The 56,248-nt window shown below is 43.6% G+C and overlaps 1 protein-coding gene across 3 annotated transcripts; it reads left to right on the top strand.

Moving 5' to 3' along the window:
* Positions 1–2,377: 2,377 nt before the first annotated feature.
* On the top strand, positions 2,378–40,082 carry LOC105693067 (zinc finger protein 362). 3 transcript variants are annotated; one of them, XM_048659256.1, is made up of 2 exons: positions 2,378–3,219; positions 34,843–40,082. In XM_048659256.1, exon 2 carries the CDS (start codon positions 34,933–34,935, stop codon positions 36,469–36,471), a length of 1,539 nt encoding a protein of 512 aa, XP_048515213.1. In that variant the 5' UTR covers positions 2,378–3,219; positions 34,843–34,932; the 3' UTR covers positions 36,472–40,082. The 3 variants fall into 3 exon arrangements, with proteins under 3 accessions (XP_048515213.1, XP_048515212.1, XP_048515214.1); XM_048659255.1 differs by lacking the exon at positions 2,378–3,219 and adding an exon at positions 14,311–16,377; XM_048659257.1 differs by lacking the exon at positions 2,378–3,219 and adding an exon at positions 28,768–30,015.
* The last annotated feature ends 16,166 nt before the right edge of the window (positions 40,083–56,248 follow it).

The following is a 56,248-nucleotide window of genomic DNA, read 5'->3' as shown; positions in this document are numbered from 1 at the left end:
AGTGGTACGGAGATATGGAAACAAGAGATGGAAAAAAATTCACCCGCAAAATACGTGAAGTGTACGTGCAGATCGATGAAATTGCGCGGCGTGTAATAGCGCGGCGAAGTAACCGGGGTGAAAAGGAGATGATCAGCCAGCGTGAGGGAGTAGAGTAAAAACGAGGAATGAGAAATGCGAGTGATTCTCGTGTTATTTCAGATACGGGTGTTGGAAGGTGACGTGAAAATTTGACATCCTTTACACCCTTTGTGTTAGGGAATTCGAACAACAATCTCGACGGTGTAACAGTGAGTAACGTCATCGCGGGGCCTGTGGGAATCGCAAAAGTAACGAATTACGTCGCAGCTGCTGCTGCTGCTGCTGAGCCGAGTCGTTCGTTCGTATTATATGCAAACGGAGCTCACACGTTCGTCGGTCGGTCGGTCGGACACCGCTTAGGTATGCGTACGTCTATTTTATTTTATTTTTTTTGTCTCCTACATAAACGCGAACGTATACGTGTAACTAGCGTACAGATATATCCGAACGCCCATTGGGGGGGGGGGGGGGGGGGGGTACCTGCAGCGCATAATGTACCGAAAACCTTCGAGGGGTTGTTCGGAGGATATAATTTGAGAGAATTTCAAAGAGGGGAGAATTTCAAAGTACCGAATCCGCAGCCCCGCAGTTGGGGCAAGAAAATTGCGTCGCAGTGGTAGTCGATACGCCAGAAGTTGCCGTTGACCTCCCCCTCCCCTTCTCCCTTCCTCCCTTCCCTCCCTCCTCACCCCGGACTCCCCACGTGGTACCTCCGAAAAATCTTATTGCGCGTTTCCCACGCGCCGGCACACCACCGGGCAGACGAAACCGGCTAAGCAGGGGACAAATCTTCGACGACCCCAAGGGGTCCCGGTTCCTGAGGGGGTCTCTCCCCTTTAAATCGGCGAGTTTTGTTCCTGGGAGCCGGAAAAGAACCAACCTGCCCTACGGGAGGGGCTACTACCTCGTGTGTATAGGTACGCCGTGGTTCTCCCCACGTATCGATATGTGAAGATACGCGTTACTTTCTCAGGGGTGTATGTGGAGAAAAATTTTTACGTGTACAATGCGTAACTATGAACGCACGCATTAGGGAACCAGCTGGTTCAACCGTGAGTCAGGTTTGAAAATTTTTATCGACCATCCCTCAATTTCAGGATTCTCCTATTCTACTATCTCAGGTTGCTTGTAAGTGACAATTTCTGATCTATGAAATCGAAAATGTAGATGATCCATCGGCGAATAGCGAGAAAGCTCGCATCATGCGTATACATACAGGTACGAAACTGACGCAGGAATATAAAACACGTAGATGTGGAGAACAGGATGTGCATCTCTTCCTCTGTGTATCGTGGCTTCCTTGTACGTATTATAAATGAATACAGGTACATACATATGCCCGTGAAACAGAAAGGAGAGAAAGAAGGACTCGCGCGGCGGTCTCAGTCGCGTAAAAGCATCAGCATCGGCATCAGCATCGGCATCAGCGGCAGCGGCATCGGGATCGGAGGAGTTAAGGGGAGGAATGGAATATCCCCCACCAGAATACTGTCGCGTGTCTCGTTCCCCACTCTTCGAATAAACGAGAATACGGGGGAGAGAGAGAGAGAGAGAGAGAGAGAGAGAGATCATCTCTCCCTGCCTCACTCGCAGGAGGCTGCAAACACCGATGCAGCGGCGGCAGGCACAGCGCACACGGACGCGAGATGAGATGCCGCTCCGCTTGATGATGATGCCCGCTTTGCTCCCGGTAAAGACGTCTACGCGCGCCGTGGAAAAGAAGAGTAGTTGGACGACGACGGACGGACCAGGGAGTGAAATTTACTCTCCTCCACCACCGCTAGATAAGGACGAAAGGGAGAAAGAGTACGGAGGTGCGCTCGAAGAGATTCCGAAAGGATCTCAGGATTCAGGATTTCACATGTGCGCTACAACGTACCATTATCCCCCTCCATCCTCCCCCCATCCGGCGGTCGGTGTGAGATAAGTCCGTGGGGAAGAAAAAACCGAAAGAAGGAGCCCCGGCCTCATCTCGGTCGCGAGCGTCGTCTCGCGCGTAACTCGCGCACACAGCTATTAAAGGTACACGAAGGATCGGCTCGGCTCGGCTCGCCGTTCAGCTCCCGCTCACCTGTTGCAAAGTTTTTAACGCGCGCAAGTCGCGGTTTCGCAGCGAGACGACGATGCGGAGTTAGTTACCACGACAGAGGAGAGACGGAGAGAGATGTGAAAATAAAGGGGGATGCCTCCGAGGAGGGGGGCAAAAAGGGGAAGCAACAAATGTGAACGGCAGAAGGGGCGGGGGGGGGGGAGGGAGGAGGAGGAGGAGGAGGAACAAGAAACGAGGGAGGGGGGTTATACCCGAGGGCGATCGAGGACGGGGTGCATTTCAGACGCCGACGCCACCGACGCCGGACGTACTTACACCTCCCATCCGGTAGTAACTAGTTACTCGGACTCAACGCCGGGACGTCACTTCAAACGACGCCTACACGCACACGAACACGAGCGTCGCGCACGCACACGCACGCACAGAGAGACAGACTGACAGACAGACACACAACGATAAACTCGGCGTGTCGAAACTAACTTACCCCTTAGAGGACACCGATTATGGTCTTCACGATGGGCGTATTAACGAAAAATTAATCGACACTACCCGAGGGATGTTAAAATAATTTTATTGTTATGTGGTGAAGAAAATCGTTGTCGTCAACCCCCTGAAAATTATTCCCGTTCATGTCAGTATGTCGGAATTGTTGGTGGTGCGTTGGAGAATTTTTGTATATCGTGACTTTGGTTCTCCGTTTATTTCGTTTCATCGTTTACTTATATCCTTTTTCAACGTGTGTTGTTTCCTCGAGTCATTGATTCAGGAAAATTAAGAGAAAAAAAAGAAAGACATTTTTTTCGATCGTGCATCGAAAGAAAAAAAATAGTGTAAATATCGCGTCGATCGATAGATGATTGTGTTGAACGAATATTGATCAAAAAAAAAAAAAAAGTCACAAGAAAGAAGGAATGATAAGTGGAATGCTGTAAAATCGTGAATTGAATCAAGTGGGTTGAAAGTTTGAAGAAAATTTAATCAACGCCGAAAAAAATCATCGGATCTTGGACCGTCGATGCGACACGTCGATTGTCACGATTGAATCAACTGGGTTGACAAGAAAGTTCACGCTGCCGTCTGTACCGGAGGTGAGTGATCGATTGCATCAATAAAAAATTTGGCGCTAATTCAATCGCCAAAAAAAAAAAAAAAAAACACCCTTCGCATTCCCCAGTACAGAATCTAGGTGAAATTTGACGAATACGTCGTTTGTATGGAAACGAAAAATTGGGGAAAGTTCCTGAGAAAATAAAAGGGAAACTCTGTGAACGCGCGCGGGGTAATAACTCGAGCGATGGAAAGAATTGGGTTGAAACGTAGGAGACAAATTAGCCGCATTACCGTTAGTCGTTTATAATATTACCGCGCCTAAATACCTACGGCACGAAGCGGGGGTGGTGGAATTCCGTGGTCGTGAGTCAACCGGCCATCGCTAATTGCTCGTTAGCTGAATTGCTTCCGATTACATTATCTTCGGCTGTATGGAAGCGATGTGAGTTTCACATATTCCGAGCGCAGGTGCAACGCGGTCTCATCCACCGATAATTAAACATTCCAATTAAAAAAAGAGAGGAAAAAAAAACAACAACCACCCGACAAATAAATCAAACTGGTCTACTGCCGCCACTCGTTGCGATAATTATTTTCACCTTAATTGACAGATTTTTTGGAAATACCTTTTTTTTTTTTTTTTTCTACGTGAGAGAAAAAATCAGGGACAAAAATTATGTGGCGGGAAAAAAAAAAAACATTGCACGTTTCGATCGAACTCCGAAGAAGTAGACGGGGGGGTAATCGGGACGGTAGCAGCTGACTGCGGCAGCGAGATGAGAATTGAATGAAAAAAGAGCAAAGAAAAAAAAAAAAAAAAAAACAGAAATAAAGGAAGAAAATGAAAAAGAGAAAAAAATGTCCGGGGCACGCGTCTCAATCTCTTTACTCGGAATACTCGACGGTGAAGAAAAAATTCTCTACAAATATATACCGATGTGATGTATACGTGCGTGTAGGTTCAGGTGACCACTCCGAAGTTTGTAGAGAGACTCGGTATATGCAGTCGAGTATCGGTGTAGATTACGTACGGGGATAGATGTATTATATGCCTGTTATGGCCTTGAGCAATCATCTCACGTGATGTTCTTAAGAACGTGAGCATATAAAGGAGTAAGGAGAATATATAATTCAGCAAATAATAAATAGAAATGTCCCCATCTTCTTCTTCTTCTTCGTCTTCTTCTTCTTACTTTTCTACTTCTCTTCGAGTGCATGTAACTTGGCCTATTCCTATTATACGGAGCCGTGACCTCTTGAAAGCCAAAGAAAAAAAAAAAATAAAAAAGAATTTTTTTTAACTCGAGAAAAAACCATCTCGGAAATAGATACGCCGCGTTACAAAACGGTAAAAGTACTCCCGTACCCTCGGAACGATTGTGGACAAAAAAAAAAAAAAGGAATAAAATTTTTATCCTCTCAAAGTGCACGTATCGTTGGGCGAAATGTAAAAAAAAAGGCGCGTCGGTCGTACGTCTTCCAGACTCCAAAGAATCTCGATGAAAAAATGAAAGAAAAAAAAATTCACATCCATGCGCGCGGATACCTATGTGGGAGGGTGATCCTTACGGGTATTTCGGGCCATTGAATGGGGCACGTGCTCCTGCGGGATCTCTTTTTTTTTTTCCCCCCATAGCTCAGGACACCGCGGTGTGCGTATAGGTGCAATTCGAACGCGTGCGCTCGAAAGGGGGATTCGGTTATACAACTTATATACCTCGCATACGTACGTGTATATACAAATATCACACATACCACGAGGTGTGGTACGGAGGCCTCTCACGTTGAAAAGTTTTTATCTCATTTTCATTTGAATTTGTTTTATTCATTTTTATTCTCTCTCGTCTCGGATTTTACAACGGGGATGGTTCTTGCGTGGGGAGGGTGAGGGGATAAAATCGAGAGGGGGAGGCAGAGAATACGGAGGAGGTACGCGTATGCCGCGGGACGTGTGTATAGAAAAAAAATCTCGGCAAACGTCCTGGCTACGTCCTCCGGTTTCAAATCCTCGTCGCGTATGTCATGCGTGTGGATATTAGGTAGAGGGGTATATACACATATACGCCGACTTACGAGTACGAAGTGGTAACGCGGGGGCAACGCAAGACGAGCGATTCCCCCCTCCCCCGATCGCGGTAGAAAAATTTCTTTGGGACTTGACGGCGCGTGGTACAGCGACGTCGCACGGTGTGCAGCTGCTTTTGCTCTCGGCAGCAGCTTCTCTCTATACGCTGCGGCTGCTGCAATATACAGGGGGAGGGGGGGGGGGGGATCGGTCGGTCGCCGGTCATGTCTGGTATTTGCAATTCATTGAGGCGAGAGAACTCGAGCATTATATCTGCACGCTTACGTATATAAAACCCCGCGCATCGTGTATACCCGAGGCACCCATATACCGGCCATCGGATCATAGCGATACCGCGAATCGGAAGCCTCCTCTGTAAAATTCATGATCGTACCGCGGATCCGAAAACGAGGCGATTCGACGCGAGATTAACGGAGAAAGAATTATTATCAAAGGACGCACGGCGTAATTCAGCGTCCAAAAATCGAGCGAGCGTTTCACCACGGGTGCCCCACGGTGAGCAGCAACGCTATCGCGTCGGGGTGTGATAATGATAATTGTAACGGAGATAATGTTAATTATAATTATAATGATAATCGCCAACGTCTTGTAAAGTGTCTGGTAAGCTTATGTTGTACTAGCTGCTCGTGTTCTCGCGATTAATTCTTCACCTTCCGACGCGTTCGAACGCTCGCTGGCTGCCGCACGCTTATCTATTCACCGGTAGCACTTCTTCTCGGTTTCCCCGTTTGCTGCCGCAGCACCGACGACACTGAGGAGGTGAATAAGCCGCCGGCTTCTCTCGCCGGTGTAACGCAAAACTGCAAGCCCCGCAAAAATCCAACGAGTTGTATACCTACGTGCCTATCCACTTTTCGTTTCGAACGACTCGCGTTACACGCGTACGTCAATTATCGTGTCGCGCCGTTGATCTGATTTCGTTTTTTTTCTGTCGCAAATTCTTTCTTCCATTTCATATCCGAAAGTCGGATTTTTGTCACGCCCGATTCGGTACCTTTGAAAATCGGGAAAATTTCTGCGGCCGAAGTACAATGAAAGTCTGCGCGGCGAATATATACGGGGTACTTACGGTCCTCGTCGGTGCCAGAAAACGCCCCCCGAAACTGCTGGAAAATTATTACGGGTCTTTGGAAGCGCCCACAACCTGGTGCGCAATAACTGCAGAGATATTATTACCGTTTAGCGAGAAAATTTGAAGTAGAGTATAAAGGTCGTTTGAAAATAGAGGTCGTAAATTTTCACCGTACACGGCCGTTCCTCGCGAGTCTCCTTTGAAGAAATCGGTGTAACTGTTGGGCATTGTGAAAATTTTTCAGAGTGAAAGAAAAAAAAAAAGAGGAAGAAAAAAAAAAGTAGCGTACACTCGAACACCGCGGTGAGACGACTGTGTGAAAGAAACCGCCCCCCTCTAAACATCGTTTGTTAAATAATGGAAACACGTTTTTCCGTGCTACCGTGTATCGCTGCTACGACAACGTCTTCTTATTTCCGACGAGACATTTGACCGCTTTGACCGTTTGACCGCATCGCCCCCGGGGCGTGCGCCCGAAGGGGCTGCTCTCGGAGTTTTGGTCCGCTTGTTCGTTCGGGTCTGATGCCCTTTGGCTCGCTTTCGAGAGATGGTCTTTCCCTACCTACGCGGGTCTCGCGTCGAACGCGTGCCTCCTCTCAACCTGCACCACTGTTATTTTCGCTGTCGTTTTGCACGCGTCTGAGGGGAATAACTTTTCGAAAAAAAATAAATATATATATATATTCATCCCGCAAAATGAAACGAAACGGTGCAGAAGAGACTAGCTGCGCCTCTATCATCGGGCGGTCGCGTGACCGAAAAATATAACGTATCAAAGATCTGCGCAACAAATAATTACATGGGACGTAATAATATCATTGTTCTTTTTCAACTTGTTATAATATTTCTCCACCGCCCAATCTTCGTCCAAATCACATAGAGCCAAACTATTATCGTATTAAACTGTAATCATATACAGACGTATTTTATTCTGACGATTCTACCTTGCAACCTGCAATTTTTCATTGGCACCCGGGTGATACGAGGCTACTCGACGCTGATTGTTTCTTTTTATAATTTTTTTTTTTTTGGAAAGAGTTTTATTCCCATTCGTTATTACCCACCCGTAAATTTTTTGATAAAAGATCAAAAGAGGAGAGACGTTAAGATTAGAGATACAGCTTTGATTATAACCTGGGTAGGATCCTCCAGGTTTCGTTAAAGAATTAAGAAGCATGTTGAGGCTCTCTTTCACCTGTTGGCGTTGTCGTGGCTGCAGGGGGTCCGCTTGTTGGGACCATTAGAAATTCTTTCCGGGACAATTTTTTTTTTCTCTTTCGAGAGATTTGTATTTTATAGTGTACAGCTTTTTACGTTGGACACCGGCGCATATGATCCGAACGTGGGACCTAATATCGTCATCGTCGAGTTTGGGTCACTATACACGAAAGTCACGATAACTAATTCGAATTTCCGAGAAGTTTTTATAAAGGTCACGAGCCGGGTTCACCGCATCTTTTATAGATACTACTACGTATATTCTGGTATCAGCTGCTTGAGAAAAAAAAGGTGAAGATATTCATTATATAGGGACGATATGAGAGACTGAAAAAAATCCATCATCACCTCTGGATGGATTCTGTGCTCAAATTTGTTCTGACATCCACTTATGTGTATTTTTTATTACTGAACTTTGTTACATTGATTATGGATGATTGAAACAATTTGAAAGACCCTATTTTTTCTCTTCAAAATGCGAATAATTGACAATAACTAAATCAGTTTTATAGATAGGACTGATTTGGCTTTCAGGGCAGGATTCCTGAGCTCAATTTACGTGAGTGATGTATGTAAAGCCAAAAAAAAAATTCCATTTTTGAGCAAAAAATAAATCACTCCTTTAATTGGGTTTAATACGAGTTTCTTACGTATTTTGATCTCAGGAATCCAAATCTGGGAGAAAAATTGACCTATCTATAAAATTGACCGAGTTATCGCCAATTTTCAGCTTTTTGGGGTCAGAAAAAAAAAATTAATTTTTTTGTCTATATTAATGTAATTTGAGCTCAGGAATCCGAATCTGGAAGAAAAATTGATCTATCTATGAAATTTTTCGAGTTATCGCCGAATTATCGCATTTTTTGGCATAAATTTGAGGATATCTCGAAGGGAAAAAATCGTAGCTCAATTTGGACAACGGATTCGTGTTCCTGAGGTCAAAATACGTAAGAAAAGTGCCATACGATCAATTAAAAAAAATAAAAATTTTTGGTCAAAATTTGAGATTTTTCCAAGGGGTACCCCTTACGATTTTTTCAAATTTTGACCAAAAATTTTTATTTTTTAAAATGGATTAAATGGCACTTTTCTTACGTATTTCGACCTCAGGAACACGAATCCGTCGTCCAAAATGAGCTACGATTTTTTCCCTTCGAGATATCCTCAAATTTATGCTAAAAAATGCCTAAAAATGGCGATAACTCGATAAATTTTATAAATAGATCAATTTTTCTTTCAGATTCAGATTCCTGGGCTCGAAATACATTGATATAGATCAAAAAATGAATTTTTTATTTTTGACCCCAAACAGCTGAAAATTAGCGATAACTTGGTCAATTTTAAAGATAGGTCAATTTTTCTTCCAAATTTGGATTCCTGAGGTCAAAATACGTCAGAAAAGTGTAATACAATCGATTTTTCAACTGCTTTACTTTTGGCCCAAAAATCGATTTTTTGTTTGCTCAAAAATCGATTTTTTTTTGATTTTTCAAGGGTAATCTCACGTATAATCAGCTCAGGAATCCAAATCTGAAAGCTAAAATCATCCACTCATGCAATCGATCGAGTAATCATCAATTATTCGCTGTTGGGAGCATAAAAATTAAGAAATATCGATTGGTTTTAGTCGTAGACCTACTTTAATTCGTTGCAATTCATGCATGGGTCGAAATATTCGAATTTCTTGGTTTACCAGCAAGCCCAAGCTTTGCTGGAGTCAGGTAGCCACGAGCGAGGGGGTTTGTTGTGGGGCGTCACCTCTGCTCAGCCCCCAAGGTGACGTCTCAAAACAAAGCGCTGCGCTGCTGACTGCGCTGACTCCAGCAAAGCTCGGGTTCGCTCGTAGACCAGAAAATTCGAATATTTCGACGCAGAGGTATTCCCAAAGTTATATTACAAAACGATAAATTGGCGATAACTCTGTCAATCTCGTACGTCACATCGAATCCGATAGATTCTGAATAATAATTGTCTCCTTCCGATCGCTGGATGTACACGATATGTCATTGGAATCTTAAAACTTATTATTCACAGCAACATTGCATCCGCAGAAGGAATACAACAACTCCCATGCGATGTGGTACGATAATAATTGTCGTCGGTTTGTGGGGGAGGAAGGGGAAGTGGTCAGCGGTAAAACGTGTGCGGGGGAAATTCTGTACACCGCTTAAGGGAAACCCCCGCATCCTTTTCTCCCTCTCCCTCCTCTTTTCCTCTCCGCGCAACTTTTTTTTCTCATCTCCTATTCGTTTCTCTTTTCATTCGCCATCTTTTTCCCTCCTCTCTCGCGCGGCTACCTGTTGCTGCATCGAGCGGCACATGCTGTGGCTATAATACGGCGGCGAGGCAAGAGCTTCAGCGTCAGCGTCAGCGTCAGCGGCAACGGAACAGCCGGCGAGTCGCGAGCGGTAACACGGGGCGCGATTGCCGCCGTACGAACGAACCGGCTCGCGACGGCGAATGCGAATCCCGCTAACAACGAAGTAGTGATTGGTTCCGCGTACACCAAGTGGAGGAGGCTCATACCTCGCCTCTATGGCACACGGGTTCGCGTGTCAGCCATTAGCCTACCTCGGTTTCTTACTCCTCAGGCGAATCAGATATAAAACCAACATGTACACCTCCTATGTACATACCTCTATTTATTCGTATACCGCGCATACACGATGCAATTTATATCCTCCCATATAATACCAACTATCCGTGATTCACGTGTACATCGAATCCATCGCAGCTTTCTCGTAATCCCGCATAAGACGTCGTTTGTCGCGTACGCCAAAATTTTCATCTCGTTTCATCGAATTCTCTTTCTTCGTTTCGATGTAGAGAAGAAAAAAAAAAAATTACGTCACACGCGTTTCATATGTACCTTTTTTACGTACGTACGTACACATGTGCGTGTGATGCAGTAACGGTCGCGGCAAAGACGTTACGGGGGACACGTAAATGGGGTGGCGGTAAGAGAAGGTCGGTATACATACATACCTGAGGCATTATGACCCGACGAGATCTTTATGTGAGATCTACCCCCGAGGCTTAACAGCCAGAAGAGGGGCCAAAAAGAGAAAAGGAGAGAAAAAGTTTATGGAAAAAAAAAAAAAAAAAAAAAAACAAGAAGAGGAAGAACGGCGTTGGGCGCGCGCGCGCGCGCGCGAGAAGTGGCTGCTGCGGTTTTCGTCTTTCTCATTTTTATTTCTATTCTATTTTTTTTCTTTCCCTTCCTCTTCTTCTCTTCTGACACACATATACACATTTTCTTCCCGCGCGTTTTCTACCTCGCGTTACACCGTTCTCGCCTGTTAACCTTTTTCGTGTGATTTCTTTATCTTTTTTTTTTTCTCTCCAAAGTTCTCAGCCCTTTACCTTCTCTTCGCTCCCCGTATTACAGTCGCCTGTGATCCGTGTGGATGTATACCGGAGAATAAGGGAGTAAGGAAGATGAGGGAAAAATTAAGAAAAAAAAAATGAAAGAGGGCGAGGCGAGGGAGGCTGTCGTAAATCTCTGTTCAGGTGTTGAAAGAACTCGAGTCAGCCGCATCGTATCGTGCAGTCCAGAAACTATACGTGACGATCGACAATCACAATCATTCGAATCGCTCATTTGCCTGAAATAATCGCAGCGAACGATATCGCGCGGGAATCAATGACGCTATGAAGAAAATGTAGATGAAAAAATATTTTCAAACACGTCCCCCTCGGTACAAATATATATATATATATATATATATATAAAATTCACACATGTATTATACATCTATATTTTTAGAATCGCATGCGGCGCGGTCGGTTACGCAAGACGGCGGTTGAGGAGGGTTACATTGTGACGGGTAGCGCGTGCCTCTCTCCCGAAGGAAGATGCTGTTTGGTATATACACTAATACCTTCGAATGTACGGGTGGATATAGTTGTACAAGGGGGGTTTCGTCGGGTCGCCCAAGGAGCACCTGGATCCCCTTTTCGAGGTAAAAGAAAGCGAGGCGCGTACCCTCCGCTTATTTTTCCCTCCTTCGTCGCACCCGAACGCGCCACTGCAGCCTTGCGTACATGTGTATGTATATGTATACCGACTACGGGGCACGTGAGATGATCCAGCTGTTTGATCGAACCACGTGCTTGCTCTTTCTTAATACCGGCCGCCGCGATGATCGAGCATCTGTATTTGTACGGATCGTCGTCTTCGTCGATCCATCTTTCTTGTTACTTCGTACTACGATGTTTCACGGTCGGGGTCTACTACCCTACTTACGAAAATTCAAAGGGCATCGATGAAACCCATCACCGATCTAAGCGTCGATGGAATTCGCGCATTCGGAAAAAAATAATCGACCGTTCGGATGATCTTCCGATTCATTTTTTTTCTAACTTTTTTTTTCATCTTTACAATCCGCAATCCCGCAGATTCGGTCACACGTTATTTCCAGGCATCGTTCGCGTTGTAAACGCGGTAGCGCGATATCGTCCTCGAGACGAAGACAGCGGAGACGTGGGTGCAAATTTACACCGGGTACAGATACGGGATAGCTTACGGGGTTGTGTTGTACGAAAAAAAGAAAGAAAAAAAAAACAAACAAATAATCTCATTCTCAGATAACATTTCTTGTAACAAGCGGCCGCGATATCTACGTACGTACACACGGCCGATGTTTCTGTAATCGTTCTTCATCCGTACCCCACATCTCCCAACACCGACATCGGCTCGCAGCTCGGAGGTCGTGGACCTGCGAGTTATCCGCGTGTCCAAGTTCAGAGAAGGACGTACGGTTACGTAGGTACGGGGAGGCGTTTTATGTACGTTCGCAAAAATCGTGACTCTTCATTTAATTTCCTCCTTTTTTTTTTTTTATTTTTTTTTCCGTTCTTCCTTCTTTTTCACGGACCTCAAATTTTGGTTCAACTCGAAGCTCGCGCGCGCGCGCTCGCTCTCTCCCGACTCGTAAGATCCCTCCGGAGACTCATTAATCGTAATGATGGAGCAGGAACAATTATTTCAATGAGGTATCGATTGCGGTCGGCTCGTCGGCTGTTACACGTGAACAGGTATTCGTACGTGATTCGATAATTGAACGGTCGTTATCGATCAAGCGCGGGAAGCTCACGGTATCGCGTTGTGAAACTTCGCGCGGAGCGTGAATTTTTAATTCGAATCGAAAAATTTTCGAGTCATCGAGTACTTCCTCGAAAACGTATGGAGATATAATAGAAAGAGAAAAAGAAATTCGTGAAAGATACCGCTGGTCGTGAATTGTCGACAAAAAAATTGAGAAGGAACAGAAAAAAAAAAAAAAAAACCGAAATATGGTTACGCGGCGCATTTTCACCCGCTTTCGTAAAAAGACGAACACTTCGGATGCGTCTTACGAGCGAGGAAAAAAAACCTGCGTACGGGAAGCAAAAGGGTCCGCGCGACCGCCGGTATACCTATATATTAAAACTTAAGATCTCGCTGCAGCCGTCGTCAGGGCAACGTACGAACGCCTTACACTTGTCACTTAGCGAGCACTCGTCAACCAAATAACGTATAACCCCGTGTACGTACAAATTTCCATTTTATTTCCACGCTTGTATATATACATACGTGTATACGTCCTCCCATTAAACCACGTGTCGAAAGCGTGGCGAGTGAAGCAAAGTGCCCGTAACACCGGTCAACGCGCGTATATATGTATAACGATCTCGTATCTGGGTACGTATATACGTACTTCTTACCAGTGATAATTTTCAACGTATTTGTACCAGTGAATCGTCAGAAATATTTCACACGAGTGTGTACCTATATCATGTGCATATACCTTTGTAATTCGACGTACGCGCGTCTCTTATTCTAAGAGGAGATGTATACCGTCAAACGCGTACGTCGCGTCGCATTCGTACCGCGATCCGCATTCCGATTTATATATCTATGTATAAATCGGCGGAGAAATCAAGGATCAAAAGAGATATCCTCTCGAGCTGCGGGTTTACACACAGCCAATCGGATCGGACGCGTCGCGTCCGTACGCAAAATAAATGGTCGTGAATCGATCTGCTCCGTTCTCGCGTGTGTATATTAAAAGTATATCGATATGAAAACGTAGGCCACGTCGCTGGGTAATTAGTCGGTTGACCGTGCTGCGATAACGCGATATATCCCGACCGCGGGAGGACGAGTTTGTACACCGTGTACACGCGATCGAATATATTCACATTATTTCACCTACACGCGTAGGTATTAGGTACAAGGTAGAACCACCTATACGCCGCGTATGGTACGCGTTCGATGCAATTTATTTAACGAGCTATCAATTGGCGCGCACTTCGCTTAGTATACAATGTAATAATATAATCGCACGACACTTCGCGATACGCGAACGGACCGTACCGCTGAGCCCATCCCTAAGTTGTCCGCCTTTGCCGGTTGCAGCCGCCGCCGCCGCCGCTGCGAGCGGATCTCTTCCGCTCTCCACGCTGCAGCCGCGTCGCGTTCGATTTCGATTCGCGTCAACGTGTGCGACGCAAGCGGCGGTAGTAACGATCGCGGTTCATTCGGGCGTCCGACAATTGATATCTTCACCGCGATAAAATCGACGCCGATCGAGCGCCGATCTCGCGAGGGGGACGATGATCGCTGAGCCCTTGAAATTTGCGATGGAGTGCAAAACTGGGCCGAATCTCCCTGATTCGGGTAAAGATTTTATCCGGATTTCCTCTTTGGATAGAAAGAGAGAGAGAGAGACCCTACGGAGGTAAAGATCGGTGGCGGAGGAGAGTGGGAGCGGAGGTGGACGGTGAGGGAGAACATTGGGCGGAGCTTTGAGCTGCCAGAGGGAGAGAGAGTGCGGCTCGCTGGTAAGAATCGCCTCCCTGCTTTTACTCTGCCGGCAAACTTTGCGCGTGGCTTGAACACTCCACCTTGTGTGTCTCTTCGGGCTCTCTTCTGTACGTGCAAATGACCGGTGGTCGAGCGCGAGTGAGAGAAGAATACGGAGGCGTGAGGGGGGGACAGCGGGGGTGCGAACTCCTCGCCGCCCGCACCAGAAATAAAGAGTCGCGAGGAGAGGAGCAGCGCCGAGCTAGCTAGCTAGCTGCGAGAAGGGAATAGAGGCGACGGCGACGCTCAGAGAAGGGAAGAGAAGAGAAGAGAAGAGCGGCGGAGACGCTGCTCTCTCGGGGTGGGGATGAAGTTGTCGAGCGATAGGCGTGGTGGGGGCAGACGGTGGGCGCCTCTTTCACTCCCCTCAATTTCCCGAAGAGCGAAGTACGGAGCCACCAATCCTCCCCCTTCCCCTCAATCCGCGACGACATCCAGAGGTGGCCGCGACGCAGGAAACTCAGGCTCTGTCCGCACAGTCGGCGCGGGACCGCGCTGCTATTCAGAGCTACTCTGTGACGCACGTTTATTTTACGTTACGTTAATATAAGATTAGTAATAAAAAAAAAGAAAAATCAGAAAAGAAAAAAAACGAAACAAACTCTGTCCGAATATGGTGAAATGTGATAAATTACGATAATTTAAAAAAAATTGTACGACGTTGTTTGTTTTATCGGAACGGTTTTCGAATCGTACGTCGGTCCGAATTGTTGAATTTTTTTTTCTTTCTTTTTACTCGAAATATTTTTCTCCCCTTCGAATCTAATCGTTCGAATTTCGAAACTTCGATATCGGACAAAAATTGAAATCGTAAACGATACACGCACAAACGGAGAGAAAGAGACTTGGAGTATATAAGCTGAAAAATTGTTGTTGTTGTTGATATTGTTGTTCTGTTGTTGTTGTTGTTCATGTTGATGTTGATCCTGTTGTTCATGTTCATGCATCGTTGATTCCAGCTGTTTTTGTTGCGAGTCGACTCACGTACACATCAACAATTGTTATCGAAGTTACATCGTCGACGAAAAACAGTTTTTTTTTTTTTGGAAAATTGTTTTTTTTTCCATAAAATGTTAACATCGAATCCATCGATCGGAAAATCGACGATACCGACGATCGAATCATGTTGATCGAAGAGATGATTTCTACTGTGAATCGGTGTAACGATACCGTCGAATCACCGACGGATATTTGAAATAAGAAATACAAATTTAAAGGGCTGAGTATTCTCCGAAATATCTCATTCAACGTCTCGTTAAAGTGATTCGTTTAAAGGCCAGCGTGTAACGTCGGGGATTTAAAGAGCCGCGCACCGCTCTTTAAATATCGTTTGGTTTAAAATCCATTCATGAAACGCCATCGTCCTACGTCCACGGAGGAAACTAATCGAGATAATCAGGAGTGAAGTAATTAAAAACTGACGACGAGGCGACCGCACAACGACTGCTGACGGGCATTAAATCTATGCGGTTCGATTTTCTTTGCCTTCGTATCACAGAGACAGAAATTTTTCGCATCAACTTCATCGACGGCGACGGATGCAGCCGAGGGCCAGTAAAACCGCGTTTAACAAATCTACAGTGTCTTAACTAAAATCGTTCATCGTTACGTACGTTGAAAATAGAAAATCCACGAACTGAGATTTTTGTCTAAAAAAGAGAAGAAAAAAGAAAAAAAAAAATCAATTACTAAAATTGTGATAATAGAAATGTACAGGATTTGATTTATTGTGATACCGAAGTTGAGTGGATGTGAATTTTATATCGTATTAAAAAAAAACCTAATCGAACGTGGGTCCGAAATCAAAAATCTTCGAGACCTCGGAAGAACGTAAGTGGAACACGATCGGCCACGACAGAAAGCTCACACGTTCACATTTTTTCTACTTCGCCGGAGCCGCTGCTCATCCATCCGACAATTAATCCCCGGATCACCGAACGAGCCGCAAATTAAAGGAAAAGCTAAACAGTCCGGTGAGTAAGACAACCGGAGAATAAATGCCGAAATATACTCGTAGAAAAATTGTCACGAAAACGGACAATCGTACAATCGCTATTCGCGAGCACATGGTTGAACGGAATACGGCGGATACACGCACAGCCGCGAATCTTCATTGATCAAATTGCAGATTCTTCGTCTTGATATTAGCACGGGACGAATCAATCCGCTCATCACCCGATTAGCATACAATCGCGACCGGCTGATCCTTTTAGCATATCGTACGCGCTGTTCTCCTTTTTTTTTTTTTCTTCTCTTCTCGCGTACACCTCACCTCTGCACAATTACGTAATCATATTCGCTCAGGTATATCGTGTCACCTGTGTACGGTGATCTGTAATTTTGAAAAAAAAAAAACAAAATAAAAACAGGTCTAAATATCATCGGCCTCAAGCCAGCTCTCCTTCGCCGTACGGGCGTCATTCATCCGTACGAAGAATAAAACACGTACGACGATCACGGGGTGCTAAAGTGTGGGTGGCACGTGTCGGAAGTGCCACGGGGTCAGAACCCCGTGTACACCCCCTTCGCGACTCGATCGCGTACGTCACGAAGCGAGACGGTTCGGCCGAAGAGCGAGGTGAAAAGGAGGAGAAGAGACGAGGGAAAAATCGCCGGCTCACAGGGCTCGTGTGTGCAAAAAGCTCTGTGCGGTAGAACGTCGCGATCGGGTATACAGAGACGGCTTACGGATAGAAACGCCGGAGCTCGGATCCGATGGGTCGGCTTCGTTGGGACAAGAGTTCAGCGGAGCGTCGCGGCGCTAAGCGTCGGAAGTGGAGCGCGGACGCACGCACAGAGGATCAGCTAAGCGTGATGCACGTAGTATCAACCTACCCTAATACCTCCGTACCTTAGCGTCCGTACCTTGGCGTCGGTGCGAGCTAGGTGTGTAGAAAATGAACGCCAGTCGATCGGATGTGCCGTACGGATCACGTACGCGGACGCGGAGAGGCGACGTAAATTTCACGGTTCGAAGGTGTGAAAAATAGTACGGATATCGGATAAAAGCGAAGAAAAGGAAAGATAAAAAAAAATTTAATGGAAATAAAAAAAAAAAAAAAAATGAGGAATCCCACCGACGAGGAGAGCAAAAAATATTCACACCGTAGCACGTTGGTAGACCCGGTTTTTTTTCTTTCCCTTTTCTTTTTTCTCTTTTTTTTTTTGGTTCGAATTCATTATTCGCGAAATTAGACTATTTCTGTTGGAAGGAGTTCGGTTTTTCTTCGGGTATCTTCAAACGCGCGGTAGGTACTTTTTCGTCGACGTTCGTCGTCTTCCGCTGGTCCATAGGAAAAATGAGAAAACGAAGAATCGTCGAAAAAATTAGACGCCTCGTCTCGAGAATATAATTAAAATCGTTCTCCTCGAAAACTTGACATTCCCTCACGAACGTCACGTGCTCTTTTGTCATTCGTATACGCGCCGCTCTTCTTCTCACTTTCGTCATTCGGTTTTTGGATTCGATAGCTGCGGCGCCGATAAAAGGAGCTAAAGCGAATCAATCGATCGATAGAGCATCTGGCCCAACTTCGCGATGTGTGCCTTAAATTTTTCACACCTCACACAACGAACTACTGGTATCTCGCGGGCCGACGCACGTGTCCGTGAAATCTAATTGTCCGCGTGAATTTATTTACGTAGTTTGTTTCTCAAAAAACAAGTATTTTCCATTATTCGCTCTCGATCGTCGGGGAGACGGAAAAAAGTCTCTTCGGAATTTTTCGACACGTGTCAGAGATCGGAGACGTCGATATATTATTCTCCGCGGAAGCCTCGCGTTATTTCCCCGCGTCGGGTACACAACGAATACCAATCTGCATGCGCGGTCGTACAATTATCCATAAAATAGATTTCGTTGGGTTAAATTTTCTCCGATTACCGCAACGCACGTGGCGAAATAATATTGATAACTCACCACCGCGTGTATGTATAGGTATATATCGCGGCTTGCCGCGGAGGGAAGACGCGCGAATCTCGGCTATGCAGCGGCAGCAGCAGCCAGCGGCTAGCCTACCGACGCCGTTGCCGAGGGACGTGCGGAGTTAAGAAGTGTAATCGAATTTCTCCCGCAGAAATGTTTGACCGTCGATTATTATTCGAACGAGTTGCCGAGTAATACGCGATACACATGTAGCCGGCGTTATTCGCACCGTACGACGATACACGTGTGCATACACCACAGTGTGTAGTACGTAATCATTAGGATGTACGTCAAAGGAAATGAAGCCGATCTCAGAAGTAACTCGCGCATCGCATCGCATCGCATCGCATCGAAAGCGAAAGATTTTTAACAATCTCGGTGACGATCATCGGGCTTGGGGCAATTTCTGTTCGCCGTACAGCGTCGGTGTGTCGGTGCGCCGCCGCTCCGCACGTATAAAATTTCCCCCCTATTCCACACGCGGTGTCCGTAGGTACGTATTCAAAATGTGTGCACAGCGCCAGGAGGAGTCCCTGTACGTGTACATATACGTACGCTACGTGTACGAGATGTACAGTGATTGCGTGGCAATTAGGAAATCCATTTGGCAGTAATTGCGCGCGAAAGGGGGGTACCAACATCGCCGGTAATTTCGCCTAGCTATAATATCAAAACGACTACGGGTAAATGTCCGTACGGAACACCGAGATTTTAATCAAATGACGCCGTCAACATTTTTCGAAAATCAATCGACAACTAATACCTATCCCGCTGCACCCCTATACCTCCCTACCTTTCTCCCGTCGCGTACGAAGCGAAACGACGACGACGAAAAAAAATAATTTGCAAAACCGACCGCGCGAAAACTCCTTCGTCCGTAGGGTTCGTCCTGCACCTTTCGAACCCCGTGGTACCTGAGATACTTTTTGCGCTGCGGATCGCGCACACGAGTGCGGGAATAGCGCGGGATTCTCGCGATTCTTTCGTCGAATCGTTGGAGACGCGGTGGAAAAAAATTAATTCTCCGTCCCGGAGTAAAGAGAAAAAAAAACGAAAAATGGAGAAAAGAGAAGATTATATTTTTGGCGTTAAACGGTATATCCCGAATTCTGTATATCCCTATCGATTAGAGCGCGCCGTGCCGTCTTGCATGGATAATCGGAATTTTTTCCGTCACTTTTTTCAATCTTTTTACTCGATCGTCGGATTCTCTGTAACGTTCAATCTCTATCGCCGTTTCTATTATACGCGCCGCACCGATTCCCCCGTCGTCGTCGTCGTCACCTTTTCCGATGGCCATTCCTCCGGTAAATTTTTGATTAGATTTCGGCAACGGCAACCATCATCGTCGTAATCGTACGTCGGATCGTCATCGCGGTACTCTTCAGCTGCCCAGGTGTCTCCTGAAAGTTTTTAAACAGTGTTGACAAAGTATATTCACCGTTTTTTTTAAAATGAATAATTTAAATCTGACCTTACAAGGTCGCCTTTACCTGGCCATATACATATAACATATGTGTGTGCGTACACGTATTTACATACCCATCCAATTCTCGCTTATATATTCTCTCTCGCGCGCAGCGTGAGCTTTTGCCTTTTTTTTTTTTTTTTTCTTTTTTCTTCTCTCTATTTCTCTCTACTCCTTCTCCGAGACGTTTTATTTATATTTATTTTTCACTAATTTATTTTTATTTTATTTATTTATTTACTCATACTTTTTTTTTTTTTTTTCACCTCTTACAAACGAGCGACGTGTGTGATATGAGTATAATTTTTATAAGCCGTTCGGTGAAACGAAATTTTCATTTTGTCTTTTTTTTTTTTCTTCTTCTCCTTCTTCCCCTCCACGTGTGTATAATAAAGGTGATCCCGGTGTAGTATATATCCACCCGGGCTATTAAATACAACACTTCTGCCGATGATGGTAATGCGGTGGTTAATGCCGTTGACGCCGCGGCTGGGTGTAGACCGTGTGAATCTCCGTCTAATTAATTCTACGCTAAGGCGGTAATGGCTCGAGACAAACCGCGCATAAATCAAGAAGCGTAGGTGGGCCCCCAGCCCGCTCAAAAAGCCAAGTGGAAAAGCGCGCACCGCTGTTTACATACGACTACGAGCACACGCGGCTCGTCGCATACACCTCGAACGCAAATGTACGTTGGCCATCGCCTGACGAGATCTGATGTGGATTCGATGTGATTTGACGCGCGCCGTGCTTATAATATAGCGTAATTCTTAATTGCCTACAGGTGTATCGTTTAATGGCCGCGCGATACTTCACAATCGCCGTTCGACCACCTTATACGCACCACCGCTCGCCTCAATCTGGCCAGAAATTTTTATATATTAATCCCCGGATAATGGACAGAACCTATACCGTGTAGCCAGCATGTATTTCTTTTGGGCGTGTAACCATCGCATGTATAATTTATAGTCGGATACCAATCGTAATTGATTTTCTCTACAACAGTTATATTCTTATATTTCGGTGTCAACGATCTGCGTGTTTTCTGAAGATACACAACGAGATCCTCGATGATCGATTGATTTTTTATTTCCGTTCGATTCGAAGAAGAAAATATGATGGAGAGATCGAGATGCGACGTCGCGCGTAACAACTGCAGGCGTCACCGATGCGAACTCTTAGCTCGGGGGGCGGTCCGCGTGAATAACAATCGATCTCAAGGGTTCAAGTTCGAGGTCGAGGTAGATTTTTCATCACCCCCGAGAGGGAGGCGAAACGCGCGCGCGTTTATAATATTCGTCGAATAAAGTAGACGAGGGAAAAAGTGAAATCGTTTTCAACGACCCGCACGCGTCTATTATATTCATATCGTTCTACACCGGCCGCGTGCAGCTGCTCTACATATACCTGAATGATGCGATGCAACGGATACGCGGACCAAAAATTCTCAACCACCCCGTCGAAGCACACGAGCGTAAACGGCTCTTCACTTTTTTTTTTTTTATTCACTTTCAAATGAGTTGTGCAACCTGACGCGCGGATCCGAATACACTTGAATTTTACCTACGAGCAGGAAGTGTGTTATCTGGTTTTTCCGCACGACGTAGATCTACCTGAAATCGGATGCGTAATGGTATTGAATTTTGATCAACGTGGAGATCGGAGGATTTAATTTTTACGGCTGAGCGGTTTCTTTGGTCGAAATACAAGCAGCGGCAGCACGACGGTGATCGTCATCAGCATCTGCTGCTGGTGTGTATAACTCGTGCGCCACGCGACTCTCCTCCTCGAGACGTCGGTGGTTGTTGCTGCTGGATTTTGACCACGTGACTCCTAACGACACTAATTAAAGTAAACTCGTACTAAAATCGTGTCGTCCGCCGTAGTCTCAAGCGCATTTCTATACGTACGCGGGTATATATAAAATTTTTTTTTTTTTTTAAACTCCTAGTTTCTTACCGGTGCTTGTTAAGTCCAGCTGCGTACGGTATATTCTACGGGGCGATCAACGTCCAACCGATCGACGACGACGACAGCTACGAGGGATACGTCGTTACACCCCGCGTGAAAGGAAGAGAAAAGAAGAAGAGTTACGTTTTATGTATATGCATGAGAAAAGAGTGGATGGTGAAGAGAAACGAAAACGAAAACAAAAAAAAGAAACAAAATTGAGAAAATAAGAGGAGAAAAATTATTCCCTCGTTTCAGTCGTCATCGTCGTCGTGTCAACGTCAAATTACCGTTTAAATATCAGAATAAGCGCCGCAGGTGATGACCGCATGACCGTGTCCTCGCCTTGTTCCCGGTTACCTTTTTCTCCTCTTGTATTTCGACCGTACACCGACTCGGGTCGTTCTTTAACTTTTGACTCGTATCTCGAGATTGTTTAGAGTTGAAAATTTTTGGACATTCACAATTTTACTCGTCGGTCGAATGCGTTTTTTTCGTAGTAGGTGTGTACGGGGAAAAGCGTCGTACAAACAACGCGTATTCGAGAACTTCTCTTCGGCGAGGGTTCGCTTCGGTTCGGGGCGGTCGAAGTTTGTCGGGTAATTTTGTGACGCGGGTTTCAGCTGTACGGTCTTCCGAGTGGTATTCTGTGTCGTCTGCACCGAACTATGCACCGTGCAGGTCTCTCCGCACTGCGGTACCGCACTAAACTTTATGGCCATCGCGTTCCTTCCTTTCTTTCTTTCTTCCTTTCATTCTTTCTTTTGCATATCAGTTGCGCGGGGATAACAGCGGTGCGGTTGAAAATACCGGAGAATTTATACGGCGAAGTTGTTCGTTGAAAATGATTTTTCAAAGATTTTTAATGTCCCGCGTTTGCGGGGACGAGTGTGTGAGATGGAAAAAAAAAAAAATTCTCAGCCTCGCGCTTCGCATCGTACGAGTGCGGTAAAATATCGTCACGTATCCGTAGAAAAATATGACGGGGTGACGCATTCTCCGAGATTCGCATCCCACGCGTATGAAATTTTTTAAGTGGGCGTTCGAACTGTAGGTACGGCCTTAGCTTACTTATACGCGGGTCTCTGATTTATCAAAATCGTCTCGCCGCAATTTTCTCAACTTATATAACGTGCGTTTCGTACAATTCCGAGATGGGAAAAGTATGAAATAAATTCCGCTCGCGTTTCGCGACGAATAATCGAGGAAGAAAAGCTCCTCGCTTCAACGATCGGAGGATGGGGGGGGGGGGGGGGGGGGGATGTAAAAAGTAATCGGAACGACAAGAGAGAAGAAAAAGGGGGGAAAAAAATCGTCTGCAAAATCGAATACGTCTTGCAGGAAGAGGATATGTTAACGACGTTATATAGGAACGCATGTAACGGCGTCGAACAACGCGAATCGAATTAAATTGCAAACTATATATATCGCAATGTACAATGGCGGTCGAGATCGTTCCCGGTGCGAATAAGCTATCTCTCACAGGACATTACGTGTACACATATTTTCACGTACACGCGAGTTTTATTCATTTCATACCCGCGAACGCGAATCCGCGAGTTTATGTGTAAGCGGTATAAGCCGTGTGCGTTATAACGGCCAACGAGTAAAAATCCCGAGCGCAACAGGTAGCTGCGAAAATTAGATATTAGAAACGATAAACTGTTGCACACTTCGATATATCCCGTACTACCGAGGAACGATCTCACCTTAATCGTCTTGGATTAGCTCATACGTGTTTTTCTGATACACACGTGAGTTATTACAAGTTTTTTTCTTTTCTTTTTTTTTCTTTTTCTATTCTCCCTCTTCCCGACGACGGGTTTCTTTCTATGCCCAGACCGCAAAAATGCGGAATTTCTCCGGGCTAACGCGAGCTAGGTTTGCGATTTTTTTTTTCCCCACTCCGAATTGCCCGCGGATCCGAAATCTTATCGATAAAATTTCCGCCCCTCACCCGCGTTCTTTCGGGGGGCGGGGGTGGAGGGGGAGGGAAAAACAAATGCGACAAAAGTTGAGAGTCTCTGCGTTCGAGATGTTCACCTGCCCGACGACGTGTCCCGACCGCAGGGAGCACCGGTGGCCTGTTAATTACGTGGGACGGTAACCACGGGACGCGAGATGGGTGCGACGAGCGGAGGATATGTCGGGGAGTTTTGAGGCGAACGGGCGACGAAGCGGCGACGAGTCCCAAGTTCTCGAGCAGGGCTATCATCGCCCGCCGTTTTAGTGTTTTAATGTTTTACCGCTCTCCTCGTGATCACCCTACCCATACCTATACACTTCGGGATTTCTCTCTTCTGCCGCGAACGTTTCGCCGCTTACCGTTGCGCGTCGTCCTGCCCCTGTTACAGCGGTTGCCCCTTTTGCCGCTACACCGCGGCCTGTGGACCGTATACTTGTATATATACACGTGGCTTTTTCATCGTCTCCGAACGTGCGAGAGAGAACTTTCCCTCCTTTTTCCATTTTTCTTGTTTTTTTTTTAACCCTTACCGGACTCGGAACCCGGAGACACCCGCCGCCCGTGTTCTTATTCTTGTCGCGACAAAACGGAGACCCTTGTTCACCGCCGCATCCTTTTCTTATCCCACGCGCGTATCCCCGCGAACGTTTCGTTCTCCGTTTGATTTTTGTAAAATTAATTACAGAAGACGCTCGATTGTGGAAAAATGTGTATGCGTAAATGAGAAATATTAATAGCGTCGGATCACGTTTCTAGGAATTGTTTTTCGCATCTGGTTACGTTACGGTTCACGAAACTTCGCGACGAACATTATACAGCGAAGAGGAAAATTAATTTTATCTCACAATTGTTCGTCGTTGTGTTAACAAAATTGTTTCGGTGTGAATTTTGTGCAGGGAAATCGCCGTTACGTCGATCGCGACACATACGTGCGTACGAGCGAGATACGTGAGCAAAAAAAAAAAGGTTCTTCAATTATCGCTAAAATAATTACATATATATATATAAACATCGGCGAATGTATATCGCGGAGTTTTGTAATAGGAATGGAATCGCGAGTCTGCGATTTATTTCGCAGCCTTTGAACCCGCTGCATATAATACGGACGCAGATAAATAATTTTCCCTGTTCTTTTCTTATTCATTATTCTCCTCGATCCGCCCGACAGAAGAAAAAAATCATTCCTTCCGAGATAATTTTTTGTTTTATTTCGTTCTCTTCTTCTCTACCACCCTCTCTTCGATCGCGTATTACCTCGTTATCTTTTTACTGTACATTTCGACCAGCTATACGAACATTCTGTGAGGTGATGAAAAAAAAATTATCGCTAATGAAAAATCGTCGCTTAGTTCTTTCATTTCTGGATGTTTTTTTTTCTCCTTCTTCTTCTATCTCCGGATCATCGCAAAGCGAAAAAATTATAAGGCGTACACTTACAGGGCTCTACGTAAAAATCTGTATACGTGTGAGCAGCACAGGTGAAATTGGTGGTCGTATATTAAATTATTTGATTGATGTAAAAAAAGGTTGAGAAGAATTTATTAACCTCGATATCTCCATACCTCTGTGAATGCGCTCTCCGTAGTCTCGCGCGTATACGTATATATGTATACGTTAACGCGTATTTTATCGTACGTATAGTGTAACGTGAGGTATGTACGTACGTTACAGCGGTTATAAAGCTACTCGCGTGGTATAAATTACACATAAAATCAATCGGGAACGCCGACGATCATTGCCGACGTGACGACGTGATGTGTAACAGAAATTGATTTATGTACACCTATGTATCGGTTGTGCGTCGTGTGCGCCACACACACGCACACACACGCAATCTCGTGTGTACACACGCAGAGGCTGACGAATTCAACGCACCGTCTAATTACCCTTTCATTTATCGTAACGTAGGAAAAACTTTGATTTTTTCAAAAAAGTACCTTCGGAGCTGGTGATTGTTGTTTTTTTTTTTTTTTTCATTTCATTTTCGTTTCATACGCGTTACACGGTTGTGCGCGAGAGTTCTTGTGCCGCGAAAACGATATCGGATATACGATGCGGAGAGGATAGCGGAATCCGCTGGTACGCGAGATGACGGGACGTATCGAGGAAGAGTCGAGAAGTCCGCGTCAGTGGTACGAAGGAGAAGGAAAATAAGAATGAGAGAAAAATGAGAAGGAAGGGCAGGGCAGGGCAGGGCAGGGCAGGGCAGGGCAGGGCAGGGCAGGGCCTGAAAGGAGGAGTACACCGGTGTGCTCGTGGCTCTTGGCTCTTGGCTGAAGGATTACTTAGCGATAATGACGATCGGTCGGCAGATGGCGGCTGAGATAAAAACTGGCCTTACCGCCTTACTGCCTTAACAGTGCCGCCATATAATGCCATCCATTCGTTCGTTGCGTTCGTTCGTTCGTTTCTCCGTCCGTACTTGAGGTATATACGTGCGCGTGCAACCTATGCACCAAACCTGACTTCCACCTTCGTTACACTCGCGCGTCGCGCACCGCACGTAAGGTACGCGGTGCAACGGTGAACGGTCGCTGGTTCGCGAATCGGTTCGTCGTTTTACACTGTATACAACAGAGTCGCGAAGTTCGCGGATATTACCGCTAAATTGAATTATGTGTACATGGAAATAGAATTTTCGTCGGAGGATACTCTTGATGAAAAAGTTCGTCGACGAAATTTGGCCAGAAAAAAGCGTCGAATAGCGTTGGATAAAAATATTTCTCTGTCGTACATCGGAGCGTCGGCGTGCGCGGAATCGGATGCAGCTTTTACGGAAATAAAATAGAGAGGGAAAAAATGAAATCGGAAAAAAATTAGGGAACGTCGGTTAAAATCGGGGGAAAAAAACGCCATTGAAATAATAAAATAAAGAAAAACGGAGAACGAACGCGAACGAATAAATAAATTGAAGAAGAGAGAAGAGAGAAAAAAAAAATCAAAAAAAAAAAAAAAATCAAATAATATACACGTAAAAATAAAAAGATCGTGTAATTATTATCTTGTCTGACAAGCTGCCGCGTTGATCCCGGGCGCGCATTACAAGCGCGCAAATTGCGATGCCCATGCCTTTCCTTCCTTGCCCGCACCGCTGGTTAAATGATTTATAATTGTTAACGAGGTCCGCGAAAGCATCCACGGCTACGATATCGTATTATATTATATGTACGCGATGTATACGTGTACGAAACGAGCCAGTTTCTTCTTTCTATTCCCTTTTTTTTTTTTTTTTTTTTTCGTCATCGGGCAAAAATGACGCGTGTAAAAGCTCCGGATCCTTCGTTTCCACTCATTGTCAGCTTTTCGGGCAAAGAAGGAATAACGAATGAATTGTTTTGCCGAATTGCGAATCGCGATACGATTTTTCCTAAAATACTCCACGAATACCGAGTGTATTCCTCGACTCACCTAGAATCTCGTTCTTCTTTTTCGCGTTCTCTTAATTATTTGTTCTTTTTTTTTTTTGCATGTCGTGCACGTGCCGTGGCGGTACGTCGCAGGTGAAACGCAGAACGTTGTCGTGCATTCGACGATCTCTGCAGTATTTCACTGGTATAACTCTCGAGCCACCATTTTCCGTTCACGTGTATATATATTTATATATCTATATACTTATACGTATGTATAATTAATAGGCCGCCCGGGTACCGTGATACATATTAAATAGGGGGGCGGGAGGGGGGTGATACGCCATTTCGTAGCGCACACTACTTTATTACGATATAATATATACGTACAAATTTATACATATATGTAACGCGTACACACGTATTCACCGTCCCCGCCGTGCGCAAGTCTCTTCGGATATCGCACGCACGTGGAACGCACGCGACGCTTGTCCGTATAAATGAGGAGGAAGAAGAAGAAAAAAAATGCAAAAAGAGAAAAAAAAATAAAGCAAATTAAAGATACAGAAATGTAGGAAATAAACTCGACCGTGATCTCATATTTGAGATGCGGTATATCGCGCCGATCGAAAAATGAACGGATTCTTTTTTTATTATTTTTTTTTTTTTTCTTTTCCGTTCCCTCTGAAAAACGATCCCGGTATACCTTAACGGCCTTCGTCGGGGGTCGCGGTCGTACATCGACTATAGCATTTTTACGAACTCAATTCCACCACATCTGAGATCTAGCAGGCGCGGGCACGCCACGTTGATTAGGTCAAGTTGGATTAAAAGTTTCAACCACCCGGTTCGTACGTATTTACATTATATGTATATATATACATACCTTACACTCTTCGATCTCAGCGTGATATTTTGTACGTATATATATATAATTCTGCTCCTGCTGCTGGTGGTGCTGCTGCTGCACTCGAGAACGACCGTCCGACCAACCTGTACGGTTAATTATTATCATATACTCCCGCAGAACTCGAGAGGCGAGGGCGGTTAATTTATGCTTTTAGATAATTTATGCCTCTGGCCACATAAGTCGTGGTTTTATACACCGGCCGCCCGCGCTCGCGCGCGCGTTCTCGCATCGGTTTTCTATCTATCGCACGTCTGTGGGAAGGCTACTCGTACGCACCGCGTGTACGTACATAAGGGGGGAAGGGAAAATATCGATACGCTCACGTACGAGGCAGAAGAGACTCCGTCGTACCTGTGGATACCTATCTATAGAAATGTGTATAAAATATCCATCCTCTTTATCCCGCTGTTGATGATGCAGGTCCACCTCAGGGGCGCGAAGGATACGTGCGGCCCGTACAACCTGGTAATATATATAAGATAGTGCCGCCGCCGCATCTATTATATAAATTGTATACGTATGTATACGTACACGCGCTCAACGTTGCAAGGGAAATCACCGTGTAATATCTACTTCGAAACTAATGCTCGCGATGAGAAAGGAGGTGGGAAATCGAACGCCTGTTTGTGTAAGCAATAATTAATGCAACTAATTTTCTCATATATACCGCGCACCTCGTGTCTCAGCTCCTACTCCTCACTCCTTTTCCATCCGTTCGCATCGTCGTTTTCGCAGCGTCGTTTTTTATCCATAGAATTTTTCGTTCGCCGGATTCGCTTTGTAGCTGATAAAAACAAAAAAAAAAAAAAAAGAAGAAATATAGGAGAAAATAAAAGATGGTGGAATTTGGCGAGCGTCGAATTAATTATTTAATTTATCTCGAGTCAATCGACCCTTGCCTACGTTCGGCAGTGCGGGTATAATAATTAAGCTTGTAATTGCGAGTAATTTATTTAACGCATAATTTCTCAGTTCAAGTTTCGCCTTGTTGCTTAGGAGGTTGTACTACGTATATATACACGTGTGAAATTAACTGGTTTTCGTTAGCGATAAACTTAAACTCTGCAGCTCCGTTACGCCGCCGCCTTGTGCGTATAACCGCGATCCTATACTTACGGGGTGTTCGCGCGTATAGCGTTACATATTTTAAAAGATATGGCGTGCGCTCGAGCTCCGAGGGATTCGCACCGTGTCTAGGCGCGTATCCGTCGTACGCGCGGGAAAAATCAGACGCCGGGAATCCAACGCCGTAGAGAATGCGTGTAAAAAAAGGAAGGTCGAAAATAACGTTGGCAAAAAAAAAAAAGGAGGAGAAAGAAAAATTTCCACGCCATTATACGGGGGACGCGATTTATCCGCGAGTAACGAACGAGGGCGTGGGCGCGAGGCGTACTGTACCAGCGGCGTTGGACACTGGTAAACTTTATAATATACCTACTTTGTCCGAGGATCCTTAACGGCAGCATCCGAAAGCGAATTATTGTTCGCCTGGTGCGGGGGAGATATATATATAATATAATATAATATAGCCGCGAATTAAACCGGTCGATTTACACATCCGCGTGTATAAATTGGAGAAGAAATATGAAAGGAAAAATGAAACTGAGTAGAAGAAAAAAAAAAAACAAAGAGAAGAGGAGTAGGAGGAGGAGGACGAGTTGATGAGGATGTGCGATAAACGTACACGAGGCGAACGGGGTATTATAATATTTTTGGCCTCGTGGTATTGGTGGGGCAGCATCGGCAGCACTTTCTTAAATCGTGATTGGATTAATGATGACGCACGGTATCCCGGGACGAAGGGACTGTCGACGCCGTACGGTGGCCCCGGGGATATCGGGTGATAAAAGAAAAGACGCCAAACTCGATCTCTTGAAGGCAGAACCGTATTCGTAATTCACTTCGTACCGTTATACTACTCGGTCGCTGCCGCTGCCGTTGCTCTTGCTGCTTCTGACGACGACGACGACGACGACGACGACGACGACGATGATGATGATGATGATGATGATGACGGTGGTGTCACGGTGGTTGTACCGCTGCTGCAGGTATTACGAACACACGTATATATATACATACATATATATACATATATATACGAACGAGTAGCGACTTTCTGGAGCGACGGAATGTCGGCGTCTACCTCATACTCGGAAGTCGGTTACTCGGAATATCGTTTTGTCTCGCTTCGTTCGTCGCCAGAGATTCTTCTTCTTCATCATCATCTTCTTATTCTCATCTTTCCAACTCTTTTCTCCCTCCACTTATTTCATTTTGTCTTTCATCCTTCGTCTCTTCTCCCTTCGCGTACAGTTGTTTTTTTTTTTTTTTTTTCTTCTCTTCTCGTCATTTTTTTTTTTCCCTTCCTCTTCTTACACATATTTTATCTCACCGCGGACGGAATTTAGCAACCCGTTGCACGAACACCCCCTCATATTTTTTCTCCTCTTCGTTTCTCGTCGCGAGATCCCATTTGAAATTCAGAAAGCAATCGAGCGACAATTTTTAATCGCACAAATTATATGTAAGAGAGTGGATAAAACGAGCTTTAATTTTCCCACGGGATGAAAGGGCTGTTTGTTTCTCGTGAGTTTTTTTTTTTTTTTTTTTTCTTTCTCCAGCATTCGATCTCGTTGGATAAATTGACAGCGTAATTCGACACCGAGATTTACGCGCTATTCCTAATTAGATATCTATCCCCGTGATAATTGCAAAGTCTCCAAGGTGAACTGCGTACGGTAATATTTAATTGTAGTAGGTAATTAAGTTCATTTGCGAAATTCGAAACGAGGCCTACGGGTATAACTTGATCATCAGCCCCAGTGGCGTTTTTCCCTTCGAAAAATCGACTGCGTATAATCTACTTACTGCCGTCCATTCGGCAATCTAGTTGAAAAGATTTTATAATCAATTCTACTGTTTCCAATTCCAAAAACTGATTTCAATCTTTCAAAAATTCAGCGTCGATTTTCCTTCCCTTCTTGCTCCAGGGCTTTGAGTCGCATTTTCTATCGTTGGAAAAAAATACGTACGAAGATAATATGCGTTCAACGCGGTATATCTGGCTCAACGTGCGGCCTACCGCGTGCCTACAGACTTTATCGCGTAATTGTCGGTTAATTTGCTACTAACAGGCAAACCTAGTCGCGCCCGTAGGACGAGCACAACCGAGCGAGCATAAGCCGATCTCTAACAAACGTAGGTTTGGCGAGACATGCGATCTTAAAAGTACACGGGTTATATATACATATAAGTGTACCCAATCTTTGACCAGATGATTCCGTGCAACCGAGAGCCACGCGTTGAAGCAATATTTCTCATTTTTTTTTCATCCTCGAATGGCGGAATGAAAAATTGAGGACATGTTTGTCTATCGAGTTCAGAAAAAAAAGAAAAAAATTACGGGAGATGAGGAGAAGAAATCGATGACTATGTGGGTAGGTTTATACGTCGGGAGGGGTTTACGGGGTGCCGATTCAAGCGTCACAATTGAAACGGCCGCGTTGCTGCCGGGGGTATCGTTTCGTTGTATATCGGTATCGTATCATATCGTGTTATAGGAAGACATGGTTCGATGGGTGCGAGTCGACGGACTCTGGACGACTCGGCTTTTATATGTGTACACATACATACATACACACATACATAGAGAACGCGAGTATCTCGCTGAGTCGACTCAACGACTCCTCTTATTTTCTTATACACCGGTGATGTGAGGAGTCTCTTCTCTTCCACGAGTCTTCGGTAGCGAGGCGGGTTTTTTGGTAGCAGCTTCGCTGGTTCCGCAGCCGTTCGCTCGGATCGTCTGCCCTCCGGCTACTTTGAGACCCCGCCGAACCAGCGATGGGTCGAAACCGAACGCGATCTCGGAGCGAAACGAACCTCCGAAACGCCCCGAAGATCCTCCGCATCTCCTTCACCCTGTCGTTTCGAAAAAAAATTCCTTCCCCAAAAAAAACCTGGAATCGAGTCCCATCGGATATCTGAAATCGTCGTTAAGTTCCGCTCCGCCCGATCCATCGAGTTTCATTCGTCGTTGAAGAAAACGAAACGAACGGGTCTGTTTCATCGAGTTTCACCGTTTCCGCTTGTTCGCTATCCGGAGCGGCTCGACGCCGTCGCTGGTTCGTTTGAGCGCGGTGCAGGTTCGGGATCGTATAAGAGAAAGATCAGCCCCACCCACGCCTGCCTCTCAACCTGTTCCGTTCCTCTTCGTCCGGCGGTCGCGCGAGTCGCTGTTACAGGTGCCTCCGACGGGAATTCCACCGGACCCTCCACCCGTACCCACACCGTGCACCCGTAGAGAAACGAAGCGGACCCAACAACTGTTTCAAGGAAGCTCCTCCTCGTACCCCGAGCGAAACTACCGAGCAACCTCAACAACAATCGCGAGCATCCGATAAACCCGTACTCGACTCGTCGATCGACGGCTATCGGCGGTTTTGCGCGTCTACGCGAAAAATAAGCCGACAGTTTTCTTTTTATTTTTTTTTTAATTTTTAATGTTTTCTTTTTTTTTTTTTTAAAGGACGTTTTATTCTTACGGAGAGTCGAACATTCGCGAAATTCCGTCGTAGCGATCCGTAATTTTCCCGATAAGGTTTTCGCACGCTCCTCACGTGCGACTATTAGCAGTTTCTCTAATAACTCCGGACACTTTTGTCCGTATAACTCGACGCTATTTCTGACCGCCGGTATTGCCCATAGTTGTTCGCGAGTTGGGTTTGCTTTATATATACACCCGTATATACTTTATTCCGCTATTTCTCCAACAGTTTTGTTGGAATATCGCAGCTGCGGGCTCTCCGAGGTGTTTAAAACGTCGAAGTATACGGTTTGTCGCTACGTGTAGAAAAATACCCGTGTTTCCTCCTGTTTGAAACGTTACAACGTAGGTACTGCGTACGTATCTAATATACCATTGCTGATAGATCGACTACCGCGTATTAAACCCAGCGTCTATCCTTACGTCCCAGAGTCACTTCGGGCGAACTGCGAAGGCGTTGTTGCCCAAGAGAAAATCACATTCCGTACCACCTGTCTATCCACCGACTGTCTATAAATTGAAGCAAGTTTTTCATCTAAGTACACCTCGATACCAGACGTTATATACCTTAGGAACGTACAGGTACAGCGGTAGCGCGATTACTCGTAACTATCATACAGAGCTAGTGCAATGCGCGGTAGCGAGCACCGTTTAGATTTAGCCGCTGCTTTCGTGCCGTTTCGATTTTAGCATATATACACATAAAACTTGGGTATGTGTATAGAAACGTTTTATCCGTTTCGCGAAACCAGATCTATACAAATTAAACGCTGGAACGTTGCATTTTTTTTTTTTTTTTTGCTATCCAATTTCCGTATGAAAATTTTAGAATCACCTCGTCCGGCTTTTTTTTTTTCACGTGACGAGAGACGAAGGTGGGAAATAGGATATCGCGCGCTATACGGCGCGTACCGTGACCTATGCCCTCCAGCTCGCTCGACGAGTCAAATAAATTTTCACGCCTAGGAAAATAATGGGTAGGTGTTGGTTACGATGTATCAAAGTTTACGGGTTGTGATTTATTCACGCGTTTCATAAAGCCAAATTTGAATTTTAAATATGAAAATTTCTCCTTTTGTATTCGATACTGCTCAGTTTACTTACATTTTAAAGTTTATGACGAACTGTGTACTGCTGGGCTCGTGTCATCGAAGAATCGTCCGTACGGGTGGCCATAATAATAAAGAGAGTCGAAAAGGAAACGCGTGATATTTGAAAGAGGAAAAAAAATTACCGATCAATTCGAAAGGTGCGACGCTCGATCGGGTATCACTTTCATCTTTCGATTACGCAACGCCCCGGCCAATTATCAAATTGGTGTGGCGAATCGATGAACATTAAACCCCGTGGGATTTTTAATTGAATTTTGATTCGGTTTTTCGTGGGACTCTGCGGGCTTGGAAAACGCTCGCGTTAATCTTCCGGAATAAATGTATCTTCGGATCTCAAAGTCGTCGGAGATTCTCGACTCCCGATCTCTTCTCGTTTCTCATTTTCTATCTCTCGCGTGTTTCGTCTCGCTTATGTGAGCCAGCGTCACAGAGAGCGTCTTTTAAAAATATGTTTTTTCATTTTTTTTGTTCCACCTTTTCTCCCACGCATCGAAACGCACGTTCGTATCGAGGCGCGCGGTATTCTTTGCTCACAGCGCATCCTTCTACGGTTTTATCCAGCTCGACACATCGTCGCGTCGTCGTCGTCGTCCTGGAATCCTTCGAGACGACGACGTACGGTAACGTCTGCCTTGTTTTTTTTTTCTTTTTTTCTCGCTCCTATTTTTTGTCAGCCTCTCGCCCGTTCCGTGAACGTTGACCTTGGTTCCCACACCCGCATTTTATACTTTGCCAGGTTTACGATCTACGACTCGCGACTCGCGAAGTAGGAATATAATAGCTGCACGCGTAAACTGGTAACGCGTGCAATAAATAGAAAAACACCGCGGACAGTGCGGTGTGGCGGCGCGACTCTTGAAATCGTCCGATGCGTTTCAATAGCAACGTCTGGCAATTTACGTTCGATCGGTAGCACCAGCTACCACATATCGCTGGGAACGCCGATCGAAAGAGCTGCGCAACGATCAACGATCATCGGCGCCAAAGAAATTGTTACCTAAGGCGAGCGCAATTACCGCGATTGGCTCTAGTTATCGGTTATATATACCAACATCTACGGTACAAAGAAACCTCGCGACGACATCTTTACGTTTCTCTCTGACCAACCCCCCTCCGTTCGGATTCACGTCCTCCGGAGATCGTTCTCGAAAACAAAGAAATCGCGCTCGTTCAAATCCAATAATCGTTGAATCGTTTTTTTCCCCTTCTGATTTCAGGACGAGGTGGGAGGCAGTACGGTGGTAGCGGAGGAGGGTGTCGCGGGGGACATAAGGAAGGGCCTCAGCGGCGGGTGCCGCGCTTCGCCGATGACTATGGCTGAGAGTGCCGTGGAGGACGCTGCCGCGCCCCCGGGACCCGCCAAACCTCCGCCCTGCACCAACAACAACACGTTATCGGCTACGGCGAATCGCAATCACCGGCACCGGAAGCGCAAGCGACTGTCTCAGGTACTCGACATCCTCCAGGCGCACAGAAGCTCCCCATCCGAGGGCGAGGTGTTTCGCTTCGACGGCACCACCGCGGTATCCGAGGAGGACGAAGAGGTGTTCGGATCGTCGAGGTCGCCGCTCGCCGACAGTCCGGGTAGAATAAATTTCTCCCCTTTGAGATTGAAGGAGGAAATCAACGCCGCGAACGTCGACGATGACGTAACGCACAATTTGACCGCTCAAAGAGACGCAACGTCTTTCGCCTCTGGAGCGGGACAATACGGTAGAAAAAATCTCAGGCTACCGACCTACCATCCCGCGATGAGGTACGCCGGATGTGCCTGCGTTCACTGCGCCGCCACACCTCCGTTACTTCTGCCATCGCCGGCGTCTCCCCTGACCCCGTTGACGCCCCTGACGCCCCTGACGCCGGCTTCGTTGACCCCGTTGACCCCGGTGTCGCCGTCCTCCTACAGTTTCGAGCACTACCTCCACACCAAGTACCTTCCGGACATATTCAGACGACGGAGTCACTCGGACTCGGACGTTCCCGGATGGGAGAGCAAGTCACCCCAGATCCTCCAAGGACCCCAGAGGAGCGGTTCTCTGGAGAGCGACGCGACGTCGAGGACCGCCGCGACCACGACGACCACCGCCGCCGGATCGACCGGCGCGAACAACATGCAGGGCACCGCGAGTCCTCAGGATCTGCCCCTGGATTTGTCGATGAAAAAATGGGGCGCCAGACCGCCAGCCCTCCAAATACTGCCGCCCGGCATAGTGACCAGGGGTTCGGTGAGCGTCCCCGTGGTGAGGGGCGACGTAGCCTCCCCGACCACCAAGGAGAGCGTCGCCGTTCGTTACAACCTCGAGGTATCGCCGGTGGTGGAAGAAATGCCGCCGGGCGCCGACGTTGCCTACGTGTGTCCGGTCTGCGGGCAAATGTTCAGTCTCCACGATCGATTGGCCAAGCACATGGCTTCGAGACACAGGAGACAGGGGCCGCAAGACGCCTCGGCTAAGGCCTACCTGTGCGACGTTTGCAAGAGAAGTTTCGCCAGATCCGACATGCTCACCAGACACATGCGGCTTCACACCGGCGTTAAACCTTACACGTGCAGGGTTTGCGGACAGGTTTTCAGCAGGTCGGATCACCTCAGTACTCATCAGAGAACGCATACGGGTGAGAAACCTTACAAATGTCCGCAGTGTCCTTACGCGGCTTGTCGCAGGGACATGATCACCAGACACATGAGGACCCATGCGAGGTATCCCGACGGTCAACCGCTCAAAAGTGAAATTGGCACGCCCGAGGGAAGCCCACCGTCGCCCGGACAGATACAAAATCACACCGCGGATAACAATTCACCGAATTCCGGATCGACCGCTGTCAAAATGGAGTGGAAAATGGAATGACCTTTGTCATTTGATTTTATTTGTTCAATTGTTAATGAAATGATGGAAAACGAAGTCATTTTTCATAATATCCATAATGCTGCTGCGGTACTCTGTGTTGTGAAGTTCTCTCTCTCTCTCTATATCTTTATTTCTTCCCCCCTGATTCAAAATTACTATTATTTCCTGATTTTGGGGGACTTTCAGTTATTTTTTTCTTATTTTTCATTTTATTTTTTTACTTCTCTACCAAATCAGCGAAAAGAAAAATGGAAGGTGCATATGCAGTGCGGTATGTTTCGCTCGATTGTTCATTTTGCGTTTCGATGTAAAGGTAGACCGCGTCTCATATCATCGTCGTGTCATCGTCTCGATTATCGCGCACACGTACTACTGGTAGATCTCCTATCGTCGTTTACGTATTAATTTATTCACCTAATTCTTACATAACTGTACATAATTATTCGGAAACAGTATGATATTAATATCGCGCTAACAGTATTAATCTAACAAAAATTACATACCATACGTATGTAATCTCATCGATTCATTAATTATTCCATAACGAACTAGATTTGACAATGAAGTATAAGTTTTTTCGAGTGGATCACATTTCGTTCCTTTTACTGTACTTTGATTTCTCTGATATTTTTGAACGCGATAATTTCACCTCCGATAACTTCGTCTGCCACGTATTATTTCATCGATAATTAAAAATAGAGAAAAAAAAAAATATATGCCAGATCGATCGAAAAATTTTGAAAAAAAATCCCTTGACGAAACGTACTCCTCACCGATACGGATAAACGCTATCGATCGTCGTCAATCTTTTCTCGCTTGTTTCGCGTGAAACGAAAGACGGAAAAAAAATTCTCTCAGACAAAGTTCATTAACGTTGATTAATTAATTATTTCATTCATCGAGTAACATTGTATAAATACATTATACGTATGGTAAAACGTATAAAAATAAAAAAAAAACAAGCATTCCGGAACATAAAAATTTAAAAAAATAAAATAACAAAAAATGTACATATAGATACGTCGAACGAGTAATAATGCACGATGCTGTGTAATTAGCGAATTATTATTATCATTATCATTATTATTAATAATATTATCATTATCGTTAATATAAATTATCGTTATCAATAATTAATTCATTGGGTTGACGACCAATTTCTGGTCATGTTCTCTTAATAATATGTTTAATATAATGTCATGTGAAGTACGTTGAAATTTGAATTCAATTATCTAAGAATATTTTAAGGATTATTGTTAAATTAATTATTGACTGTAAATATATTTAAGTTAAATTATATCCCTATACTCATTTTAAACTAAAACTTCAAATCAGATTGAAAAAGAAAAGGGAAAAAAACGTATGCCTGTAATAACTTTACCTACCTTTACATATACATTTTATGCTCCGACGTTGTGATCCTTGATACACTATATGTACTGTACGTATTATAATTTATGAATCACGTGATTAGTTTTTTTTTTATTTTAGTAATTTTTCGTTTTGTACGTGTTATGATTAGGGTAAAAAGCTGTTTCAGAAACTCATGATATACAAAAATCTGCAGTGCCAATTTCGTTGAATATCGTAATTTTCGATTGAATGGGTAAGAAAATTTCTTTTCATCTTTCTTGAGATGATCTTTTCCGTGCACCATTTTTTTATTTTATTATCATTTATTTGTTACACTTTGTCATAAGGTACTAATATTTATACCTCGTACTAACAACAAGTCGTAGACTTGTAATCTGGAAGGCTAGGAGAAAAAAAGAAGTTGGTTCGTACTTGATAACTGGAGATGATTTTCTTTTAAAGAATTTTAAACATTGAAATAGAAAAAAAAAACTAATTTTCAAAAGTTCATCGTACAACGTACAGAGAAAGAAAATTATCAGTCAGAAGAAAAATAATCAGATGAAATTGTAGGTGATAGCGTCGATACCAGTAATATTTAATAACAAAATTAACAACACCAATGACAATATTAATTAATAATAAAACTTAACAGAAAAAAATTATGATAAGCATTAACAGTAACTGTACAGGGCATTACGCGGTGCGCGTGAAAAGTTGTGAGAAAAAAAATATCAAACGTGGATCCACACATACGTATAGGGAACGAACGGCTGTTTTTGTATGTCGAGTTGCTCGGATCTTTTTCCCTTAATTATACTATTTGACATTTGACATTTTTTAGTCGAATGCGAGAAAAATTGTTGTTAATCGTTATCGAAACATTGATTAGTATTTAAGTAGTTTTTCTAAACGTTTTGATTTTTTCTATTTGCTCTCTCGCTTGCCATTTACCTTGCCCTAACTAAAATAATATGATTATGCATAACTAGTTTTTTTTTTTTTTGCACTCATTAGTAGCTTTTTTTTTTCTATTATAAAGAAAATTGAAAAAATATCATTCAGTGTAAGTTGGAAATCATGTGAAATTTTTCGAATGTTAGAAAAATGACCAAATTCACCGATGTGTTAAAGATTGATTAAGGACAAGATAAACTTTCTCCAAATCTACTGCAGCAGCAACACGTGTGTCAAATGAATAATGAATTAGGATCATTTCTCTTGGAGAGTATCAATGGGTATTTGTATTTTATCAATCGTTGATCTTTAAAAACGTTTAGTTACTTCAATCGACCGGATTCAGGCGATTTTTGCATTGAAAGAATCAAGAAGAGAAAATTTGAAAGAGAAAAAACCGTGCCAGACAATTATCTATATAATATATATATATATTGACATGTTCATAATTAATAATTAAATTACTTGGCTATCATTACAGTTATATTAATATTACTATCATCACTATTTTTATTGCTATTACGATACTTATTAATATTACAATCCCTAATTATTTTGTTAAGTGATTAATGATGTTTAATGCTTCTATTATTTATTTTGTTACCCTGTTTTCTTTTCTTTTTTTTTTTTTGTACACCTCTTTACACATCCCGTTTCCATTCCAAATCTCCTTTTCCCTCCCCGAAAAGATTTCTGTTTTTTTTTTTTTTTTTTTTTTTTTCATCATTATTTCGAATTGTACAAGTTATCGTATTGAGATAGGGAAAGAAGAAGTTAGTCCTGTGTGCATTTACTATTGTTATAAAAATTTTGAGCAAGATTAAATCGTATTTTTGTTGTAACAATTGATCGGATGTAAAATGAAACGTTTTAGTTCTCATTTAATTATCATTAGGCATTTTGTTCTTCATCATTACTTCGATTACCGATTTTTCGGATTATTAAATTTTGTAAAAATATTAATTATTGAATAAAGAAGAAACGAGATATCACAATCCTCGCGATGAACGAATGAATTATTGAAAACGAATAGATGAATAAAAATAATCACAGCCTATTTTTGTAACGGTAGTAGATGAGATGAAAAACGCTATTAAAGGAAAAAATAAATTGACAAAAATTAAAAAAAAAAAAATTAAAAAACCAGAAAAAAAAACCGCTAATTAAAGTAATAATAATAAGAAACATAAAACCTTTCATGGTAAATATGTATAAATTATTGAAGATTGTGTACGTTAATTTATAAAATATGTTGTGTTTACAAATCGTGCCAGAATGATGAAATATAATTTTTGAACGAATTTATTTGTGTTTTTTATGATTTACCTTTTATTTTACAATTAGTTTCCTTTTTTCAGTTAATTTTCATCTTCTTTTCCTTTTCTATCACCACTAACATATCTGTGTTTCGAATGTCGTACACCTCACAGCACCCATAAAATGTGTGTTGTATCAAATTGACCATTGAAATACCGTGCCTTCGTAAATTAGAAAAATTTTACAACTTGTTTAGAAAAAAAAACAATTACCGAATATTTCAATCGATGGAGCAAACAAAAGAAAATGAATTTGTGAACTTGTGCATGATCTATCAAAGATATTTTTCAATACCCCTAAATAATAATACAAATATATATGTATAAATAATTTTTCTTCTCTACATTTTTTTCGTTCTACTTTTAATTCCACGACAGGCATATCATTGAAGGCTGAACTTGACGTAATTATTATACACGTAGATACATAGTTAACTTATTAAGTAATGAAAGGTCCAGGATATTTGGAAAATGTAGAATACAAAAAAAAAATTCTTGTTAATGGAAAATTTCGGTGCTACAGGTGTCTAAAAATCTCACTCAACAGAGATATATTTAATCAATTGATAGTGCAGATGTGATTCAAATTGGAGAAATTTTTTTTCAACTATTATATACATAGATCTTTAGTGTGATTGGTTCGTGAAGACTGGAGTAATGAAAAATAAAAGAACAAAAAGTAAAAAGAGGCGAACACGTCGTTAACTGGTATCATCAATAACGACTAACAATGCTAATTTATATGTAATAATTATTATATTGTGTAACAGTGATTTTTGCTGCACGCTGATATACCCATGCAATGCGTTATATACGATATTATATACATATATATATATATATATATACAGTGTATGTGAATACATACCACGTTGAACGTTATTAAATTTGTTATCTGAATGTGTATATAATAATGAAAAATATTTAAATCATGTTTGAATGTATAACGCGTTATTATAAATATACATGTAATACGTCGTATGCGCGTACTACCGGAGGTTTTAATACATCATATCTACATACACGCATAAGTAGACGTAATTTTATTTATGCATCAATTTTCATCTTATTACAATTCCTTTCCCCCCACTCCGATACGGCAATCCGTCTCTTCCCGTACACACGGGCCACCTCAGTCCACTAAATGCGGGCGGAATGAGAAATAAGATTTGAAAAAAAAAATTTAAGGGCAAATGAATTATGAGTCGGACCGACGTGTAGGTGCTGGTTAATCGAAAACCTATTATTAATTTTCCATGCTTTTTTATCTCGCCTCTGTACATATTACGAGAAAGAAATTGCCCGAAAAAGGAACGAATAAAAGGAGATGGAAAAAAGAAAAAAGAAAAAAGAGAATTAAAAAACTCGTACGTACGCAGCACCGTTACCGTTTCACGCGCGTTAATTTCTTGCCCCGTCGCGTCTCGTGCGGCTTACACGGACCTTCGCCATATCCACAACGTTGCACAGATTTTGTCCGTACGAGAAAAGCCTTGGATCAAATCGATACATCATCAATCTGTCCGTTAATTCTTCAGATTGAAAAAAATAAATCTTAACCTTTTAATCTTCCGACCTACAAGGAGTATAGAGTTTGACCATGTGATAATGATCATGATAATTCAGTTGCAAGTAAAAGTTCTTCAACATCACAACGTGCGGGGTAATGAGGATAAAGGACAAAAGGAGAAAAAAAAAGGCAATACACCGAGTCATGGATTTTTTTTTGGTTTTTTTTAATTATCAATTTTATTCGTTCACAAGTTACAAAATATATTTTCAGGCTGAGCTGAGCTGAGAATATCGTAGGGCGGCACTGCGGATTGGTTCTAAAACCTTGTTCTTCAGTGGGTGAGTGTCTCAGTACAAAAATTAACTACAATACCGTCCAAGTACACGTAACCAATTCGTCGCCAATTATCTCCATTCATTATATGCTTTTTCTGTATAATTTTTTTCACTCGAATGCCATTTTAGTTATTTTTATTCAACTATTTGTTGCAATTTTTTTCATCCACGATCGACGTATAGTTCGTGTACATAATCACGTCTCACCTTGAGATCGTGGGCGGTGGGGTAGAGCAATCGAACGATAATTACATCTGCGATATCCACAGTAGATTTTAAACTCATTAATTTTCTATCCCCAATCTCAAATTATTTTTTATTCCCACATCCCAGCTGCGGGTGGATTACAATGCGAGAGATAAAACCGCGAGTTCCTCGCTGTGACTCGAACGGGATTTTTGTTCTATTTTATTTTTACTATTTTTACTATTTTTTTTTATTTTTTATTTATTTTTCTTCCCACAAAAAGTTAGTCGAGTGGCTCGCGAGAGCCAGAGGCACATTTGCCACGAGATAAGAACCTGGGCAAAGCGAGCCACGCGTGTAGAGAAGTAAAAAAGTAAATTGTTAACCCGATCGCGGGTACGACGGACGACCCCCTCCCCCACCCTTAAGTATACGTGTACAGGTGTGTTGGAATCCCGCGGGGCATTAGACCTGGAAGTGCCTCGACGATCCTATTCCCTGTACGTACTTCGTATATACACGTATACGTATTTATATATATATATATATACCGATCCACATTATTCCCCTCATCATTCTTGCGCTGCTCATATAGGTATATACGATAGGTGCCAAGGGTATAAATTTTATCCGCATGCTCTCGTTGATTTTGGAAAAAAAAAAAAAAATAAGAAATTATTTTCCATCAATCCGTTGAGCCGTGATGCGAGTCGTAATATTTCACCGTTATATTATAACGTGGCTAGTTCAGACGCGCTCGGTCGGTCTGCGCTTCGCATTTGTTTACGTTAGCAACGACCTAAGGCAACGGTCAAGTACAAACAACAGCGTCGCAACGCCGTCCCAATAATACCGAATCTACAGTAAATCGTATCAGTTCCTCGTTGAAGTTAGTTCGGTGTAGCAGTTTCTATTCGTAGTTTAACTCGTCGCGAATTCGGTGCAGTTTCTCGTTGCATCGCGGTGCAGTGATAAATGCGAGGTGGTGGGGATGGACGCGCCATCGGAGGTGGTTGCTATGGGTGACCCGGACCGGATGGACGCCGTGCAGTTCGGGGCTGCAACACGCACGGTGAGTGAAATTTTTACAAAATTCAATTGCATCGAGGCTTGGCTTTAAGGGACAATGGCGGAAACGGCCTTGCAGTTGGGTGTGCAACGCATGGTGAGTGGAATTTTTACAAAATTCAATTGCATCGAGGCTTGGCTTGAGGGGCAATGGCGGAAACGGCGCGTTGCCTGAAAATTTCTACGATTCGATAGTAATTAAGCGACGCAGGGAGTAGAAATATCCTATACATTTATTGTTTCGTGGTATCATCTGGTATAGCTGGATGTGAATACGTATAGGTGCGTCACCCACACGCCCTTGGCTTGGAATAATACAGCGATATTTTCAACTATCGTACCCTCGCTATCCGTGTAACATGACGCAGTAAATTATTGCGGTTCTCCGGGTATCGCGCGCGGACAGAATTTATAAGCAAAAAGTCGTTGGTCATTATAAATTATAAATCATAGCAGGCAACGGCGGGTTAACTTTTTGCATCTCTATCTCTATATTCCCACAGGATATACAGACGTGCACACGTATGCACGTACGTCGTTGGTATTGGAAAGGGGGCTGCGGAGGGGGGTAGGGGGGGGGGAGAAAAAGTAAAACTGACCGATCTATCGACGGTGCAAACCCGGCGTCCGTCGATCCACCCACAACTTTATCGCTTTCTATTCCGACTGAGGCTTTTTTTTTTTTTATTTTTTCCATTTGATTGATTTTTTTTTTTTACTTCTATTCCTCGCGATATCTGAATCAATTGAGCGTCGCTCGCGTGATTCGATAACGAGTCAAGAAGATTCGAGTGATGATATTATTTCATCCGAAGAAAATAATTTTTTTTTTGATCCATCGTTCCTCGCACTCGGTCGTTGAGGATGAGAGGAAAGAAATTGTTTTACGGGGGATGAGTTTGATTAGTGTGATTTGAAAATCAATTAAATAAGCCTCGGCGTGTATTTAATTTTCGGTGACAGGTGTGCAATTATTTACAACGTTGATATTCAGATTCAGTTGTAAATAACGGCTTGCAGCGGTGCAGGTTAATATTAGCATAATAATTACTATTACGATACCCATTAGCGAACTGAATTTCATTAAACTCACCTGCGAACACCGTCTCGTACCGGACTTCAAAATGAATATCTTAAAGCCACGCGAATAAGTCCTGTGCCGACATGGTTTTCGAATTTTTCATGCCAATTTTTTTTCCTTTTTTCCCGCGCGACGGAAATCAAAAAAATCGATTCTCTTATCGCTGTGGCAACGAATTTCTTCACGTTACCACGTGGCCACATAAATTCATTCTCTCTACACGACGACGTCGTTCGGTAAGTTCGGAATGTCATTCCGATATATCACGCATGCGGTTTGACGCATTGGAATTTATTCGTAGGAGGCAATTAAACAATTTATTTTACACGATCATTTTTCTCGCAACGACATCACGGTACGCGGATTGTCGTCCTGCAGGTCGTACGAATAGAAAAAGTGAAATTTCTCCACTCCCGATCGGGGCGAACGTACGTGCACGTTCGTCTGTGAAAAATTTCGAATAGAAATGAAAATCCGGATTAGGAGATTGAAAGGAAAAAAAATAAATAAATAAATAAAAAATAAAAAAAAAATGAGACGTTTCTTTTCGTCTCGATCGATTCGTCATCGCGGCAAAATTGCCACCTACTCATCGACGGGCACGTGGATGTGAGCGAAATACATTACGATGATAATAAGTGTACATAGACGGGGTGTGTACATGAGACATCGGCGATAACCAGCTGCTGCAACGACAGGTCGTTCGTCACAGGTCATATTCTGCAGTGATTACATACATTAAGAATTTAATTGGATAATAATTGTAGATAAATTGCTGACCTGTGTCAATATAAATGGTTATAATTCAACGAATATAACGTCGATCAAAATATCGCGTGCTGAAATAATTGGTAATAATTTATTCGCGCGTACTTGCATCGGTCGCTGGTCCGCGTGTATCTTTCGATGATTTTTGGCCAAATGGGTGCCGCGCTATTGTACACGAAATCATCATACCGTGTATCATCGCACGACGTAGTATTGTATAAAAAAAAAAAAAAAAAAAAGGGAAAACGAATCAACGGTCGTCGAATGTAGGTGAAACGTACTTTTCCATGTGTCCTACTAGATTTTACCTACGCACGTATAAACGAAGCGACACGTGAAGTGATTTGCGATCGTATCTCCTCGTAGCCGCCCACCGTCGCTACGCCCTCGCCGAGCAGTGCGTTTTATACGTGTACGCTAGCTGGCGATCTGTTTTTCATCTCGTTTCTCTCGCGGTCCACGTCCGTAACGCGCGTGGATATAGAAATTTTTCTCAACTCCTTCGCCGGATTTCTCTCTCTCTCTCGCTCTGTGTAGTTTACACATTTTTATTTCGTACGATTTTATTGGGAGATTTTTTACTTTATAGGGCGTAAAACTCGCTTTTATAGGGAAACTGTGTGTGGATAAAAAATAGAGAATATTTCGACACTCTATAATGCCCTCGGACCCCATGCTGCGCTCGCTGAGTTTTAGAAAAAAAAAAAAAAAAAAAATGAGTCTTCGAAGTTCAAATTCTGAAAATGCCCCTAGAAGGTGATAGGTAATTAATGCTCGCGGAAGGCTAATGACAACCCATAAAACATTCCAGCCGGTTCGTGTGGGTGGCAGAGTTTGTTTTTTATCCTTTTTTTTTCCATTTTTCGAATAACGTTGGAAAACCAAAGATACAGGTATAAGTGCGGTGATTCTAAAATACAAGAATGTTGTACGCGTTGGTTTCTTTAGAATTTTTTTTCGTCGAAGAATAAAAATTCACCAACGAATTAACGAAGGGGGTTATTACGAATTATCGCTGAAAGACGCGTTGCCCGTTTTTTTTTCCGCTATTGCAGGCGTGTTCGGAACGTCGCAGAATTATCAGATGTATTAAAATCGGCGATGGTCGGGCATTTTAAAAGGCCGACTTCAATGTCGCGATATTACCGGCTACGGACCACACGGAAAGAGTCAATTCTCCGCTTAATTAACCGCTGTCAATATAGCTGTGAATCCAGGTTTATATTAAGGTGGTCATGCCGTACGACGCTTCTCTCCTCTACCTTCGAGTTGGATATTATTCCCGATCGGGATACGCTACATCGTGTATTTCGTTTCACCTTATTATACCACCACCACCACCGTATAACTACCACCTACTGCCTACGTGAACCCGCGAACAGAAATGAATGAATGAAAAAAAAAAAGTAACAAAAAAAAAGGAAGCGAAGAGGAAGAAAATTATCGAAACTAACGACGATACCCGGATTTTTATACCCTCGAAATCTCGTGGAAATAACGTCGTAGTCGCGGGTTACGGTCGACCAAAATTTACCGTATATGGTGTTCACGGATTAATGATCCTCCGAGGATATAATAAAGAAAACTAGGAAGGCACTTGATGCACAGGTTGTACCTACGGGTACGAGACGGGACTATGTTTGGTATTCTTTCGTTCCGCGGAACGCAAGCGAGCATAGCTCACCGGACGGGGATATGGGGGATACGTATGCGGCGGAAGCTGCGGCAGCAGACGCGAGGATACGTGGGATTGTTGTATTCTTTATTACGCTTTTATGAAGAAGCGTTGAAATTCAACGTTTCAGAGCCAATAATTAGATGCCAGCGGGACGTCCCTTATACCTTAAACTTGAACCCTTACCCTCGACTTTGTTTCGAACTTTATCCGCACCGTACGGCATAACTAACTACCGTTTATGTTACGCATTTCCTTATAGGTGTATTAGTCCACGTATACGTATACATCTACGTACGACGTCGACCCAATTCTCGGATGACGTTGAACTTGTAATTGAATGAATTTCATTTGAAATTGAAATTAAGGTCAAGGAAAGTATCAGTCATCGACGTCGCGTCTGCCGATCTCCTCGTGTCTCGTGCCTACTTTGCCGAGGTCTGTAGGCTTTATTGTTCGACTCGTGAGATTCGAAAGATTCCTCTCGTCTCCTTCCCATCTCTCTTATCTCTCCGTGTACATCGCGTACTAATTCACTTGTATACATATACATGTATCGGGTATAGGTATACCTTCCCGCTAATTGACACCTCCTTACGACGCGGGGTGGAAAAAAAACCTTGACAATTTGTAAAAATAACTTAGCGTTCCACCGCCGTTTGGCGAGTCCCAAAACGGCCGATACTCCGGGCCCTCTTCTCTTTTAGTGTCTCTCGAGTCGTCGAACCAGCCCGAGCACAAATACCATAATAATTGGGGCCCGAACGCCCACGCCGCAACATGGCAGTGCCATGGTCAGCGGCGGGTCCAGCCGGCGTAAATACGGCTTAAATTTTATCACCAATATTCCTTTTTTTTTTTTTCTTTCTTCTCTTCTTTTCCTTTTCTCTCATCTCCGTTTTTAAATTTCCCTTCCTTTTTTTTTTTTTTTTTACGTTCCGTCTTTTACACATTTCAACGACGAAGATTGTCGTCGCCGCCGCTTCTCAAACTTTATACTTTCCAATTCTTTTTCACGGCGAAATTTATCGCGACGTTCCGCGAGTAGAAATTCAATCGCGTCTACATAGATCGTAGCTACAATTTGCGAAAGTGCTTGATTTTTTTTCGTGCGAAAAATATATGCGAAGTTTCTCGGTGCGTACGGGGTTGCAATTTTTATTCGCACAACTTGAATCATGACCGACAGCAATGAGCGGAGTTACACACGGCTACGATTCGCGAGTTATCGCGTGGGTCGACACCGACATTCCGGGCTATCAGCGCTCATCAGTTCAGTCGGCATCTTCTTCTTCTTCGACACATTTTTTTTTTATCTCCTCATTTCTGGACGCGTGAAATATCCATTTTTTTAAAACGCGTAAGACGATGATAAATACAATCAACGTGTCCCGATGAAAGGACGAAAAAAATGATCGGGATAAAATCATCGTTGGGGATATTTTATAGGACGCGTAACAAAAAATCACTCCATTAAGGTGCGGTGATGTACGTGGTGTTGAATTTCCAGAAATATCATCGGAAAATAGTCGAAAATTAATTCGTCGAGCGATGGTTTCATAAAATCAGAATCGGTAATGAGCGGCAATAGCGGAGAAGCGGAGGTAGGAGGAGGAGTCGTCGTCGCGGTGACCCGGTAATAAAGACAATCACGCCAAACTCAATTAGGCCCTTGACAGTCGTCGTCGGTGGCGTAGGATTAAACGGGCTACGGTATACCGAATATCATCCGTTTTCCATACGTACCTAAATGCACGTCAACCTACCCTTCGCTCAATTAGGTCTGGGTACATAAATTTTCAGAGATCCGCTAACACGTATACGTATCCAAGCGGAGTATCTCGTCGTCTGCTTTTCCTTCTCTTTCTCTTCTCAGCGGATTCGAGTCGGGGATAGAAAATTGACGAAGCGTATTAATGAACGATTCCCCGTTGATAATGTGATATAATTTCGTCGTACGTCTTCCCCTTTGTAATTGAAATACAAATGGCGGCTTACGCGGTGTGCTTGTATTGTTCGCGAAGAATCGATGATTTACGTAATGATAATGAACGGCGAGGGGGTGGGGTGGGGGTGGGGGGTTTTTCAGAGACAGTCCGATGAAAGGGTGGATGGGTATATCTTTCGAAGATGTACAACAGATATCCTGTACATCCCGTAAAACGACAAAGAGTGTCAAAGTTTCAATGATAACGAAACGTGAGTCAGCTGTGTTTCGAGAACAGTCCGACGTGGCCGGGTTTTTACGTGGGTGGATGCGTTGTTTGAATTCAATGGCTTATTGGGTGGCTTACATAAATCTTTCTCCTGTCTCCTCCATCGCTTGTAATACACAATGAGGTACTCAATTTTAATTGATTATACGACAGCGTTATAGGCGGTTATTCCGTACGAACGGTTATGCAAGAAAATAAAGCCCCCGTGTGTACACATGCCCTGTACCAAATTTCGCTTACACAATTAAAATCCGTAACCGCACAGACGAAGAAATGGGATAAAAATTCGGACGCCACGTCCGAAGATGGTTGCGGAGCTTCGATTAACCGTTCTCTCGTGGTCCGATTATCTACGCCACGTGGTGTGGAAAAAAAAAATGAAGAATTATGCGCGGAACGAAAATGGGCCGCGTACCCGCTTGTGGAATTTTTAATTTTTCCGTTATAGAAACTTCGCGAGATGATATCGGATATAAATCCTCTCTTTATATATCTCTCGCCATTCAAGACAATTCTCGGTCACCTTTAACTACACCGCGAGCTATTATTCTTCGGGGAAACTGGCCGTTCCGAGTTACACCGGCACGTCGTATTCGGTATACATACATATAGATTAAACTGACCGATACATCAGTCGTGCGGAGCTTAGAAAATTATGGTCAGTAGATTTTCAACCCACGTGGCGAACGAAACAACGAGATATTTGCTTTCTTTTTTCCTTCCGTTCCTTTTTCTGTTTTTTTTTTTTCTTTCTTTTCATCACTTATTTTCGAAACTACGTAGGTACGTGATTCTCGCTTCCTTTTCCATCCATCGTCTCCTTTCTTTTTACAATACATCTATCTTTTTTATTTTCAAAGTTGTTGAGAAATTCTTCTTTATTTGCCTTGTCGTTTTTTGCTACCGGTTTATATTCTTCCCGGTTCGCGCCTGATTATCCTTGACGTACATATATAGGGGAATATGAGAGTTAGTCGCAAGCGCGAGTGGTTCGGAATCAGCGAACCTGGTGTGGTGTGGTGTGGTGTCTGTGCCCGGTAGGCGAACCGCGGGGAACGAGGTGATGGTGTATAGAGACGACGACGACGACGACGACGACGACGACGACGACGACGACGGTCGGCCCCAACGGTTTGGCGCGCGCGCGAGTAACGACCGTCCCCGTAGGTATCCTCGGGTTAAGACCGCCTACGTTGAAACAACTTCTGTATTTGGCAAAAGCTTCCCCTATAGCTGTACTCTTCGATTAGGTTTACTTACGAGCGATCTGGTTACCTCTAAGGGCATACTGCCTACTTTTATACACACGCACGCGCACGTACACACCACCACGCCAACGTATGAAACCGCCGCGGTCGTATAAAGCTAGCGAACGATCGCGAGCGGTATATATATATTCTTACGCGTTAACATCCAACTCTTTCCTTCTTCTGATCGCATATTTTGTATACGAGTTTTGACCGTATATCGCCATTTCTACCACCACGTCACCTATTAGGTGTGTGTCAAACGTTGGACGTTTATTGAGCCTACCCTCGTTTTTTTGGTTTTTTTTCTTTCGATACCTTTTTTTTTCACAACCCCCCCCTCATCCCCCGACCTTTGGAATGCCGGGCCGCGGGTTTGCTGATTTTGCCGGACGGAGGGGCTGCTCGAGAGCGATCTATTGCCGTTGCTTGTAAAAGGATGGACGGACAGACGTCCGGCTCGAGAAATCTTTAGATCCCTAAGCGTAGTTGGCGATCGGGGATACCTCGTCGGATTCCTATACGTACCGTACCCGGTATTAGAATCGCAAGCTTCGCCGGGGGATGGTGTTGTGCACACACACATGTATATATATCTCTATCTATCTCTCTCTCCGTACTTGCGTCACGTCTGCGGTAGATGGGATGATAAATTTTGTAATCTCTAATTGTCGACGTGACGCGATGCGTCGCGAGTATCGGCTCGTCACTCGGTAACTACGAACACACACGCACACGCGCGCGCACGCACGCACACCGGGTACGGTATATTATCATCGTCGTAGTTAATTTGGGCGCTTGTTAAAACGCCTAACCATTTCGCTGTTAACGATTATCGGCGGCGTTTACACTCGTCTTCGAAATTTTTTCGCCTTTGGTAGAAAAAATTTCGTTTCGCCTCGGTGAGAAAAAGAAAAAGAAAAAGAAAGAAAGAAAAAAAAAAAAAATCATCCACATTGTGCGTCCGCCTCGGATCGAAGAAAAGCTCTCGTATACGCACAGGTGTACACGGCGGCGCGCACCGCGAACCCGGTACCTTCGCGTAACGATACGAACTGGGAATCTAACTGTAAATAAATACGTATATATTTTAACTCTTCTCATCGTCAGACTAATTGCTGACGTCTAAACGATCGGAGTTGATGCTGCTACTTATATACGTCAGATGCGATTCGACGATGCTTTACAACGTTGTTATCACCGCTTCGACAAATAATTGCCAATTAAATCTATGGGTATATCTAATCTTATTCAACGTTTCGTCGTACACACAGTTGTACACGCGTACGTTTCGGAACCTACGTGTAAATACACCTTGGTCGTGTGCACCGTACCTACTTCCTGGAATCGGATCTTATTTGGCAATTAAAAAAATTATTCTCATTCGGTGAACGTTGAATTGGGTGAAATGTGGAAAAAATGGAAAGAAAATGGAATGAAAAAAAAAAAGAAATGTTCAATCGACGATCGACGACGGTGAGAATTTTTCTACGACGGAGTCCGGTTGATTCGGTTTTTACAAGGCGATCGTTTAATGACCAGCTGCTGACGCTGGTCGATTTCATTGAATAGAAGTGTTGCCCCTGTTCGTACGATGTGTGTAATAAGATCACGAACGATATGGGAAACCATAATAGGATATAGGGGAGGTCCTTGAATGAGAGTCGCTCTCTTGCTTACAGAGTATTCAATTTCATTTGTAATTATCGTCTGTGTACAGCGATTGAAAAACTAAAGTCACAGTAGATACGGTGTGGATAGACATTAAATTTTATCACATCGAAAAAGAAATGTACTCGTTTTTTATTTTTTTATTTTTTTTCTCTTTTTTCAATCTATATACCAATCATCGCTGCTCCGCACGATTAATCCCATGAGGAACGCGCTCTTTATATAGAAAGTCGAGACGAACAGTCAGAAGATATCAGATCACATGCGATATACTAAAATTGCAAATACGAACGTGAGCGTAATTAGTTATCGAAGAATTATTAAGAAATTTTTATACCGATCGGAGGTAAAAAAAAAAACTAGCTCTTTTTTTTTTTTGTTTCTCTTTTCCATTTCACGTACTGAATTCATTAGATTCTTTGATTTATTTTATTCTTTTCTATTCCCTGTACTCGATGACCTTTTGCATTGTGAAAGAAAGTACGTGTATTGCTCAACGTTACCGTCGTGCGTTGTCACCACGCGACAATTTGAGAGCAGAGTTATTTTTTTTTCACGGGGGGATACGACGCGGCCTCCTCCGTCGGATGTACGGTGTCTGCTGCAGTATGTATAGTGGGTGGCGCGTGGCATATATGGGCACACCTACGTACACCCGTAATACATTTATTCATGTTATCCATGGGCTTAAAACGTATTGTATTCGGCGGACTCGTACTTAGACAATGGCTAGGGGCGTCGCCACCATTGCTTTCGAACCAACAACGCGACGCTCTTCTAGCTTTGAAATCCTGCTAATGCAAAGTCCACGACGACGACGACGACGACGACGACTTATATTTGCCTTTTGATTTATTTTCTATACTCTCTACACGGTGTACCGTTAAAAACGAGCTTCGCAACGTCGTCATCGCAAACGTACCGCCGAAAAAAAAAAAATTTTTGGAATCGCGTGGGTGGTGAAAAATAGTGGGACGTCCGTTTTGGGGAATTCGTGAAATCCGGAGCTTGAGACCTGTTGGTTTTTTTTCTATTTTCGATTGAATATTCAGCGATCGTACGATATGATGGACCAGAGAAATATTCGGATCGAAGTGTATTATAGTTTTTGAGAAATGGACCCGAAGAATAAATGATCTTTCCGTGAGATGCGGGATTTTCATAGAAGCGAACGTATGTAGGTTACTTATTTCCCCCGTGACGCTATGGGAATGGAGGAGAAAAAATGACCAGATGTGTAATTAATGAAGATTGAGTGTGGTCGTAACGGAGATAACGCGGTTCTCGCGGAATCGTAATTTTTAGAATTCATCCTCTTCTTCTTCTTCTGTTTGGTTTCGAATACCGATGGTTAATTCCATTTAAATCAGACCCGGAGTTTTTTTCGTAATTTCAAAATAAGACGTATCACCTGATATCGCCGGTATGATAAACGGGACCACCTTAGCGGGGACACGGAACGAAAGCTTGGAAACACTTAATCTGAAACAGAATACGTCGTTTCCGAGATGGGCTCTGGCCTCGGGACCTTTGGCTCGCGGGAGGGCCTCGTTTCTTGAGGGTTTTTGAGGCGCGGAGAAACCACGAGGTGGATATATAATATACCTATTTATATATATATACACACACCGCATAACGTGCACTCCGACTCCTCTCTTCGGTTCGCTTTTGGGTTATTTGGGAAGCGAGGCACGTACAAACAGCAATCAAAAGATGGTGCTCCTTTTTGACCCCGACGTCAAGTTTCGTCTTCGGTTTTTCTTACGGCTGTAACACGCGCGTATACGTATACCCACCGATACTCCGTTCCCTCCGTACGCCTTCGTCCGCGGTTCTTCTTATACGGGATTTATTTACCTCGTCTTTTTTTTCTTTATCATTCCTCTCATATCGTCACGGATTTTAAATATCCGACGACCGTATATTACCGAAATTTTAACAAAGTGGTATTAATTTACACCTGTCCTTTAGGTGTTTTTTTTTTTTAATAAACTCGAGGATCGATTATCTTGTTTGGTCATTTTATTCGATAATTTGATACTCGATGATATCGTGATTGATTTATCGATTTTGTTCGTTCGTTCGTTTATTCATTTTGACGAAAAATGTGACGTTTGAAGCGATGGTTTTTTTTTTTTTTTTTACATACATTTTTCTTTCTATTCGACGTGAGAGAGGAGATGATGGAAATACATATGCGATGTGCAGATGTCGGCCGGTAAGAAATCGTGTCACTTTCACGCCCGCGATGAATCATCGTAGTCGTGGTTCAGGTACAGTTCGCTCGATCGTGTACAGGTAACGCGCTTCGACGTTTCAGTACGTATGTATATCCGATTTTCAAAAATGTAATTCCACCACGACGACGTTTTCTATATAATACGTACTCGGTAATGCACAATAAATGACCAACGGCACTCTACCGATCCTACGTAACGTAGAGACTCGCGATACTCGAGAGAAAAGCTGAATACACGCGCTCTGACTAACAACGATCCCGATGCGGGGGAAAATAACTTCGCTCTTGCTCCGAGTAGCACTCAACTCGAGAGAGACTGATTGAAGCAGTGGGTGGCCTACTGTAATTCTCCGCTAATCATCCTACGGACTTCGATTATTGTACCCGCTCGGGGTGCAACTTTATTGAAAAAAAAAAAACGAAACTAATTACAAACGAAAAAAATTATCGATTTTTATTCCATCGATTTTTTTTCTCCCCCAAATTGGAGATGTGATTATCGTTTCTCTCAATGTTGAGAGAAATGGAATTTTTGACTTTCTCTTTATTCCTCGTTCGTTCGTATTGTTTTTTTTTTTTTATTTTGTTATTTTTTTAATATTCCACGCGCACCCGCTATTGTCCGCTGTGGAATCGCATAGGCGGGACTCGCGAACCTCGACGATAATTTCTGTACTGTACTGGCTAATCTCGAGTCCTGAATGTTCGCTGCGTTTCTTTTCGATTTTTCTTATTGTTTTATTATTAGAAACAAGCTGTTACCATTACCGCTGTAGATGCAATGCTTGCAAGGCTTGCAATGGAATGCAAATATCCCGCCAACCGATACATTTTATGATTATTACCGACTCAATATGATCCAACGCGCCCCACATGGATCTACATTCCGGTTACTACGAATACTAGTTTCACAAAATGTATCCGAGAACAACTGCGAGAATCTAAATCATTCCGTCTATTTTATCGAAAGATGAAACAAAAAAAAAAGCAATTTGAAATTAGAATCTTTCGAAGAATTTATAGCTTTATTACAGATTTTATTTCGGTCAATGATCGATAGGGACACGTCATATAAGCTGTGAATTGAAAAAAAATCCCGATTATCTCGTGATTCGATTTTTTTTCGAGGGTTTCGGACTCGAGGTCTGAGAATTTACGGGTCGAGGGTTCGAAATCTAACGGAGATTATTTTTGGGATCGTATCCCGAGGGACTCGGGAGTGTCCGGCATGTGCCCCTTTAGTTTCTATATATATATATATACACCGGTATATAACTATATCGTACACCTGAACTGGCTAGGTAAATACGACGTTACAAGAAGAAAGAGAAGGTAAAACGTGGATAAAATGAGATGAAAGTAGAAGCGCGTGCGTTCATGTGCAGCACATGGAAAGGCAGTGGCCTTACAAGGACGGGGGCGACGCGCTGTGTACGGAGTAGTAGATATAGCCACGGTAAACTTCATGGTTGGGAGATACTACCGAACGGAGCCGTGCGCTAACCTATGGAGTCCCCGCAGACAGATCGGTTTTACTTACTTACCGCACACTTGCGTCGCATTTTGCTTACAACCGCGGCTCGCGAACTACACTGGAGAAGTACTAAACTGAAACCGCGTTAACGTCACGCTGACTGCTGCCGCCTGCAAACGACGTGTTCACCTTTACATTCGTCTCATCTACCCGAACGAACTGGCGGCGGCGGCGGCTTCGGAGTCATTATAAATCGATGCTGAAATTTCCTCTTCGTTTTAGAAAATGACAGGAATTGAAAAAAAAAATACTTCAGGGCGTCGGTTGGATTTTTTTGAAGATCGCGGTCATCCGGGAGTCCGAGAATATTTCAGTCGCGTATTTGTGGAGATGATTACGAGAGGATCAGGCCCCCTCTGGGCATTCTCGGGATTCCCCGAAACCTGGCAAACGATCATTTCCTGCATCCTAAAAAACGTTTGACTTATTATCGCGGTGGTTACGATTCGATGAATTTCGTTTATTTTAATTCTTTGTTATTTCTCTTCGACGATTTTAAATGCAAATGCTACTGCACATCTGGTTAACGACACGGAAGGCTTCGGGCTGAACGCGAAAAAGCGATTTTTTTTCAAAAATTAAATTGAGCACGGAACGAATACCTGCGGCGTCCGTCTG

Source organism: Athalia rosae, chromosome 8 (genome assembly GCF_917208135.1).
Source record: "Athalia rosae chromosome 8, iyAthRosa1.1, whole genome shotgun sequence".
In the NCBI taxonomy this organism is placed as follows: domain Eukaryota; kingdom Metazoa; phylum Arthropoda; class Insecta; order Hymenoptera; family Athaliidae; genus Athalia; species Athalia rosae.
The sequence above is the reverse complement of the archived record's forward strand: the minus strand, read 5'-3'. Positions and strand labels throughout refer to the sequence as shown.

Coding starts and splice junctions, on each gene's coding strand:
- LOC105693067 (XM_048659256.1), top strand. CDS start 34,933: ATGACTATGGCTGAGAGTGCCGTGGAGGACGCTGCCGCGCCCCCGGGA.